General features: G+C 43.8%; 1 protein-coding gene across 1 annotated transcript; it reads right to left on the bottom strand.

Annotated features, from left to right (window-relative positions):
• Positions 1 to 14,815: 14,815 nt before the first annotated feature.
• On the bottom strand, positions 14,816 to 66,455 carry LOC147706767 (uncharacterized). The gene is made up of 3 exons (XM_086925580.1): positions 66,338 to 66,455; positions 17,063 to 17,191; positions 14,816 to 15,270 (listed from the first exon to the last, which is right to left on the bottom strand). Exons 1-3 carry the CDS (start codon positions 66,453 to 66,455, stop codon positions 14,870 to 14,872), a joined length of 648 nt encoding a protein of 215 aa, XP_086781706.1. The 3' UTR covers positions 14,816 to 14,869.
• Positions 66,456 to 72,089: the final 5,634 nt, after the last annotated feature.

Genomic DNA, 72,089 nt, shown 5'->3' with positions numbered 1-72,089 from the left:
ACACAGGCTAATTAGAACCCCCCACGCCGGTAAAAAAGGACCTGAGGTTGCTAGGCAACCAATCCAATCACCCAACACACGCCCCCAAAGTGAATAAGAGCGCATAAAGACCGGCGCGTGCACCGTTTCCAAATCACCCAGACGCGGTATCAGGTAAGCGGTAGGGAAAAGAGGAACCCCCGCTCCCTAATGAGAATCGCACCCAGCCGCGCTATGCCTGCTCAGCAGGACGCACGGTTGGGAAAGAGCAAAACCTGAAAACGTCCCCACTCAGCAGGATCACAGATGCCCCCACACAGCGTGAGGTCCAAAGCGACCGAGCACAGAAAAGCAAACGCCTCCAAGGTCCGCTACAGCAGGACACGGAGCGCGGAGGCAAACGCTTGGGGAATAAAACAAAGTTAAAAACCGAAAACAACAATAACATAATACGAACCTAACATCCCCCATCGTAATACCCAAGGCTATAAGGGGCTGTCAATCAAGACCCCAGCCCCACTCACCTGATCAGGGAGACAGCACTAGGAGAAGTGCAGAAAAAAAGAACAGGTCGTGTTGGTGTTTCTGTATCCCTTTATGGGATTGGCTGGCGCCACTGGGGGCCATCTTGGAGGAGGGAGAGGGAGACTAGAACGTTTTTTATGCTTGGAGTTTCTGTAGGAGCCGAAGGCTCGTGGGTAATTACTGTGGCGAGGAAGACGGACGAGGAGGTAATGCATCTCTGTGCTGAGATTTTGTTAATACACGGTCGATTTGCTGCAATGAGTGCAAGTGTGGTACTTCTGAGTTTTGAGTCAGGTACCCCACTTGACACAATGTAACACCCCCTTTCTGCTTTAGATGCCCCGCCCAGCAGGGATATCAAACTACCTCAGGTGTGATACCTGACTGAAAATTCTTTCCCATGGCAACATAGGGTTTCAGAAGTACCAAACGTGCACTCAGGAAAGCAAATCAACCCTGTTTATTAACAAAATGTTAGCACCGCTCAGCGACGCATTTGGACTAAGCGTGGGCGGAAAATCCGTTCCGCTCGCGGATTTTGCGGATTTTCGGGAAATCCGCAATCCGCGAGATTTGCGGATTTCCCGCAAAATCCGCAAATTCGCACGCAGCGGATTTTTTTGGCGGCGCGCGGCGTTGGTGATACAATTTTTGCGGCGCGCGGCGTTTATCATCGTTTGCCGAGTTGTTTTTTTCGATAGTTTGCGAGTGCTGCGCCATTTTGGATCTTGCTGTGTGATCCCGCGGGAATTGGCGAGCGCGATTACGTCATCGCGGCTTGCCAGCGATAGTTTGTCAACGCGAGTACGACGAGATCACGTCTCGCGGTACTTCGCAATTGCGAGATTTGAGATGCGGCGAGCGAAAATATAAATTTGCAATTCTGCACAAGAAATCCACCAGCAAGCAGCATAAACCTTCTAGAAATGATGATTTTTATGTGAATAACTCCTTAGTTTGACATTTGCCTGCACTTTTTTAGCGAGGAGTCCATTTTGGGGAGGGGGGCAGGGGGGTGGGAGGAAGGAAGTGCCCCATAGTCTTCAACTTCCTGTTCCTGTTCAGCAGGCTCCTCCCAGTGCTTTGTCCATCTCCTGGTCACTTTTCATTCGGATGTGGACCTGGAAGGATTACTTTTTGTGGATGCTGCTGGATCTTTGGATTTGAGGCCTTTTTGACTTTCTTTGGATCACTGGTGGATTAGAAATTTGACAAGTAAGTTTGTTTGGGGCATTACAGTTGCTGCAACTAAAATTTTGGGATTTTCGATTTTTGGGCTGTTTTGGGGCCTTTTCCCCAGGGGTACTCAGTGGTGGGTGGACTGATTCTTTCTGTGGGTTGTCTTGAACTTAAACATCACGGAGGCCATAGATGAATTGGGATTCTGCTGATTTTTCTGTGTTTTTCGATTTTTTTTTGTTGTAAAATTTTGTGTTTTTCGATTTTTGACCTGTTGTTGGGGCCTTGACCAGGGGTAGTGAGTGGTGCATGGGCCTAGTCTTTCTGTGGGCTGTCTTGAATTTAAACATCATGGAGGCCATGGATGGAATGGGATTGTGCTGATTTTGCAGTGTTTTTCGATTTTTGGGCCTGTACATGTGGCCTTTTCACCAGGGGTATTTGAGTCTAGCATGGGCCTAGTCTTTCTGTGGGCTGTCTTGAATTTAAACATCATGGAGGCCATGGATGGAATGGGATTGTGCTGATTTTGCAGTGTTTTTCGATTTTTGGGGGTGTTCATGGGGAGGGACATGCCATGTGGCTGGTGGCCATTTTGAGTGCAGCTACAGGCACTGGCCATGTGCTGGCAGGCAAGTGGCCATTTTGAATGCAGGCTTTGTTGTTAGGCCTCCAACCATTTTGCCTACTTTTCAACCTTTATTTATGCCCAGGGGTAGTGAGTCTTGCATGGGCCTAGTATTTCTGTGGGTTGTCTTGAATTTAAACATCATGGAGGCCATGGATTGAATGGGATTGTGCTGATTTTGCAGTGTTTTTCGATTTTTGGGCCTGTACTTGTGGCCTTTTCACCAGGGGTATTTGAGTCTAGCATGGGCCTAGTCTTTCTGTGGGCTGTCTTGAATTTAAACATTATGGAGGCCATGGATGGAATGGGATTGTACTGATTTTTCTGTGTTTTTCAATTTTTTTTTTTGTAAAATTGTGTGTTTTTCGATTTTTGACCTGTTGTTGGGGCCTTGACCAGGGGTAGTGAGTGGTGCATGGGCCTAGTCTTTCTGTGGGATGTCTTGAATTTAAACATCATGGAGGCCATGGATGGAATGGCATTGTGCTGATTTTGCAGTGTTTTTCGATTTTTGGGCCTGTACTTGTGGCCTTTTCACCAGGGGTATTTGAGTCTAGCATGGGCCTAGTCTTTCTGTGGGCTGTCTTGAATTTAAACATCATGGAGGCCATGGATGGAATGGGATTGTGCTGATTTTGCAGTGTTTTTCGATTTTTGGGGGTGTTCATGGGGAGGGACATGCCATGTGGCTGGTGGCCATTTTGAGTGCAGCTACAGGCACTGGCCATGTGCTGGCAGGCAAGTGGCCATTTTGAATGCAGGCTTTGTTGTTAGGCCTCCAACCATTTTGCCTACTTTTCAACCTTTATTTATGCCCAGGGGTAGTGAGTCTTGCATGGGCCTAGTATTTCTGTGGGTTGTCTTGAATTTAAACATCATGGAGGCCATGGATTGAATGGGATTGTGCTGATTTTGCAGTGTTTTTCGATTTTTGGGCCTGTACTTGTGGCCTTTTCACCAGGGGTATTTGAGTCTAGCATGGGCCTAGTCTTTCTGTGGGCTGTCTTGAATTTAAACATCATGGAGGCCATGGATGGAATGGGATTGTACTGATTTTTCTGTGTTTTTCGATTTTTTTTTTTTGTAAAATTTTGTGTTTTTCGATTTTTGACCTGTTGTTGGGGCCTTGACCAGGGGTAGTGAGTGGTGCATGGGCCTAGTCTTTCTGTGGGCTGTCTTGAATTTAAACATCATGGAGGCCATGGATGGAATGGCATTGTGCTGATTTTGCAGTGTTTTTCGATTTTTGGGCCTGTACTTGTGGCCTTTTCACCAGGGGTATTTGAGTCTAGCATGGGCCTAGTCTTTCTGTGGGCTGTCTTGAATTTAAACATCATGGAGGCCATGGATGGAATGGGATTGTGCTGATTTTGCAGTGTTTTTCGATTTTTGGGGGTGTTCATGGGGAGGGACATGCCATGTGGCTGGTGGCCATTTTGAGTGCAGCTACAGGCACTGGCCATGTGCTGGCAGGCAAGTGGCCATTTTGAATGCAGGCTTTGTTGTTAGGCCTCCAACCATTTTGCCTACTTTTCAACCTTTATTTATGCCCAGGGGTAGTGAGTCTTGCATGGGCCTAGTATTTCTGTGGGTTGTCTTGAATTTAAACATCATGGAGGCCATGGATTGAATGGGATTGTGCTGATTTTGCAGTGTTTTTCGATTTTTGGGCCTGTACTTGTGGCCTTTTCACCAGGGGTATTTGAGTCTAGCATGGGCCTAGTCTTTCTGTGGGCTGTCTTGAATTTAAACATTATGGAGGCCATGGATGGAATGGGATTGTACTGATTTTTCTGTGTTTTTCGATTTTTTTTTTGTAAAATTTTGTGTTTTTCGATTTTTGACCTGTTGTTGGGGCCTTGACCAGGGGTAGTGAGTGGTGCATGGGCCTAGTCTTTCTGTGGGCTGTCTTGAATTTAAACATCATGGAGGCCATGGATGGAATGGCATTGTGCTGATTTTGCAGTGTTTTTCGATTTTTGGGCCTGTACTTGTGGCCTTTTCACCAGGGGTATTTGAGTCTAGCATGGGCCTAGTCTTTCTGTGGGCTGTCTTGAATTTAAACATCATGGAGGCCATGGATGGAATGGGATTGTGCTGATTTTGCAGTGTTTTTCGATTTTTGGGGGTGTTCATGGGGAGGGACATGCCATGTGGCTGGTGGCCATTTTGAGTGCAGCTACAGGCACTGGCCATGTGCTGGCAGGCAAGTGGCCATTTTGAATGCAGGCTTTGTTGTTAGGCCTCCAACCATTTTGCCTACTTTTCAACCTTTATTTATGCCCAGGGGTAGTGAGTCTTGCATGGGCCTAGTCTTTCTGTGGGTTGTCTTGAATTTAAACATCATGGAGGCCATGGATTGAATGGGATTGTGCTGATTTTGCAGTGTTTTTCGATTTTTGGGCCTGTACTTGTGACCTTTTCACCAGGGGTATTTGAGTCTAGCATGGGCCTAGTCTTTCTGTGGGCTGTCTTGAATTTAAACATCATGGAGGCCATGGATGGAATGGGATTGTACTGATTTTTCTTTGTTTTTCGAATTTTTTTTTTTTTTTAATTTTGTGTTTTTCGATTTTTGACCTGTTGTTGGGGCCTTGACCAGGGGTAGTGAGTGGTGCATGGGCCTAGTCTTTCTGTGGGCTGTCTTGAATTTAAACATCATGGAGGCCATGGATGGAATGGCATTGTGCTGATTTTGCAGTGTTTTTCGATTTTTGGGCCTGTACTTGTGGCCTTTTCACCAGGGGTATTTGAGTCTAGCATGGGCCTAGTCTTTCTGTGGGCTGTCTTGAATCTAAACATCATGGAGGCCATGGATGGAATGGGATTGTGCTGATTTTGCAGTGTTTTTCGATTTTTGGGGGTGTTCATGGGGAGGGACATGCCATGTGGCTGGTGGCCATTTTGAGTGCAGCTACAGGCACTGGCCATGTGCTGGCAGGCAAGTGGCCATTTTAAATGCAGGCTTTGTTGTTAGGCCTCCAACCATTTTGCCTACTTTTCAACCTTTATTTATGCCCAGGGGTAGTGAGTCTTGCATGGGCCTAGTCTTTCTGCGGGTTGTCTTGAATTTAAACATTATGGAGGGCATGGATGGATTGGGATTGTGCTGATTTTGCAGTGTTTTTCGATTTTTTTGTGCTCTATAACTGAACTGATGTTCCTCTGTCTTCCATTTTTTTTAGGTGCACAAGACTCAAGAGAACCACCAGTGCCAGGAAGAAGTCCTGCAGCGGTGTGTGTGTGCAGCATAACGTCACGCGACGTCACGTCTGGCCTCAGACAACTCTACAATTCGTGCAACTGCGGCCTGCTGTCTGACCTGCTCTGAAGAAGATGGCCCCAAAGAAAGTTCTCCGTAGCTCCTCTAGCAAGAAAGTTGCTAGTAAGGAGCAGAAGAAGCAAGTTACCAAGGAGGCTGGTGTGCCACCCGCCACTTTTTTTGGGAGCAAAAAAAAAAGTACGCCTGCAGCAGCAGGATCTGCTGGGGACCAAGCTGAGAGCAGCACCCCTGCTCCATTGGGTTCAGTGCCTCCACCACCACGCCAACTTAAGTCAAAGCCCTTGAGTGCTTCAGAGGCAGTCAGTGTACTTCTCCAATCACCATCGACCAGTGATGTTGGCTCATCGCAAGAAAGTAGCAGCAATGTCCCTGAATCAACACAGGTTGTTGTAACTCATCTGACAAGTGTTGAACAACCACAGCCGCAACAACAACACCATGTGCAAGTACACGCCCAAGTACATGTGGAAGGAGAGGCAGCAAAAGGAGATGCGCAAGCAAAGGTGCATGGAGGTTCACAAGTGCCCACAATAGTTGTTCCTCCCGAAGTTGGGGCACATTTGGAAATCGACATTGAAGCTGAGGTATCATTGGAAGCCACTCCTCCTGATGATCATTCATTGTCTTCCACATCCCTAGCAAGGAAAAGATCAAGGGGGGTGTCTACATCTTCTTCAAGCCCACCTCGTTCTGGTGCAAGTGATCTGTCTTGGGAACCACCACAACTGCGGTCTGACAGTGAGGCAGAGGCACACCATGATCTGACACCGGCACCTAAGCGTAAAAGGAAGGTCGTCCAAAAACTCAAACCTATGGAGTGTGATGAGGCTCAACAAGAAGTGACAGATACTGCTGGTGATGAAGCCTCTCACGATGACGACGAGCCAGTCATCACAAAGGTCACTGCAGCCCCACCGGGCATGCAGCAAAGAGACATTTTGACCCTATCCCGAGAAGCTGCTGAGCGTGATGATGATGTCGGCGAGGAGGCAATGGAAATGGAATCATTAGATTTGGAGTTAAGTAGTACACCAAAACCTACCGCTTCCATATTTCTTCGCAAGAAGGTACCCACCTCGTCCTCGACCTCAATTCGTGGTGGTGAAAGTGCAAAACGTACTGAAGTTCGGCAATCCACATCCTCCACTTCATCTGTCATTAGCAGCAGGACCACCACCACCAGTATCGCCGCCTCCTCCGGCCCCCGAAGACATTTCAAGTCTCCAGTTTGGGACTTCTTTAGTGTTTGCCCAAAAAAGGAAAACGTAGCCATTTGTAGCCTTTGTAAGCTTCTAGTTAGTCGTGGTAAGCTTGGTTCTAACTATGGTACCGGAGGCCAGAGAGGTCATCTTGAGAGAGCGCACCCTGTCCAATGGTTTCCGCACCTAGAGGCGGTCAAGAAAGCCGGAATTGCACGTAATGAAAACGTTGATTTGTCATCTGCTGATGACGAGGAGGTACAAGAAGACGATTCAAACACTTCACTTACACCCAGTTCCCATGTCAGCAGCACACCCCATGGGAGCCACACTAAGAGTGTGGGAGAGAGTGAGACATCAATGCGGAAAAGTTCATCAGCGAGCGTAACTGGGTCGAAGAAATCATCATCATCCCGTAAATCATTGGTCCAGGGCAACATTAAAAAGATGTTGTTTACAGAAGCGCAATATGAACGCAACCACCCAATGACCCGTCTGTATAACACTAAGCTGGCTAAAATGCTAGCTCTGGACCTTCTCCCTTTTTCTTTTGTAGAAGGGGTTGGTTTTCTAGAATTAGTGGCAGTGCTCTGCCCTAAATGGAAGGTTCCTAGCCGGTTCTATTTTGCCCGAGTTGCGGTTCCAGCACTACATGAAGATGTTCTGAAGGTGATTGGGGCAGCTTTGCAGAAGAGTGCTGTTCACACTATACATCTGACAACAGACATGTGGACCAGTGGCGCAGGCGCTGATTACATGTGCATCACTGCACACTGGGTCTCTTTTTCAGGGGCTAAAGCAAAGCTAAACTCAGGTGTTGACACTAACATTGTTTTTAAAGGTGCTCGGAAACATGCAACACTAGCCATGTTTGGTTTGGAGAAACGTCACACAGCAGAAAACATTTTGGATGTCTTTAACACAAAGGTCCTTAACTGTCTGTCCCCACTAAAACGCAAGGTTGGTTATGTTTCCACGGACAATGGCTCCAATATAGTTAAGGCCATGAGGGACGGTTACTATTTCAGAGTGCCGTGTTTGGCGCACTGTATAAACCTGGTTGTCCAAAAATTCTTGGGTAATAAACGCAGTGCAGCGTACAGTGTATTGGAGAACTGCCGAAAAATTTGCAAGCATTTCAGGCATTCTTTTAAGGCCCGGAAGCAGCTGAGGAGCATGCTATATCAATGTCAAATGCCAGTGAAAGCACTCATCCAGGAGGTGGTAACACGTTGGAACTCAACCTTCTACATGCTTGAGCGTCTGTATGAGCAGTATACGCAACTCGATCAATATTTCTTGAAAGAGGGTATAGAGGAGCTGAGGATGGGTGGGCCGCAATGGAACATAGTTGAAAGCCTAACACGCATGCTTCGTCCTTTTGAGGTCTTCACGCGTGCAGTCAGCAAGGAGGACTCTAATTTGGGAAAAGCTATCCCATTGTTGTACATGCTGGAGGACCAACTGAAGGAGGTGTGTTCTGTGTTTCGAAAAGATGACAAAAAGAAAGACTCTTTGCTTCTGGCTGAGCAATTATTAGAGCTCCTACAAGGTGATGAACGTCTTCAAAAGATCCACTCAGAACAGCATTACATTTGTGCTACTATTCTGGATCCACGCTACAAAAAGGCGCTGGCAGGCAGAGCATTCTTTCCTTTTGGTGATGAAGATGTTACAAAGTACAAACGTTGGCTAGCCTTGTCAGCCAAGAAGTTTGAAACAGAACGGCTGGAAATTGAAGGAAATGGCAGTACATCAGCAGGCCATCCCCAGTCAAAACAATCCACTTCTGCACCTGTGGCTGTGGCACAAGTGACCTCTCAGCCGTTAAAGACACCGGCAACCGGATCATCTGCACGAAAGACAACAGAAACATTGGAGGCTGAAGAGGATTGGCTAGCTCTGCGTGGGTTTGGTTCTCAAAAGGTCAGAGGCACAGCAAGAGCTACGCAAAGTGGAGGAACCTTGGAGGAGGACCTTGAGTCGATGGTGAAGGACTATCTGAATGACTCCACAGAGGTCTATGTTAATTCTGACCCATTGGCGTATTGGCATGGGAAAAAAGAATTGTGGCCACAGCTCACCAACCTGGCTATAAACTACTTGTCTTGCCCACTCGCAAGTGTGTCTTCTGAACGGGTTTTCAGTGCGGCTGGTGGGATTGTAACTCCCAAACGGAGCCGCCTCTCGCCCAAAAATGTGGAGAGGTTAACAATGATCAAGATGAATCAGCACCTCATACCACCAGATATAAGAGTACGAGAGAGCGTGCCGGATGAAGAGGAGGTGGCCAGCACCATAGATGAGGGAATTTCTACTCTGTCAGGTGGCACTGACCTCACCCTGGCTGAATTCGCAGAGTATGATGACGAAGCCTTATTCTTATTCCTGGACCGTGATACCGACTTCGAGCCCTGAAAATGAGACAACGAATCAATAACTTTCTTTTTCATCCTTATTCACTTTTATTCCTGTGTGTCTGTCTTTCTTTGTTGTGCACAGTTAATATAATTCAAACTTTAATCAGATAATCACAAAAACAAGCCCATCAGCAGAACTGTCTTCACTTGTTTGCTAATTTATTTGAAGGTGCCGCAGTCTGCATTCCTCAGGTTCACAAGTTCAGAAGAACATGCTCCTCTATCCTCCAGACTCCTATTTCCCTCAAAGCAGAGGGCTGGTTTACGCCCAATGAAGAAAGACTCAGCACTTGTGGGGGTGTTGTTCTACCTCTTTGCAGGTGAGTTGACGGGTCTGGGGCCATTGCTGGGAAGCACTAAAAGTGGTTTGGACCAAATCCGAGGCGGAAAATTTTTTGTGTTTTTGATGACTTGCTTGCCTTTGAGGTGCTCTTAGGGGGGGTTCCGTCTGTTTGTGGGTGAGTTTCGTGGTCTGAGAGCATTGCTGGGACACTCTAATCTTGATTGCATTTGCTTTTCAGGAAATCCGTCGTGCCAACCCCGACTTATGGCCTAGCTACGCAGCGCGTTTGGACCGAAGGCCCAGAAATATTGCAAGTATGAGATTTTGCTTTTGACCTGTTTGGGGGTGTTATGCTTCTTGGCGGGTGGGTTGCCGGGTCTTGGGGCATTCCTGGGAAGGTCTAATACCGGGTAGAAGTGGTTGGGACAAAATCCAGGCCGATTTTTTTTTTTGGCTATTTCTGACATTTTGCTCTATGTAGCGTTTTCGGGGGCCTGTTTGGGGGGCTTCCTGGTGTTTGCGGGTGAGTTTCATGGTCTGGGAGCACTGCTGGGACACTCTAATCTTGATTGCATTTGCTTTTCAGGAAATCCGTCGTGCCAACCCCGACTTATGGCCTAGCTACGCAGCGCGTTTGGACCGAAGGCCCAGAAATATTGCAAGTATGAGATTTTGCTTTTGGCCTGTTTGGGGGTGTTACGCTTCTTGGCGGGTGGGTTGCCGGGTCTTGGGGCATTCCTGGGAAGGTCTAATACCGGGTAGAAGTGGTTGGGACAAAATCCAGGCCGATTTTTTTTTTGGCTATTTCTGACATTTTGCTCTATGTAGCGTTTTCGGGGGCCTGTTTGGGGGGCTTCCTGGTGTTTGCGGGTGAGTTTCGTGGTCTGGGAGCACTGCTGGGACACTCTAATCTTGATTGCATTTGCTTTTCAGGAAATCCGTCGTGCCAACCCCGACTTATGGCCTAGCTACGCAGCGCGTTTGGACCGAAGGCCCAGAAATATTGCAAGTATGAGATTTTGCTTTTGGCCTGTTTGGGGGTGTTACGCTTCTTGGCGGGTGGGTTGCCGGGTCTTGGGGCATTCCTGGGAAGGTCTAATACCGGGTAGAAGTGGTTGGGACAAAATCCAGGCCGATTTTTTTTTTTGGCTATTTCTGACATTTTGCTCTATGTAGCGTTTTCGGGGGCCTGTTTGGGGGGCTTCCTGGTGTTTGCGGGTGAGTTTCGTGGTCTGGGAGCACTGCTGGGACACTCTAATCTTGATTGCATTTGCTTTTCAGGAAATCCGTCGTGCCAACCCCGACTTATGGCCTAGCTACGCAGCGCGTTTGGACCGAAGGCCCAGAAATATTGCAAGTATGAGATTTTGCTTTTGGCCTGTTTGGGGGTGTTACGCTTCTTGGCGGGTGGGTTGCCGGGTCTTGGGGCATTCCTGGGAAGGTCTAATACCGGGTAGAAGTGGTTGGGACAAAATCCAGGCCGATTTTTTTTTTTGGCTATTTCTGACATTTTGCTCTATGTAGCGTTTTCGGGGGCCTGTTTGGGGGGCTTCCTGGTGTTTGCGGGTGAGTTTCGTGGTCTGGGAGCACTGCTGGGACACTCTAATCTTGATTGCATTTGCTTTTCAGGAAATCCGTCGTGCCAACCCCGACTTATGGCCTAGCTACGCAGCACGTTTGGACCGAAGGCCCAGAAATATTGCAAGTATGAGATTTTGCTTTTGGCCTGTTTGGGGGTGTTACGCTTCTTGGCGGGTGGGTTGCCGGGTCTTGGGGCATTCCTGGGAAGGTCTAATACCGGGTAGAAGTGGTTGGGACAAAATCCAGGCCGATTTTTTTTTTGGCTATTTCTGACATTTTGCTCTATGTAGCGTTTTCGGGGGCCAATTGGGGGGCTTCCTGGTGTTTGCGGGTGAGTTTCGTGGTCTGGGAGCACTGCTGGGACACTCTAATCTTGATTGCATTTGCTTTTCAGGAAATCCGTTGTGCCAACACCGACTTATGGCCTAGCTACGCAGCGCGTTTGGACCGAAGGCCCAGAAATATTGCAAGTATGAGATTTTGCTTTTGGCCTGTTTGGGGGTGTTATGCTTCTTGGCGGGTGGGTTGCCGGGTCTTGGGGCATTCCTGGGAAGGTCTAATACCGGGTAGAAGTGGTTGGGACAAAATCCAGGCCGATTTTTTTTTTGGCTATTTCTGACATTTTGCTCTATGTAGCGTTTTCGGGGGCCAATTGGGGGGCTTCCTGGTGTTTGTGGGTGAGTTTCGTGGTCTGGGAGCACTGCTGGCTATATATACTTTACTTTGCAAGAGGTTTGAAGCAAATCCATGGTGGCAGAGGGGACTTAGGGCCTAGCTGCAGAGCGCGCGCGGAGTGATTTGGGAAATTTGTGAAAAATTGACTAAGTCCCCATTTTTGTACTTTTGCTCTTTGGCTGTTTGGGGGTCTTCTACTCGTCTTCTCCTGGGTTGACGGCTCTGGGGCCATTGCTGGGAAGCTCTAATACCGGATAAAAGTGTTTTGGACCAAATCCCAGGCGGAATTTTTTGTGTGTTTTTGATGACTTGCTTGCCTTTGAGGTGCTCTTAGGGGGGGTTCCGTCTGTTTGCGGGTGAGTTTCGTGGTCTGGGAGCACTGCTGGGACACTCTAATCTTGATTGCATTTGCTTTTCAGGAAATCCGTCGTGCCAACCCCGACTTATGGCCTAGCTACGCAGCGCGTTTGGACCGAAGGCCCAGAAATATTGCAAGTATGAGATTTTGCTTTTGGCCTGTTTGGGGGTGTTACGCTTCTTGGCGGGTGGGTTGCCGGGTCTTGGGGCATTCCTGGGAAGGTCTAATACCGGGTAGAAGTGGTTGGGACAAAATCCGCGCGGAAAAGCCTTTAGTTTTGGCACTTTTTGTAACTTAGGGTTCGTTAGGGTTAGCCCTAGCAGCAGGATTGCATGTGTTTCGGGGTGTTCTAGATTTTTCAAACTGAGTTCTGGGGTCTTAGAGCACTCGTGAGAATGTGTAATTTTGGTTGCAAGTCATTTGAAGAAAATCCATGGTGGGAAAGGGGGGATTTGGCATAGTTAAAGAAAGCCTTTGCCACTATTCTTAACTTAGGGTTCGTTAGGGTTAGCAGTATTTCTATTGCATGTGTTTGAGTGGGGGGGATTTCGAGTCTTGGAGCGATGCTGGCTATGGCTACTTTTGCTTGGTTGCTTGCAAGTGGTTTGAATGCAATCCACGGTGGGTAATGGGTAATTAGGGTACTTCGGCCTACTTTTACTTTCAAAGTAAGTTTTGTCACCAGTTTTCTGCTAGGCCTCGTTTTTTGAGATTTGATTGGGGGTCTTCTACATTTTTGCGACTGGCTTTAGTAAGGGTCTGGGTGGGAGCACTGCTAGGAAGATCTAATTTTGTTCTAAAACACAGTTTACAGTACACCTAGCTTGAGGGGCAAGATCCGCTACATTAATTTGCCCATACTTATTTATCCTTCAAAAGGTGACTCAGAGTACGCACTTTCAAAAACATTGTACTGTCTACTAGGAAAAACAAATTGTGACTTTTTGCACTCCACAGCCTACATACCTTATATTTATTTATCAGTGGTGTTGTAATATTATATCACTTCCTGTTTTTCGTTGAATAATTACAGGCCGGGTTTCAGTCTCTGCAATGGGGAAAAAAGGATGGAGTCAGGCTTCACAGTAGCGAGCCACAATTCAGCATCAGGCAGGCAGTGGACAGGGTGTCTTCTGGTGACCAACATCGGTGGACGAAGCGTCGGCTGCAATGGAGGAGTGCCGCTAATAGGAGGATTTTTTTTCTGCGGGCAACTTACTTACCACTTCCAACAGGACCACTACAACCACATAGATACAGTATCCCTTGCCTTTTTCTCTGACTGTGACTGCATTTCTTGCCTCTCTCTCGGCTTCTACATTGATCCCTTAACACATCACTTAGTCCACTCCACTATCTGCACCACACATAGTCATTTGTAAGTGCTCCTACGTAATTCGCAAGTCGCAGCACGCCCCAGGCCGTAGAGGACTGGGATGGCCCCAATGATGAAGCATGTCACCAAGGGGCAACCCTGGTGAGTGAGGGGACACCTAGAAAAAAAGCAATTTCTCCTTTTCTATCTACTATACCTTCTGTCAGGTTACGCAGCCCCTAAGCGCCTACCGTACTATGAAACTACATTTCCCATGAGTAGGCGGGAGACTTGCAGACTATTTAGTGAGACTATATGAGAGTACCCTTGTATGTTAGGACAGCACTTCACTGATGCCTGTCTTGTCTTCTGTTACAGGTCTCCTTTCCCTGCTGACCCTACCTTTACCCATCCCACATTTTTTATTTTAGTTTGTTATTTTTCTCCCTCGCCTAATGCCTCGAACACCCTGTGTTTACACTTCTGGGTGTTGGTGACATTTGGAGGTGGAACCATATTTGCATCGACTGGATCACGGGGAGTAAACCTGACACCTTCCAGACCAACCCCATTGAGTGTTGTTGTGAATGGATTTATAGTGACCAGCAAGGCTCTCGGGTATCTGGCTACAGAGACCTTATGTTGAATATCGTTATCAATAATTCCACACAGGCCCTGTACTGTCGCATTCTTTCTTTCCACAGTTGTCGATGATATATTCTTACTCTGCTTGACAAAGAACCATTGCTAATGTGAAAGAACTTCAACCGAATTAGTAGTTATACTTTACCATTTGTTAGGCTACAATGTGGCACTGCTCTACTGTACTTCTGTCACCTGCTATATTCTCAGTTGTACCGTTGAATTGCTCAGGAGGACAAACCAGATTTCATTTTCTTTTTTTTCATAGGCATGCAACTGCCACTGTGTCACACCACTAGTACCACCGCTATGAGGAAATTTTATCCGACCAAGATTGCCAACGTTATTCGGTGTTTCCCGTGGAGCCAGCCCTGGGCCTAGCCCTACTTTCAAACACAAATTACAGGTAAGATAAGCGTTTGGTGGTTTGGGGGTATAATGGAGTATTAGTACGAGAGACGAGAGACTGAAGGTAGTACTACTAAAGTCCTAGGACTCTTGGATTCACTTCACTTAGTCTGTGAGAGGCACTTAGTGTTGAAAACATTTGGGCATTTACACTTAAAGGAAGAAAATGGAACTAAACTTTCAGGAAAACAGTCAACGTTAAACCCCCACCCACCAGGCAAGCAGTAAAAAACAGGTATGCTCAGATAAAGTTTGAAAAAGTATATTTATATCCCTAACAAAATAATCTCCCGCAAGACCCTCCCTAACCCCAACGATTGTCCTTCAAAAGTCCCCAAAAACCCAACTCCCAATTCCCACCCCCCAAAAGTCTCTAAAAAAGGGGCAAGGGACACTATGGGTGGATGCTGTTAACTTTTTGGGCCAGGGCATCATGCTCCTCGCGGAGCAAGGCGAGCTCCTGCTGAAGGCGGGACACCATCAGGGTAGTGCGGCGCAGGCGTGCCTTCACTGCCTTGCAGGTGCAAGGCCTGTGAGAGGCAGCTGTTGGCCTTGCTGCTCGGCGGTGGCGTTTGCCTTTGGCAGCCCGGCTCAGTCTCGGTGGACCACTGTGCTGGGTGGCAGCCCGTGGGGCCACGGAGGCCGATGCAGACGACGTTGTCGTAGTTGTCGACCGCACACTTTCCACGTCCTCCAGGGCCACCAGCCGCCGATATTCCGCAACAGTGGCCTCGATCCTCCGTTGCCGGGCCGCTCTAGCCAGCTCCTTCCTCCTTGTTCGTTTGGAAGGAGAACCTATATGAAGAAAGAAAGACATAGTCTGTAACCAATGCTCTTTAAGATTAACTCAATCATTCAGCAGAAATTTGTGCTGCAGTACAACTAGCAACTTGCAAGCGCATTACATAACTATTGAGGCCAGTATCTATCTAACCTCACACTTCTTCATCCTTGCTCTAACATTAGTGGGAGTTTAAGGAACAAATTCTATGAGCACTGTGGACTTCCATTGGAGTCGACTATGAAAGTACACCAGTCTTATTCTTCTTCTTATCTCTTGTTTTGGAAAATTGGTACGTTATTTTCTGCAAGCCGGCATAATGCCAGCGCGGTAAACTTGCACCCGAGAAAAAGAGACGCACGCCATGAGGAGTGACCTAGACTTGCGTTGCCGTTGCGTTACTGTACCCGTCCAGTACATGCAGGTGGTGAATCTCTTACTTTTCTATTACGGGTGGCACTGAGAATACTCTGTTACAACTCAAGGGCTACTGCTTAATTAATTTAACTTTCACCCTACAGTGGAAATGAGTACTAGAAATGGAAAATTGAAGAAGATAAATAATCTGATTATCTATCACTTCACATGGGATGTTTTTGCTTATATATGGGATGACTTTAGGTGCTTTGCTTTTTATTGAGTGACCAGTGATACATCCACACATGAATGACTGAGTACTACTAAACTTATTAAGAGAGGTAGGGAGTGGCCACCATAATAAGCGGATCTATGCAGTGCTTGCAATACAAACTACTGCTACTATTTATGGTAGTATTTGGACAAAATTAAAAGTTCTTTTCCTTGCCTTTCCTACACTGGAACGGACGTGCGGGTGCAGTGTTACATGCTCTTCAAAGTTACACTTAGTTCATCCACTGACCATCTACTCTCTCTAGATCATGGGTACTCACAAACTTTCTCTCAGGGGCTACATTTACAGTGTAGTTTGGGGCCGAGGGCCGCACTGGTGGGGGCGGAGTCAGAGGGGGCGGGGCTAAAGCAAAATGATAACTTGTGACCATGAGGTTGCACACAGGTCCCTGCAGCAGATGCCCTCATCCACTGAGCCACCAGACCCAGCATTTACATACATCTCTCTCCCTCCTGCTCTCCCTCCTGCCCTCCCTCCATCTCTCTCTCCCTCCTGCCCTCCCTCTCCCTCCCCCTCTGTCATCTCACTGTGTGTGTGTCTATCTGTGTCAGCCTTCAGCCCGGGTTGAGACCGCTTCCTCAACGCGCACACACAGACAACAACACCAAAGTACTTAACAGGTCTTTAAAAGACCATTAACATATTATTGAGGCTTTGTTTGTTTTAGCGCCCCTGCTTCTCCACCCTGACAATCACTGCTTGCCCGGCCCCACAGAGCAGAGGCTTTGTTCTATTTCACCTCTTTGTGGCCTTGCATCTCCACTCTGCTCTGTGGGGGCCGGGGGAGCAGTGATTGTCAGAGTGGAGATGCAGGGGCGCTAACAGGTGAAATACAAAAAAGCCTCTGCTCTGTGGGGGCCGGGGGAGCAGTGATTGTCTGCAAGGTCTGCGCACCGCCAACGAAGGCTTGCCGGGCCACCACCGGCCCGCGGGCCGTACTAGGAGTACCCCTGCTCTAGATACACATATGCTATCTAAGAGTCAGATAGTAGCATGATCCAGGTATATGGACACATACAGTTTCTGTGTCACCCACCCAGGCTGTTGTCCTTCCACCCATCATTGCTTCATCATTCACCCAGCCATGCATCTCATATTCTTGCCTTCCCAGCTAGTCTTCAATCTCAATAAGTAAGGAATATATAAGAGCTTACCTCTGGCCGCCACCACCACCGTCTCAACTCTCACAGCTGCCGCCGCCGCCTCCTCCCCTGAAGAATCGCCCTCCGCCTCCGTGTCGAGCACCACCACCTCCACACTGGCCCCGCCACCAGATGTTCCACCTACAAAGTACATTTAGGAATGTTAGAATGAAGCACTCACTAGTCACTAGTATTTGGTCTAGGAATGAAGACATGTGAAAACAATGTAATTTGTGACTGTCTACGTTAAACTTAAAAAAAAATTCCCTTTTTCCAGGGAAGGTTGTCTTGCTGCACTTTTAGGCACAACTGATGAAGGCTGTTTTTTTAACACGCACCATTTTTCTCCACACAGACAGAAGATGGACTTCTAACAACAAGATCAAGTTGAAACCAGGTGAGAGCTCGGCTCGACCACAAGAAATGTCTTCAATTAATCGTCAGCACTAACCACTTTTCCATTATCAGTTAAACGTTTAGTTTTATTATGACTTCATTTAATAAATGTGTTTACTTTTAATAAAGCTTTTAAACTTAAATACAATCTGTGTTTTTTGGTCCAGACTAGAGTGACTGAGCGAAAGGTTTTGCAATTTTTGCAAGCATGAGTCCAGATAGAACAGTTCAAAAGACATTATGGACAATCCCAGAGGACTGCACTAAGTTGATAGAGCTATTGCTGACTAGAATCATGGGAGTTTCGCCAACCATGCAATCTTAGTTAGCTACACAGACAGACTAATAAGAATAATCTAGTAATACCACAGGGAGTCATAGTAGAGGCAGGATAAGAATTTAGATACAGTCTACAAGAAGAGCAAAGACAATTTTGAAAAAAGTCAAATGAGGAACGCTAGGAAAAATGGGTACTAGTCTAAAATGAAAACTTACTGGGGCCAGCGGAGGAGCCCTCGCCTGCCCGATCCTGGCCCTGTTGATGAACAGCATCCGCCGCCTGCTGCTCCTGTGTCCTCCTCTCGCCCCTGGGGGGAGCTGACGTACAACATGAAAGAAAGAACAGAAAACATGGATGATTGTTGCTTGTCAATGTCAACCAAATCAAACATTTCAAAAGAACAATAACAAAATATTTCTGCGAAATTATATTGATTATGGTTACTTTTCATTTATTTGCGGACCTGTGACTTCGAAAGTCACGTAACTCACTAAACAAAGTACTGAAACGTTCACCTAGGACTGGCAGGCAGCAGTCCGCAGGCAAGACGCAAAGTGACAGACAAACTCCATTGTGATTTCAGTCAGATCAGTGACAACACTAACAGTTGCCTGCTACATTACCAGTCATTTAAATAGTCAAACTATCAATCCACCGCCACTATTTTTCTTATTGTCAGGGTTACAAAGGAAGGGGCAGATTTAAGCCCTTGCGGCTCTTTTGCGCCGTTCTTGCGTGACTTTAGTGACGCAGCAGCTAAACAAAAAAGGGCGCCATGGTGCGGCGTATAATATTATAACAACGTGACGCATTTGGGAGATGCATCCCGTTATAAAGCCCTGCGCCATCAGGGGGCGTTCCGGCGCAAGGGAGGGCATTCCTGCGCTGGAACACATCCTAATAGTGGCTGAGGGAAATCTACAAAATATCAATCAGTCACCTTTAGGACAATGATGCGTCACACAAACCCTGCACCTGCTTGAAGCAGACGTACGGCTTGACCCAGCATTGGGGAGATAGGGTACCCCAGAGCATTGATGGAGCTGCGCCATCGTTGCGACGCAACTCCAGCAGTAAAGCTTCGGTGACGTTTTGGGCCCATGGTGCGCCGCATTGCAAATACGGCGCACCATGTTTGGTGGTGGTAGCGGGCCGCACAATTAATGGCGCATCCCTGCTACTTTGCAGGGATGCGACGGTAATTGCAATTCTGCCCCTTAGGGGCATACTTACTTACGCGTTCTGGCGCATCTCCAGAGATGCGCCAGATCAAATGCGTCACGCAAAACTACCCTTGCGACACGGCAGATGTGCCTCATTTACAATGCGGCGCGCCCTGGCGCAAGGGTAGGCACTTGCGTGAGGCATCTCGTCACGTAAGAGCGGCGCATCGCTGGAGTCACGTCGCCAACGCAATGCAACTCCAGTAATGCTCAGGGCCACCCAATACTTAACATGCTGTGTCAGTCCTTTCGCCTGCTTCGAGCAGACATAAGGAATTGAATTGACGTAGCAGCGTCGCAGAAGTGCCTGCGTTAAATCTTGTACATTTCACGCAGGCAATTTTGCGAGGCGCACAGCCGCTGGACCGCGGCGCCCACCCTGCGTACTAGGAACGCACCCATTGTGGTGCAGGCCCATGGCTTTATAACATGACGCATCTCCCTAGATGCGTCATGCTGTAAATGACTCGCAGGGATGCGGCACGTTTACGCCGCTGTTGCGTCACGCAAGGCAACGTAAACGTGGCGCAAGGGGCTTGTAAATGTAATCTGCCCCCTAGTGTCTAGCATTACGCAGTTCTGTAAAGTACACTCATACATAATAGTTACTCAGGCCAATGAGACCACGAAATAGAAAACAAATAAGCATAGTAGCAACGCCACTGAGAAGGAGAGCAGTGCACCTGAAATGCACAGAAGATTTTGAAATATAATTTAACTACAATGTAATCGTCATCAGCGGCATTATTGGCTTGCTCCATGTAAAAAACAAATATTTGCAATACAACAACACAGAGCAGGAGAAAACATCATAGTAGTGAGTGATTAAATGGCTACTACTACTCACCAAGCCCGGGGATCTCCAAGCCGAGCTGGTCCAGCAGGTCGCGCTCGCGGTCCAGGAGGTCCGTCCAGCGATGGGTGACCTGGCTGTAGGTGCGCTGGACCCCGTAGAGGTGGGATATGGCCCAGCACACCTTCTCCCACCGCTTCCGGCGCTCCCGCATGTTGTACCCGCCGGCCGCGATCCTGCCGCCTCCCGCGATGGTCCTGGGCAGGCGGCGCTGGACGAAGTAGACCAGCGCGCCCACTTCCTCCGGGCTGAAGATCTCCCGTCGCGTCACCTGCTCCCCCCTCAATCTCCCGCATGCTGTCCTGCCACTGGGTCCAGCACTACTCCCCGCCGCCGCTGCGGCCCTCAAGTGCCTGGGCAGCTTCACGGCGCCTGGCTTGACCATGGTCTGGGCAGGTAAGGTAGGAAGAAGTAGAAAATTAAGAAAGAATAGGATAGGGAAGAAGAAAAGAAAAGAGTTTAAAAAAGTAGTTCAAAAGTAAAGAAAAATAGCAGAAAAGACAAAAATATACAGCTAGGAAAAGAGAGGGATAGATAAGAAGCAAAATCGTAAAAAAAAAACTGAAAACAAGCAAAGGATGGCAAAGATACCAAGAGGATTAAACACCATGCCCAGACACAGGAAATGAATGAAAAACAAGATGGCCGGCGCCCGTTCACGAGCGCGAAAGAAAGTTCGCGCGAGATTTTCCTCGCGATCTCGTGCGAACCTGTAGATTTCCCGCGCGATCTCGTGCGAACCTCTACTCGCAATGCGCTTAGTGCGCGAGATTATACATAGCGGGCGGAAACGGAAATACGTCACGGAAACAAAATGGCCGCGCCCGTACTCGACCTTGGGGTAAATTCGCGTGTTGCGCTGCAAGCGGCTCGCGAATACTGCAAAAAAACTCGCGAAACAACAAGCCGCAAAAAAAATAAAATGCTCATTCGCACGAATTGGCGGCTTCCGCGGTCGGTTTCGCACGACGCCGCGCCCCGCGAATAGCGCGAAAAAAACCGAAAAACGATTTCAGCAAAAGCAATGAGCAGGTGCAAAAGGTCAACCTCATGATTTGTAACGATTCTTTGTAGTGCTTCCTGAGGGGGCCCTCCAGAATTCGGTTGCCTGCTTGCAACTATTTTGTGTGACCCTGCTCTGACCTTAACTGTATGCCACAAAGGTCCTGATTTACAGCTAAAGGAGCAGACAAGCAGGTGCCAGGCTGGAACTTTAAATTCTTTCAGTGACACATTAATTAGCCCCTAATTCATTATTGTCAGTTGGGGCAGGGCAGGTGTTGTAACTAATTTTGCAACAATGAAAGCACTTAGCAAGTGCAAAAGATCACTAATCAGGGCGCACTAAGGAAGCAGGTGCCAGCTAAAAAAATATTCTGTGACACATTAATCAGCCCCAAATTAATTCAGGTCACTTGAGGCAGGGAAGGTGTGCTTTGCTTTGCCGAAAATAAGGTACACTGGACAACCAGAGGGTGTGGTGATGAAACAGAGGGTGGCATGGGTGGGCCAGAGGGTGGCATGAGTAGTCAGAGAGTGGCAGTGGTGACAGAGAGTGGCAGTGATGAAGAAGAGTGTCCCAAACAGGCTGGACATGTAGAAACAACAAGTTCGCAAAACTTGCGACCCGACAGGTAAGTTCGCAAATTGCGAAATTGTAAAAACCCTCGCGAACTGGCAGAAACACGGGCGAACACAAAAAAAAAAAAAATCCGCAAATTCGCGGGAATTCGCGGATTTTGCGGATTGCGAATCCGCAAATCCGCAAAATTCGCGAACGCGAGATCCGCAAAATTCGCCCATGCTTAATTTGGACCAAGTGGCCTTGCTCACATTGCATATATATATATATATATATATATATATATATATATATATATATATATATATATATATATATATATATATATATATATATATATATATATATATATATATATATACCCGTAGACCGCCAATTGTGTTTGCACCATCTGTCTATGGTGCCATGAACTTTTCGCCGTGAGGAGGAGCGAAGGCTGTGGAGCATATCGAATGCAGGGGCATATTATGAAGCATGGCGTTATAATTATCGCCGCTTTAGCGGTGAAAAACTGCCGCTAAAGCAGCGATAATGGGCTTGATAATATACCCTTGTGAATTCCCATAGAAGCCCATGTTCTGGTGTGAACCTGGGCTTCTATGGGAATTCTGTACGGCATATTATCAAGCCCATTATTGCCGCTTTAGCGCCAGTCTCCTGCCGCTAAAGCGTCGATAATTAGAATGCCATGCTTGATAATATGCCCTGCAGTGACTGCACTGCACATCACATGCACTCGGAGAGTGAGACGAAATGTAATGAACTTTGCAGCGGTTGAAAATAGTGGATGTACCGCTGCCGGCATCTCTGTCAGAAGAAGTATTGACGTCACTCTTGCTGAGGAAATATGAGACCGAGGACGGCCTTCAAGAATTGGTAAGCGGTAAAGTCCTGGGGTGGAGTACAGAAGGCAGGGGGAGGTATAGTGAGCAGCAACGTAAATGCTGCGGGGGCGGCATTAGGGAGACGGTTCCTTCCCAACCCACGCTGTAAAGGAAAACCGCTGAGAATTGAGCCGCGCCGGTGAAATAACTTGCGGCTATGATCACACAACTGTCCTGGCGCCAAACTCCAGAATTACAACTAACTGCATATTCAGCATTGATATATACCGAGAAAAGCAACAGAAAGAAAATAGAACTAAGACAATCTCTATGGGACATTTTCCCGAATTCTGCAATAATGAGGCAAAATTGTAGAAATAGACAAAAGGTTACACAAAAAAACATAAAATAGGAATTAAAGGAAAAGGAGACAAATAATTAACACACCAAGGCAACACAAGAAGATCAAGTGATAATCTTCATAATCCAATATGGCAGAAAGGAGCAGGCGCAGAACACAAAGAGCAAGTGAATTGTTAAGTGATAACATGATAACATCGACAAGCACAGGCACAAAGGAGACACATGGAGAAGGAAAAAGAAGGACAATAAATTGTATCATTGGAGAATTAGAACATAATCGTCTGATGGAAGTAAACAAATGGTGGGAAAAGACCACCCTTGAAAAGTATATTGAATATAAAAAAGTGCCAAGAGGTCTGAGAATTTTGATAATGCCAAGCTTGAATGTTTTGGACATAGACCTGATAAAACAATGGCAAACGGATACAAATGAGTGCTCCTTAAAATAAATGAAGACCTTAATCATGCACGCTGAAAGGAAATTGGAAAATATAACAACTAAACTCAAGGACTTCGAAGAAGAACTAGAAAAATACACCGCAAATGAGGAAAGTAAAGAACTAAGATGCAATGGAAAAAAAGATAAATTAATATGAGACAGAAGTGAAAAAAAGGAAAGCAAGAAAATTTAACGGACAGAAAAGATTACGCTAGTGGATGGATTTATACATTTGCAAGAAAGTACGACATGTACAGAAACAGAGTGGTAATGGATAAATGAGCTGGCTATCAAACATCAGGAACAGTGGATAGCTCAAATATAAGCTCAGCGGATGAAGAACCAAACACCTCGAATTTGGATTTTTTTCGGGGAAATGCAACTAGTACAGATGATTACGCATCAAAGAGGGAGAGGACGAGGAACCACGTGGGGGAGGGGACAAAGCAAACCGCAATCAGAAGAAGTAGAAAACAGAGCAGAAACCAAAAAAGGAAGAGGAAAGAAAAACAAAACTAGAAAAGAAATGAATCATAAAGGACCTAGGGCCCGATATAGGTAAAATTGATTTACCGATTTTTAATTACCGAATTTTACCGATTCGGTAATTGAAAATCAGTAAATCAATATGGTGGACATGTAGGTATTTCCAGATGTGGAAATACCGATTCTGTAACATTCGGTATTTACCGATTCTGTAAATACAGAATCGGAATTTCCCATTGATTCCTATAGGCTTCAAAGCCCATAGGAATTAATGGGAAATACCGATTCTGTATTTACAGAATCGGTAAATACCGAATTTTGCAAGGGTGCAGGGGGTGTCACTTTGACACCCTCTGGCACCCCACAAATAGGCATGTGCGCCATGTGGCACACAGACATGCCCTAAGGGCATGTCTGTCTGTCACATGGCTAGGTGTGCATGCACACATGTGCATGCACACCTGAAATCGGTATTTTACCACACAATAGGATTGTGTGGTAAAATACCGATTTTGTAGGGCCTTTGGGACTCAGAAGAGTCCCACCTACATCTGAGATTTACCGAATCGGTAAAAATACCGATTCGGTATTTTACAGAATCGGTAACTTTACCGATTCGGTAAAGTTACCGATTCTGTAAAATTGTGCCCCTACATGCCAAATCATGTATACCGGTCGGTAACGGCCGAAAATACCGATTTTCGGCCGGTACCGACCGACCTACATCTGGCCCCTAGTGATCAACATCTCCTCAAAAATACTAAGTCCTGATCAAATCAAACTGTTAAACAAAGGACTCTCCTTCTGCCCTAACAGTGACATCAACCTACCCAATTTTAGAATTGGATTCTACAATTTCTTTTGTAAACTGAAGCTTAAAAAACATTTTGAGATTAAACCACGGAATCCAGCAAAAACAACATCAACTATTATGGACACATTGGCAATATCCAAAAAGATATACCGATTCTGAGAGCCCTGATATTATTGGGAGAAGAACAAGAACTGAGGTCCACAGAGCTGGAACAACCTGTGAAATCTGATAAACAATTCTGTCAGAATCTAGGCGTTGCGATATGGAAAGGAGTAGACATTGTGGAGAAGTGTGGCTCACTGGTTAGAGCAGGCAGACCCTGAAGCAGAGGTCAGACCCGGGACCAGGGTTCAATTCCCGACGCGGCAGGGTCTTGAGCTCAAATGTCCATGGACTCGATAATTCTCGCTTCGGTGCCTGACCTAATCATGGGTTCACACTCTGCAACTCTGGGCATTAAGCTTGCTTAATCTCCACAACGGAACCCCGCGGCGGGATGCCTGGCTTTCACCTTGGGGATGCCCTGTAGGGGCTATCTCACAGGGAAAAACCAGGACGGGTTCCCAAGGCAAGCGCGGAGATACCCCTTCGGGGTCGATTCTGGCGCTATATAAGAATATAATAATAATAAGAAGACAGTGGCCTAAAAGCGCAATTAACTGTCTGTCCACAACTAACACCTGGAAATAAGATTGACCTCTTTCATGAGATCATGATAGAGGATATCAATCAATTAATGCAAAACAACTCTCAGAATAAGAGAAGTAGGAAACATAACAAATCATGGAATATAACCCAAGGAGAACATAGAGCGCTAAAGGAACTAAAGGAAGACCCCAACATTATCATGAAAGCCTCAGATAAAGGTGGTAATATTGCAATCCAGGATCTTGATGATTACATAAAGGAAGCCAATAGACAATTGAGAAATGAAGATCATTATGAAAGACTTAAGAAAAATCCCATGGAAGCCTTAACTCAGGAATACCATCTCAAAATACAGGAATGGAAAGACCGAGATCTGATTAATTTTGAAGGGTACATATACTTGAAGGTTGATCATCCCCCTATCCTGACAACATAATTTATACCAAAAGTGCACTAATCATTAATAAATCCACCAGGAAGACCAATAGGTAGTTCAATTGACTCTCTTCTAGAGAAAACATCTAGATTCATTGATGTCTTTCTAATGGATTATGTCTTCTCTTTACCATCTTATTTACGAGATTCAATGGACTTTCTCAATAAAATCCCAAAAATCCCATGGGAAAATGATCTTGTAATGGCAACAATAGATGTGGCATCCTTATACACATCAATTCTCCATGAGGATGGAATATCAGCTGTAAAACATTTCCTAGAAATAAAGTGTAGGAAAGTGGGTTTCTGTTGCAGTAACCCCCCCCCCCCCACTTTTTGCCAGACTACTGATGCACTTTTCCCTGGTGTGCCCTGGGTTCCTGCCAATCAGGTTCCCAGGGCCTCTGTTGTCCCCCAAAACAAACCCAATTGGCATCTCTGGCCACAGGTCAGCCCCTGGTAAATGGTACCACATGTACCCAGGGCACTGTGACCAGGGAAGACCTCTAAGGGCTGCATCACTTATTGTGCCACCCTTAGAGGCCCTGTACCCTGACACTTGCACACTGCCTTGGCAGGCTGTGTGTCTTGGTGCAAAACAAAGTGAAGAATCGACATGGCACACATCCCTGTATGCCATGCCCACAAAACACTGCACCAGTATACATCAGTCACCGCTCTAGCTGGGTGCCCTATTCCAGTGGTGAGGGTACAGGTGCATAAGCTCTGTACCCCTACAGTACCCAGGTCCCTTACTGGGAACCGTAAGTGCAGTGCTGACATTAAGAGTATATGGTGCTGGGAGTTTGTAGTTACGAACTCCACAGCACCATAATGGCTGCACTGAAGACTGGGAAGTTTGGTATCAAACTTCTCAGCACATTAAACCCACACGGATGCCAGTGTGGGATTTAATGTAAAATGCACAACAGAGGGCATCTTAGAGATGCCCCCTGAAACTCAACCGACTCCTAGAGACCTGACTGAGTGGTTGCCTAGGCTGCCACCACCAGACATGTTTCTGGACCTCTGGGTCGAGAGCTTGCTGCTCTCTGGGCCTGAAACAATGCACATCCTGGGACAAGGTACCAAGTCCCCTCCTCCAGGATGGGCAGGGTTCATGAAGGGTAAGCTTCAAAGGCATGCCCCCTTTTTGAGCCTATCCAGACCATTTGCTGCTTTTAGCAACGTGCCCCCCACTGGTTCTACCCCCACTTTGGGCTGGAGGACTGGCGGGAAAAACAAATGAGGAAGAGAGGTGTCCCCACCTTTGCCAACTCCACCCCCGAGGTGACCTTGAGTCCCAGCCATCTTGAGGATGGGGGACCCAGCCAACCAGGGACAGGCCCCTGCCCCCCTCCCACTGGAGAGTGGCAGAATAGGGGGTGTACCTACCCCTGGGAAGGGACCCATTGGTCCCTGACCTTTACCTACCTGTAACACCCCTAAATTTGGTATTTAGGGGCACCCTGAATCTTTCTTCCTCAGATCCTGATTCCGAAACTACAAGAAGAACAAGAAGAAAGAAGACAAGCCGTGCAGCTGCTAACAAGAGGATGACACCAATGGACTTGGCCCCAGCCCTACCGGCCTGTCGACCCTCGAACCTGCTCCTGCTAAACCCCAGCGTCTCCTGTGGTCAGAAACCTCAAAAACCCCAGAGGACCTGACTGTCTTGCTCAACTAAAGCCTGGGACTCCATCGAGCAGTGGTTCTGCTCAAACATCTATAATAATAATAATAAGGGAAATTTATAAAGCGCCTGGTTACGCACAGATGGCGTGTCCCCGCGCTGTGGTGAGTGGAATCAGCAGAGTCGTACCGCAAGGTCAGCCCAGCTTACTGCGTGTAGAGGTGGGTTTTTAACTTCTTCCTGAAGCCAAGTTCAGATGGCTCCAGGCGAAGGTCCAGTGGCAAGGCATTCCAACTTTTCCCGGCCAGGTATCTAAAAGACCTACCTCCCATGCGTGCCTTTTTTATCCTGGGGACCTTTAGTAGCCCTACACAGGAGGATTGCAGAGCGCGCACTGGTGCGTACCGGGTGATCAAACCCTGAAGCGAAGCTGGTGCCTTACCACCCAAGAAGCGGTGGCATGTGCAAAGGGCCTTAAACTGGACCCTGCTCCTTACTGGGAGCCAATGAAGGGCCTGAAGGGCTGCCTTGGATGCTGATCTCTTGGGGAATTTCAGAATCAGGCGAGCCGCTGCATTCTGCAGCACCTGGAGGTTGTTGATCGCCTTACTGGTGGCTCCCAGATAAAGCAGATTGCCATAGTCCAGGCGCGATGTGACGAGGGCATGCACCAGCGTCCTGCGGGCTGACGTCGGGAGAAGATCTAATACCTTCCGCAGGCTTTTTAGGACGCTGAAGCAAACCCCCACCACACGGCCTATCTGAGGTCCAAAAGACAGGTCCATCCTGGTGCCAGCCAGGAACCGCAAATCAAGCACAATCAGGCACCCGCCGAGACCGGCCCGTGCCTGAGTAAAAAAAGACCATAAGGACGCCCCCCGGCAACTGTGACCAAGAATCCAGCACCCAAGGATTCCCCTCGACGCTCCTGACGACACCTGCAGCCTCAACACTAGGGACCCCTCCAACCGCGATCAGCAGAGGGTAAGATTTGCCAACGTCTAAAGACACCCCTGCAACCGGCACCCCACGGCCCCCTGTGCCCAACTCCTGGGTGTCTACTTAACCTACAGCTTCCCAATTTACCCCTTGAAGTGGTGGTCGCATCTGAAGAATCTCCGTCCCCGAGCTTGCAGCCTTTGTTCGTCTTGCAGCTTTCCCCATGAAATTCATTGGGCATCCGATGGCCCAAATGCACCCTGCACCCAGCTGCCCCAGTGAAACTGGAGGTGCACTAACTGTTCTGATCTACTTCCCCACTTGCCCTGAGTAAGTGACCAGGAGGTTCGATCCCACAGCCCTGTGGCTTGCCTGCAAGCAGCCACCAACCACAGGCCCCTTACCCCCCATAGGCTAACATTGGGCCTACTCTCTCTGCACCCGGCTGCCCCTGTGCCGCTGAGGGTGTAACTACTACACCAACCTTAACCTGGGAGACCCCTGAGTCTAACCCCAGAACCTTCACTCTGCCAGCCGAGTACTTACCTGCAAAATGGTAACTCACATTTTCAGCATAAGGTAACATTGACTGGTTTTCACTTGGAAATTCTTCTAAGTGTCGAGTTAGGAAACTTTGAAATATTCACTAAAAACAACCAATCGACAAAAACGAAATTACTCTCTTGTTACCAGGAGAGATACCAGTGCTGGATGTTTGTACCCAGCACTGACCCTGAAAAGTAACTACAACTGTGATTTTCCGATAACTTGATTTTTCTCCATAGGATAACATTGGCTGGTTTTTGTCAGAAATTCTTCTAAGTGTCGATTTTTGAAACATACAAACATTCCTTAAAAATCGCCTGTGAAACGAAAACGATTTCTTCCAACTGTTTACAGGAGATGCACCAGGGCTGAATCCAGGATTCAGCCCTGAGTATGAAAAACCTATGTAAAGTTACTGTTACTGCATTTTACTTAAAATCCCCATTGAGCTCACTGCATATTGCAACAACTGTATCTATTGCATTTAAAAGTCTATTGCTCATTGAAAGTATTCAACTGTAGCAACTCATTCTGAGAAAGTATTTTTATACCTATTTGTGGTTCTAAAATAAAGCAACAATAATTTTATATACAAAACAATTGGCCTAGAGTTCAGATCTTGAGTGTGTGAGACCATTTGCTGACTGAGTGTATACAACAAATGCTTTACATTGTCCTCTGATACTGCCTTACTGCTTGACTAAGCTACCACTTTAGAGAGTAAGATTATATCTAACGTTAACCTCTGCCAAACCTTTGGGGACTTCTGGACTCTGTACACACTGTACCTTACTTTGGTGCAGTATATCCAGAGCCACTTACTTACACAAGGTCAATCCGCTTCATGGAACATTTAGCAATGCTAATAGAAATGTTGACATACTGCCTAACCCATAACATATTTATTTTCAAAGGAGACCATCTTCGACAAAAACAGGGAACCGCAATGGGTACATCTTTTGCGCCCACTTATGCTAATCTTCTAATTTCACTATGGGAAACTGAAATCATGAAGAAAAAAGAGAACCTGAACATCACATTTTGGACAAGATTCATTGATGATCTTTTCGTTATTTGGGAAGGAAATCAAAGTGCCCGTGAGAACTTCATACACTCATTGAATAACAACAAATATAACTTGTCCTTTACATCTTCGATCAGCAAACAAAGTGTCATCTTCCTAGATGTGGAGGTTTTTATATAGAACCAAAACCTCTGCACAAAAATGCATCGAAAGCCATTGTGCAATAGTATCCTCCATGCAAACAGTGGGACACCCAAAAACCTTAAAGTGGAGTATACCATACGGAGAAATGCTCTGAGCAAAAAGAAATTGCTCAGATATATCCGATACTGAGCAACAATTGGAAGAAATGAGCAATCGATTTCTTGAAAGAGGCTATTCATTGGAAGTAATTAACTTTTAACACCTCGAAAAAAAACTAATCAGAAAGACAATGAAAATAAAAAAATACTGTTGATTATAGATTTCAATAACAAAAATAAGAGCTAAAAGAAATCATACAAAGAAACTGGAAAATCCTCCCTGGGAGAAGTCTTACACAATGTTATCTTGATATAAAACAATCAACAACATCATCTTGGCTAAATACACCAGACTTCTGGAAATATTTAAAATGTTGAGCATGTGAGCATGGTCAAAATTCATTAACAAGTAAACAGCGAAATGGAAAGATTGAGCAAACTAAAGAACAGATTACTTGTGAGTCAAATTATGTAGTGTACATGTTGGAATGGGAAATAAAATGTAGGAAGCACCATAAAAAAGCAGAAATTACAAATTCTCCAACATCTGCGCGCTATAAAAAGTAAGACTTTTCCCATCCCATCGCTAAAAATTCCTTTGACATTCACACAAGTGACAGCCAACAACTGAAGTACTTTGGAATAAAACACGTGGGAGCAAAGGAACGGGGAGGTGACAGAATGTTAACTCTAAGGCGGACAGAATCTTGTTTAATTTTAGAAATTGGAACAGAAAATCCATCTGAACATAGTTTGGATGCAGAATTGCACATACACCTATAGGAGTTAAATCAGTCTAAGAAAGTGAACTTTTATCTGTCACTACATTATTAACTGCTCTTTCACATTTGTTTTAATAAGACAAGAAAATCTAAGCGTGTAGGAAACATGAAAATAGGATGATGTAGGATTCATACATTTCTATAGCAGGGTGTCAGTTTTAAATCATGTCTGCACTATCACACTAGCACTTTCTGTATATATATATATATATATATATATATATATATATATATATATATATATATATATATATATATATATATATATATATATATATATATTCGTGAAACGCAAAAACCCAAAGCTCCCGGGTTTAAAGAAAAGGAGAGCACTCAGAGCCGATATGGCGTAGGTCAGCCAGAACTTTTATTCATCAAACTCCCTCGGTAGTCAGTTAGCAAACGCGTTTCGGCGTTTCCGCCTTCGTCAGTGTAACTGACATAATTTACAAATCAAATTTAAATCAAGAAACATCGTGATCGTCATTGATCACGTGACTCAATCCATGTGCATTGACATAAACGAAGGTACTTAAAACAATACATTCACTATTCCTGCGGCGGCCATCTTTCAATATGTAATCCACTATATTACATATGTACATATATACACAAGATGCGAGAAAACTCAAATAGCTGATTCATTTGTCTTATCCATTTGAAATAAAGAGAAAAAGAAATTAATTACAGTACTCAATCTCGCTTTCAAACCACAAATCTAGATGGAAAACGTGCCGCTGGTACCAACAGATGTGGGTTTCACTTATAATTTACCGTGAAAGTCGCCTATGTTCACATAAATTTGACGTTACCATTGTTGCAACGCAGTTATCTATATACAATTGAGCCCTGGATGGGCATAGCCATTATTTACATTCAAGCCTTGAATAGGCTTTTCATCAATGACTGAATCTAATCCACTGATTAGTGACTGCATTTCATAATCATCCAAAACATTAAATAATAATATGCAAAACATAGGTGGTAACATCATTCTACTCTGTTTTCAAAGGAAACTATATACAAATCTACATTACTGGTTCTTCACAAAAGGGGGAAGGAGATATGAGAGGGATGCTCAGATGTGAGTCCACATCTCTTCTTCATTATTCATCCCTCCCGGGGTTTTGGTCTGCAACTGGATAATGAATCGTGATTCCAGTGTTCTCAGCTTTTTCACCCAATTGCCCCCTCTTTCTGTTCTCACCAACTGATCTAGAATGAAATAAGTCAGAAGATTGCTATTGCTATCATGTTCCTGTTCAAAATGACGGGCTATTGGGTAATTGGGGTCCTTCGATGTAATCGCCCTCATATGCTCTAGGACCCTGAGTTTGGTTTGTTTCACCGTGCTCCCTACATACCTCTTCCCACAGGGACATGTTAGACAATAGACTGTGTAGTCAGAATTACAATTCAACAGTTTAGTTATTCTGCCTTTCCTCTTTTGACCAGGTATGTAGTACTCCTTGACTTTCTGGGAATTCTTACAGGCCTTGCACTTCATGCAAGGATAGAAGCCGGAAACAGGTGGTTTTATCTTCCTTTTCTTTTCAAAGTGGCTATTTACAAGATGGTCTTTGAAAGATTTCCCCTTTCTATAAGTTATCAAAGGGTGATCAGATAGAGACTTCCCTATTATAGGATCTGCTTTTAGAATCTTCCAGTTCTTCCGCATTACGTTGAAGACTTCTGGAGATTTTTCAGAGAAGTCAGTAATTAGCCTGATCTTGTTGTCTCTCGGCTTGGATCGATCAATTAGTAGATCCTTCCTTTCGACCACATTGCTCCTCACCTCTGCTTGTGTGAGAATTCCTTTCCCATAGCCTCTCTGAGAGAATCTCATTTTCGACTGTTCCCTAGAGCTCACAAACTCCTTGGTGGTCGAGCAATTGCGTTTCATTCGCAAGAACTCTCCCAGGGGGATGTTATTAATGACACTTCGGGGATGGTAGCTGCGTGAGTGCAGTATAGTATTACCCGCCGTGGGTTTTCTATAGACAGCGGTTTGTATTTTTTTTGTCGAACACCTCACTTTGACTAATGCTACTAGTGAAGCTGAGATTAAGATTGTTTCTGTTCAAATCTGAGATGTATTCCTCAGCCTCATTCTGTGAACCCCGCCACACTGAAGTATTTCGGGGTTCCCAAGGCCTACACGCTCCAGAGATTACCCACTTACACAAGAACTGTTGGCACGGAAACTGTAAAATGCAAAGAACAAGTTTATTAGGACCCCATGGGGTGGTGGTACACTCAAACAGCACCCTTCGGTAATGCAAGAGGTATCACACCGAACACCGGTGTGACCCCGTTTATATACACTTTTGGGGGCAATAAAAGTTTAGGCGGCACAAGTTAAGACACAGTTTTAGAGACATATATGGTCATGGTTTGGAATACTGCCAGCTCATTGGAGAGTTTCAAACCCGCTGGTCAGTTAGCAGCACATTCCTGAGGGTTTACGGGTCAGTGAGAACTGCGCATGTGTGGCTTGACCAATACTAAAAATAGCCTGTTGCTGGGCAGATGAGAGTGGTCAGTGGAACGGACAAAGGACTAAAGGGCACGTCGGCCACGAGGCCGCTCATGGTCTAAGATGGCCGCTGGAACATTCAAAATGGCGTTTTATCGTATATAGCCAAGTTAAGAAGCGAAACGTGTAGGTTCAGCTAATCGCTAATCTGATCAGGCCAATTACGACAGACGACCCTTTTAGCGTTTAGCTGAATCTACCTCATAATGAACATAGTCTGGATGTTCGTCCTCGATGTCTATTAACATAATTTTTGTCACCTCTTTGTGTAGCATCATTTTATCCTGAGTAAGAGCTCGTCTCGATGGTAAACAAGCTGATAGACACGTTGAGCATAAGACAGGGCCACATTGAATACACAAGCATATAAAGAACATTGCTCCCACAAGTATACAAAGAATCGTCAACAGTTTCCAGCCCCAAGTTGCAATCATGGACCAGAACCATCCAGAAAGTGTCCAAGTTCCATTGTCCGGGTGTATTTCGGCAGCGATTTTATGCAGCTTGGAAATCGCATCATACACAGATGGAGAATTATCAGGGACATAGACACAACAGCTGCTTCCGATGATTCTAAATGCCCCCCCACGGTCAGCTAAAACAACATCCAGCACCATCCTGTTTTGGAGGGTGACAATTCTAGAAATCTGCAGTTCTTCGGTAATACTTCCCAGGGCAACAGCAGTGTCATTCGCAACAGCCTCGACAACACGAGTCAGCCGTCTGATTTTCCGGCTGTTCAATGCAGCCCCCACAAAGGAGAATAGTCCCAGATTGAAATCCACATACTGTTGTAATGCAGTGTCCGTTTGATCAATGTCCTCTAGGGCAACAGTTCGTTTAACTCTGTTTAAAACAAAATCGTGGTACAGAGTATAGTCGTTGTGGTACATCGGAGGGGCAATGAATACAGGAGGTAGCACAAACGATACATAACATGTGCCCAACCACCCCACTGGAAGCTGATGGTACCCCTTCGTTCCACAGATGAAGTAGGTGTTTCGAGATGCAACAAATGAAATGCCATTCGGGCTATCAAACGTGAGAGTAATATTACATTCGCTTTTCCCCACTGCAATCGTACCTTTGTTTCTGATGCATAAATCGGCTTTCGTGGCAATGACATTTATGACATGAGCACTAGATACATTCACATCTCGCTGATTGCTATATATTCGTGGAGCAGATACATTATCAGGCCTGTACTCTTCCCATTCAAAACGTGTACCCTCAGCCCGGGGAAACCCATCCTTGTCATGGGAGCATACTTTGTTCAAACGGAAAAGCACCCCCCCTTTTGTTGGCCATCTTAAGGTAAAGAGGAGGGTGTACCAAGCATTGCATGACCCATTGTGCGAAAACGGGAGTGGAATAAGTGGGGTACCCCCTCTCTTCTGGTGCCCAGGCAACATTCCACACACCCAGCAGTTAGAGGTATTGGTCATATTATGCGTGTGGTGAAGAATCTGAATGAAGCTGTTATTTAAGTACGTTTGGCGATGGCGTTCTTCATGGAATGGCAATGTAAAATGGAAATGTTCAGACGGTGCCGGGGTAGTCGGCAGCAAATGTTCTCGTACAGGCACCACAAGTTCAACTACCCAAGCAATAACAGCTATCACCACAATCGTAAAAACAAAAAGAAAGGCACCCAGTATTTTCTTATCACGCGATGCCGTTGATGCCATAGTTCAAAGAAGTCTGTGCAAAGTCTCAAACGATACAAATTGTTCACAGTTTTTTCACAAATAGTCTTTGATACACGTACGTGTATACCCTAAAAAAAAGAAAAATGCGGTGCTGAACTCCGAGGTAGCCGTTGTTTTCTTCTCCGGGCCAAGACGGGTGTCGCTACTCTGGCAGAACTGATCCCCCCCCCTTGGAATTCCCGGTTTCCGTTTCACAAACCTGGAGCGGTTACCAACCAGTCTAAAAAGGAACAAAAATCTTCTTTATCGCGGTCGTAGATTGTAGCGCTCTCTCCCAGTAGCAGATTGGTCCGGGAAGACTCCCTCCACTTCGGCCGACGTCACAGCTGGGCTCTTTTCTTTCTCCAAGATCTCTTTGTAATCAGTCAGCACAGCAGGAGTCACCAGGTCCGGAGAGACACGGCGACAATGGGTCGAATGCACCCACCGCTTTCTGTTTGTCACTCGTACTGCGGTGCGGGTCGCCAAGAGGACCTGCTCGGGGCCTTTCCACCTGGGCTCCAAACTGCTTGCTCTTTCAAACGAGCGGATCATCACATGATCCCCAGGACGAAGATCGTGGCCTTCTCCAGTGGAGTTATCAGGGAGCGCTTCTCGAACCTGTTGATGAATAGAGAGCAAATCATTTGTTAATCGTGCCAAATAATCATTCATCATAACACAAGGCACATCATGTATTAATCGCGGCTTGGGCACCCCCCAGATATTCATGGGGCGGCCAAACACCACCTCATAGGGCGTAAGGCCTGTTCGTGAGTGAGGTACTGATCTAAGAGAGAGCAGTGCTAGCGGCAACGCATCTGGCCACTTCAACGATGTAGACGCCACGATTTTGGCCAGCTTAAGCTTCAAGGTGGCATTGTACCGCTCGACCAAACCTGCTGACTGAGGGTGGAATACAGCGTGGAACTTTTGCTGAATCCCTAACCCCTTCAGTACATATTCCACAATCTTCCCAACAAAATGGGGCCCATTATCGCTCCACAAAAATTTGCAAACTCCAAAGCGAGGAAAGAATTCCTTAAGCAACACCTTAGCTGTTGTCAAAGCCGTATTGTCTTTCGTGGGGTAGGCCTCAACCCATTTACTAAAAGCACACACCACCACTAGGACATACTTCAGGTTGTTGCAACGCTCGAGTTGAATATAGTCCATTTGAAGCACTTCAAATGGTGCAGAGGGTGGAACGAACCCTCCTTTCGGAGTATGGGTCCCCTTTCCAGGATTGTGTTGCAAGCATACCAGGCAGGTCTCCACTACTCTCTTTGCAGTGTTCGCAATCTCGGGATGCTCCCAAACTCGTTGTAAAAGCCGAGTAATTGCAAGAGCTCCAACATGGGCCAGTCCATGTGTCATCTGGACCATCGCCTGCAAGTAAGCCGCAGGCAATTTCCACTTCTCCATGTCTTTGCTTCTCCAACAACCCTCGTCATCTAGTACCCCATCTACTGCCCAAGCCGCAAGTTCAGATTCTGTAGCTGATTTTTGAATGTCCCGTATCTCTGCTCTGGCATCACTCCACCTTTCAGCCTGTGATTGTACCACATACATAGGGGAGCTAGTTCGGGACATAGCCGTCTGCCTTGCTATGTTGTCTGCAAAAGCATTTCCTTGACCCACTTTATCCGTAATCTTTTTATGGGCACTGCACTTTACTATTGCTACTTTCTTGGGGCAAAGCAACGCGTTTAGGAGATCACGCACTAACTCTCCATGCATAATGTACTCCCCGTGTGATGTCAGAAACCCACGCTCCCTCCAGAGGAGCCCGAAGTCATGGGCCACTCCGAAGGCGTACCGGCTGTCCGTGTATATGTTCACACATAGGCCAGCACTCAATTCGCAGGCTCTTGTCAAGGCTATCAGCTCTGCTGCCTGAGCCGATTTTTGTGGTATTCTAGCTGTTTCAACCACCGTCTTAAGAGTCGTGATCGCATATGCTGCAGAGGTCGTACCATCTGGCAGCCTCAAACACGATCCATCAACCCACAGTTCCCCATCCACATCAGGAAGTGGCACATCCTGTAAGTCAACACGACCCTTTGTCTGTTCCTCAGTCAGGAAAACACAGTCATGATGTTTTTCTTCCTGACTTTCCTCGACCGGATAGGGCAATAAAGTCGCAGGGTTCAAAGTAGCACATCTTTTCAATGTTATGTGCGGCGCTAAAAGCGTCAGCTCATATCCTGTAAGTCGTGCGCTCGTAAGGTATTGGGTCTTTGTTTGGTTTAACAGGGCATCTACTGCATGAGGAACTAACACCAACAATTTGTGTGATAACACTATGCCCTCACTCTGTCGTATGGCTACTGCTGTTGCCGCTACCGCTCGAAAACACCCAGGCAACCCTCGTGCTACAGGATCCAAAATAGCAGAGAAGTATGCACATGGTCTCTGCTTATCCCCGTGTAACTGCACTAACACTGACAATGCGCACCCATCATTCTCGGGCACGTACAATGTGAAAAGTTTCGTGTAATCTGGTGTTCCTAGCACAGGTGCAGAACAAAGAGCCTGTCTCAACTGCTCAAAGGCTTTCTGACATTCGTCTGTCCACTCAAGAGGCATCGGTGTAGTTTTGGACAACAATGCTAGCAAAGGTTTTATGATATGTGAAAAACCCATGATCCATTGTCTACAAAAAGATGTCAACCCTATGAAGGCACGCACATCTCTCTGCGTGCGGGGGACTGGTGTGTCTAAAATTGCCTGAATTCGATCAGATGTTAATGCCCGCCCCTCCTTAGACAACAGATGACCGAGGTAGGTCACCTGGGGTCTACAGTATTGCAGCTTTTTCTTGGAAACCTTGTGATTGTTGTGTGCCAAAAAGGAAAGCAATGCAAGCGTACTCTGTTCACATTGTGCATAGGAGTCGGCGGCGAGCAGAAGGTCATCCACATACTGGATGAGTGCCACGCCAGACTGTAATGTAAAGGAATCTAGTTGGCGTTTCAAGGCCTGGCTGTAGATGCTAGGGCTTTCAGTATAACCTTGGGGAACACGACAAAATCTATACGATTTATTATTGAGCGTAAAACCAAACAGATATCTGCTATCTGGGTGAACAGGGATAGAAAAGAACGCATTCTTTAGATCAATAACGCTAAAAGTGGTGGCTGTCGGTGGAACCAAAGTAAGCAAAGTCGTGATATCAGACACCACTGGGTATTGGGGAACGACAATTTTGTTTACTTCACGCAAATCAATAATAAATCGATAGATCTTGCCATCTGAATCTCTTTTAAGAATCGGTAGAATAGGGCTGTTACAAACATTATAGGGGACCTCCTCCACCACCCCTGCGGAAATCAAATCCTGAACAATATGCGTCAGTGCAATTTCACCTTCCTTCGAGATCTTATACTGTGGCACTCGTGGTAGGGGGGCCCCCTCCTTAACAGTAATGTGTATTGGTGGAATGCGCATCTCTCCCACATCCGTATCTGATGTCGCCCACAACGTGTGCGGCAGAGAGGCCAGAGCGGGAATATCTAAAATGACACAAAATCTGTCAGGGTCAGGGCAATCATCAGGGTCAGGGTAGTTGTCATTCAGAATAACCCGCACTCCCTCTGGAGCGCAGCGTATTGTTGCTCGAAAATATTTAAGCAAATCAATGCCCAAGATATTATCTGGGGTATGGGGCGATAACAAAAATTGGCCAAAGCTAAAGTATTTGTCAATGCATAGTGCAAGGGGCTTGGACAATGGGCTGGGGGAGGGTGTGCCATCAAACCCTACACACGTAATCATTTCGCCAGACAGGGGAGCCCTCGGAACCAAGTTTTTCGACAGAGCGCTACGAGTAGCTCCTGTGTCGACTAGAAACTGATCAGTAGAACCCAAAATACCCGCTGTTACATATGGACCTTGCTGATCTACTGGCACTTCAACTGATTCCTTACCCCATCCTACGCAATCCTATGCATGCACGTAATCCTGATGTTCCACATTCTCTCCTTCCGAAATCTGATATTGATTCCGTCTATCAAACGTATTTCGTTCGTCCTGGCCACGGCCCCTCTCCTCAACCTGTCTACGATCACCTCCACCACCTCTCGTTCCAGTATAACCTCCTCTCGACCTTCCACTACCTCGACCACGCTGACTACGCTGTTCGCGAAGTACCGGACAATCTTCAGCCCAATGCCCAAACTCCTTACAATAAGCACACTGATCCTCCGCAATGTCCGTACGACCATACGATGCATTTCCCCCACCGCGTCTACCTCTATCATTCCCTCTACCCTGTGTTCCCCGAACCTGTGCCAACATCACCTTCGTTTTCAATTCCTTCGTCTTTTTCTCTACACTTTCTTTAGCTTCCACCTCCTGCCGCTCATAATACTGAGCCATAGTTAACAAGGACGCAGGGGTCGCCGTGGCCCAGGAACTCTCACTCGACTTCAATCGCTTTGCAATCTCTGGTAGGAGATTAGCTACATACTTATCTACAAACAGATGCCGTCCCGTATCGTCTGTTAAAGATTGACCACTGTAATCATGAAAAGCCTCCTCGAAGCGTGTAAAGAAATCAGAGACCGTTTCATTGGGTTTCTGCTTGCACGACGTTAACATGGTCCAATCAATCTTTTTGGCGGGAACAAGCGTTTTTAATTTATGCAAAATAGCTGCCGGAAGATCTAAAATTAGCGGACAAGGCTTACATGCCGGTTCCCTATCTAAATCTGCAGCGTTTATTTCTTTCCAGGTTCCCCCCAAGATCGTTTCATCATTAGTCTTACGAATTTGCCTCCACATATCAGGTGGTAAAATTAGCCCAAAAAACAAATCTATATCTACAAGAGTCATCACACAAGACGATATAGCCCCTTCCACCCCCTCATAAAATGCCGCTGGGTTCTTTCGGAGATCAGGTAGAGAATTTTTCAGTGCCATGACATCTGCCCTATTCCATGGCGTATATACCCAATTATACACAAAATACCCTTTCGCATCCTTCGACAACTTATCATCATCCGTACCTTCCCCTTTTGGTGGAACATACAAAGGCGCGGCTTCACGCATAGGCATAACATGCAACGCAGAACTCTTATCTGAACCACGGAGAGAACACTCCTTAACCGCCCCGTCATTTCCCGGCTCGGACTCTTTCTGCCTCCGTTTTCGTTCCTGCCTCAACTGGGTTGTCTCGTCCCGCAGCTTGATCAAGTGCTTGAACAGGTCGTCAACATCTGAAAGATCAAAGTCACCTTTAGCTAAATTTTCACGATACACCGACAACACTTTTGGCTCTAACGTATCAGAAAGATCTCGATACGCGCTTACAACTTCATCAGCCAAGGACGACAAAAAATACATCACTTCAAGATCCGTCCACCCTGCTTTCTCTGAGACCAATTGATCCTGAGTAACACTATGCTTATTCACTTTGCGAGCCCAACTACGTAAATGAGCGGACCTCTCCGCAGTAAACCTGAGAGCCGATACCCCCTTCTTGTCCGACTTATCCCGTCCGTCATCATCAAAGTCCACAGCTGGCGCCGTCGGCGTAACATACGGAGGCGGTGACCGATCTAACAAAGAAAAATCATCAATTTCATTATTAAGGACAGGATAAAGTGGTCGGCGAATAGGAAACTGACCAGCAGTTTGCAAATTACGTTCCCGTTCCTCCCTTTCTTTCTTCTCCTGAGCCTCCTTTTCCTCAAGCTGTAAAGCCTTATCCCGAGCAGCCTTGCGCTGCTCTTTGTCCGCCAAGGCAACCTCACGCTTCATTCGTTCACGCGCCGCTTTCTCCCACATTCGCACACAATCAAACATGTTTTGTCTAGACCTGCGCTGAAACATACATTGCTCCACAAATTGGATTTTACTCAAATCGTATGACCCGTGTAGGGGCCATTGCAATTCGGAATCGGCCTTAGTGTACTTATGCCACAATTTACTGTACATAATAGGGGGGAGGCCGAACTTGATATACATTTCCCTATTTGGTGTTCCCTCTGGGGGAGCCGGCTGTGATTCCGCTAACCTAATTGAGGCGCCTTCTCCAAAACAACACATTCCTCGGAGTGTGCTAAAAACAGGCATGTTCGAAAAGTATCACGAAAGCGTGATACCAGCAAAATGGCACTTACAATTCTCCACACGATTGTGCCGCTCAAGGGAAAAAAAAACAAAGTTAGAGAAACATCTCTACATGCCTGCCTATGTGAAGTGCACTACACATATGAGTTCAAAGATCACAAATTCACAATGTTAGCTAACTCAAGTCAAAGTTCATAGAATTCGGCAAGCGTCCTCACCGATCACAAGGCACAGATTTTTCAGTAAGCGTCCGAAGGCTACCTTACCGAACACAATTCGTAGAACTTCAGTAAGCGTCCGAAGACTACCTTACCGAACACAATTCGTAGGACTTCAGTAAGCGTCCGAAGACTACCTTACCGAACACAATTCGTAGGACTTCAGTAAGCGTCCGAAGACTACCTTACCGAACACAATTCGTAGGACTTCAGTAAGCGTCCGAAGACTACCTTACCGAACACAATTCTTACCAAATACTCAACTGTCCAGGTTCCAACTGCCAAGGTCTTGTAAGCCAAATCAGCCAAACGGCACTCTCTCAGTGATGCGGACACTTCGAAAACTCAGTCGGAGACCGGCGCCACCCGGAAGGTCAGATCGGAAGGAAAGGAAAAAACACCGTGGCAGCCAAGACTCGGGTCACTCGTGGCAGCGCGCGCCCATGGCGGATTTCCAAGCCTTCGTCACGACCTCTCCTTCGGGCATCCGAGTCGCCGATGAGTCCCTTCGTGGTCGCCAATTGAAGTATTTCGGGGTTCCCAAGGCCTACACGCTCCAGAGATTACCCACTTACACAAGAACTGTTGGCACGGAAACTGTAAAATGCAAAGAACAAGTTTATTAGGACCCCATGGGGTGGTGGTACACTCAAACAGCACCCTTCGGTAATGCAAGAGGTATCACACCGAACACCGGTGTGACCCCGTTTATATACACTTTTGGGGGCAATAAAAGTTTAGGCGGCACAAGTTAAGACACAGTTTTAGAGACATATATGGTCATGGTTTGGAATACTGCCAGCTCATTGGAGAGTTTCAAACCCGCTGGTCAGTTAGCAGCACATTCCTGAGGGTTTACGGGTCAGTGAGAACTGCGCATGTGTGGCTTGACCAATACTAAAAATAGCCTGTTGCTGGGCAGATGAGAGTGGTCAGTGGAACGGACAAAGGACTAAAGGGCACGTCGGCCACGAGGCCGCTCATGGTCTAAGATGGCCGCTGGAACATTCAAAATGGCGTTTTATCGTATATAGCCAAGTTAAGAAGCGAAACGTGTAGGTTCAGCTAATCGCTAATCTGATCGGGCCAATTACGACAACACCAGGAACAAGTCGTCGATGTAGCGGGTCCAGAGAACGATATTGTCCATCCACCGTTCGTTAGTCCCCGCCCAGGCCACGTGCTTCTCCCACCAGCCCACGATATATATATATCTTACAGTGCCGCCCAAATAGCACAATGCACTAATCATGTCCAACTATCTTTTGGGATGGCCGGTTCGAACCCCATGCCCGTGTACTTTACTTTACTTTTGATTTTTGAACATGGGGTATTAAGTGCCAATTCGATTTATAAATTGTGAATATTAATTACTTTTGTATTCTTGATCAAAATGAATAACTACTATGAACTGGAGTGTTATATTACATGTAAAACCACAGAAAAGACGTATTAAGTCGAAGTACATTGTTTATTTTCATTATCAGGTGACTTTTTAATTTACTTTATTAACACTTTTGAAATGCACATTTCTTGCCCGTGAGGAAGGAGTGTTTTCACTCCGAAACGCGTAGGTCCTTGTGCTCGCAATAAACTGCACTTTTGAATCGTGGCCACGGCTCCTGTGTGGTTTCTTCCCGGGACTGGAGGAGGGAACCTGCTGGTAAAAATCGTGCTAATATATATATATATATATATATATATATATATATATATATATATATATATATATATATATATATATATATATATATATATATATATATATATATATATATTAGCACACATATATACATATACATATATACATGTATATATATATATATATATATATATATATATATATATATATATATATATATATATATACATGTATATATGTATAAGAATTGATGGTTATAACAAACAATACAGAAGCGTTTATGGAATTTGGAAAAAGAAATTCAGATAATACTTTTTTAGAAATATAGTAGTGGAATGGTGAAGAAATCAATTGTTATATACTTCACCATTTATTAGAAATGCGATTGATATATGTAACAAAATATAACAGAAATCTCTCTTATCGATACTTCACCAATCAAACTTACCATTTTAATATAGTAGTCAATTATGAATTATATTTGAAGAACAAATAATTCTTATAATTCTTTTGTATTTCTACATTTAAGACTTTACATTATATTTATAATGAATTCAATGGTCATCTGTTTTGATAATATTTCATCAATTAATGAAACAATTTCTTATAATTATTGGAAAATATATGCACCTGCACTTTATGTGAACTCTTTAGTGCCATAAGGAGAAATATATCAAAATGAATTGTATGTACTTTACAATTACACTTCAAAATGGTTAGCAAATGTTACCACTGATTGAATATGAATGATAGCAGTCTAGTAACGCATTGTAATGAAAAGCAATGAGGGGTTAATGCACATAAGCACTTTTTAAGACGCTCTAGACGCAAGGACTCTATGGTCCAATATAGTATTGTGGGATAAAGCGGAATACAAACAAGAAGCATATAGACACCTGAATATTACTGAATGCTATGAACTTTCAAATGGGGCAGCAGTAAAAAAGTCAGCAAAGACTATAAAGAACAACTTAATGTTTGGAAGAGAGAAGGCTTAATCACCAAAGAAGAATTCAGCTTTCTCTACAAAGAATTCCCGATCTTACCAACTTTCTACTTGATCCCAAAGGTCCACAAGCTTGTGACCCCGGTTCCAGGACGTCCAATAATTTCAGCGATGAACAGTGTCTTTGAAAACACTTCTAGATACGTCGACCACTATTTACAGGAACATGTGATCGCATTGCCTACCTATCTAAGAGACACTAAAGACTTCTTTAGGAATCTCAGCGACATACAGTGGTCTAGTAAGTACTTGCTTATGATTCTAGACATTACCTCCCTTTACACTAGTATAAGACATGTGGATGGACTTAATGCTGTAGATCATTTTCTAAAAAACAGATGTATTTTGATGTATCGTCATAACATCATGCTACTCAGCATGATACACTGGTGTCTGTTTAATAATCTGTTTATGTTCGACGTCAAGATTTTTAAGCAAGAACAGGGCGTGGCCATGGGGGCATGCTTCTCCCCCAGCTATGTGTGCTTGGACGTTGGCTGGTGGGAGAAGCATGTACTCATGGTGGAACATAAAACACTGGTTGACACACATTTAGTCCATATCTGGAGGTACATAGACAACATTTTTGTCGTTTGGAAAGGCACTAGAAATCAGGCCTTAGAATTTGTCAATGCCATCAACAACAACCAACTAAATCTACAATTTACAGCACACATTGATCAGAGTACAGTCAATTTCCTTGACATTACTGTGTATATTGAAAACGGTAGGTTAGAAACACGGTTGTTTCGGAAGCCAACGGCAGGTAACACACTTTTACACGCCACAAGTTTTCATTCTCAGCACACCATTACCAGTTTACCATATGGTAAGTTTTTGAGGATACACAGAGCATGTAGTACCTCTGAGTCATTGAATGCAGTACAGGAGGCAGCGAGAAACAGGTTTCTCCAAAGAGGCTATAGATATAAATTGCTTGATGCAGCCCTGAAAAAAGCCAACACACACGACAGACTAGCTTTGCTGCAAACTCATTCCATATCAGCTATGCCAGCAACACAATCGCATTCCACTACTAGCCAGATTGAAAGCCATACCCATAGTGATGTGGTCACTTGCAGGTTTTTCTCTAGGTACAGTAGGCAGGCCAATAAGATCAAGGGCATTATCAATGCCCAGTGGCCTATAGTACTAACGGACACCACCTTGTCTCAGGTTTTACCCATCAAGCCTAACTTTACATATAGAAAAGCACGCTCTATCCGCAGCGATCTTGTTAAAACCAGTCCTGAACTTGACCAGAAAACAGGATGGTTATCTTCTAGCAAAGGCTTTCACAAATGCAGCACATGTCGTGCGTGTAAATTCGGCATGAATGTCAAAACCTATATGACTGCTTTCACAGATGCCCCCGTTGATTTGAAGGGGTATTATACGTGCCGCACAGACCATGTAGTTTACATTTTGCAATGTGTGTGCGGGTTATGCTACGTAGGTAGCACAAAGCTCCCGGCGTATCAGCGAATCTTACAACATCTTGGGGCAACTGTGAATTCCGATCCCACGTATCCAGTTGCCCGTCACGTCAATGTGCTCAAATACTTTGTCATCGATAGTGTCCCCCTCAGCAAAAGAGGAGGAAATCGAGAGAAACAGCTTAGACAGCTAGAGATGAGGTATATAATTGAGCTCGACACTAAGGCTCCGATGGGGTTGAACATCTGCGAAGATTTACATCACTATCTGTAACTAACCCTTCATTGCAACACCATGGCATTCCACCGACACACTACAACGCCTTTGTTGTCTGCCACTTTTGCATTTGCTGTAGTATTCTTTCAACAGTTATGGTCCATATTTCTGCCTGTTTTTGTCCATTGGGATATTTCCTTCTGCCTGTTTTTGTCCATTGGGATATTTCCTTTTGGACTTTGCCATGCGGGTATTTCAATCTATATTTGGTCCTTGCCCCCATCTAATTACCATCTGTGTGGAGGGTTTTTTGCTTAGTATTGCCGCACAATTCGCTTAACATCTCAGCTTTTTCATTTTCTTATAGTTGTCACATGTAGTTATTGCTTCTATATATATCTTTCTTTTAGAGCACTAGTCACTTTTTTAGCACACTCTTAGTTTTTACCACATAACACGATTAACAACAGGTATGAAGGACCAGTCTTTTATAACATCAAGGTCCCTAGGGGGCAACACTTCATTTGTATATGGTTTTTTTTTGTTTGCAACAAGAGCCTGAATGAGGCACTGAACGCATAGTTTCCAGGGAGGAGCGGTAAGAGAATCTATGTCTATTTTTTAGATAATGAATTTTTGCCATAATCATTTAACAGGGGTTCTAGCATTTGGGTAAGGATTCATTTGTTTTCTCCTTTCCATTTTGTACATATAATCATTATATGCATGTTCATATGTAATTATACCTATGTAGTATTTGCGCATTTGTGCAGTCAATTTGTGAATTGGATAACATAAAATACGATGTATCCATAGGACATCAAATTGAACAACGTGAACTATTAAATGGCTCATGAGATACACACATTACGTACAATATTTTGGATTTGTATATATGTATATATTTTTCAATACTTCTATATATACTATACAATACGTAAATCAAGATTGAGCAGTTGCATCTCAACACTGTTCTATGGCAACTATATTTGTCGAAATGTATATTTCCTTATATACATATATATTCTGCTAGCTTTTTATCCTTCCAGTAACATTGTTGATTTTTCTTAAATGACGACTTTTAAATGTGTCATCTTGTGTTGTGTTGCCCCGTTATATTTCATCTGAATCTAATTTCACGAACCGAATGCAAACAGTATCAGATGTACATAGCCCTTGTCTAGACACGAGAGTCCTTCACTGGTAGTCTTTGTACTAAAGCAGTATTTTTTCCGTGTCCATCTATGTGGTAGTTCTTTTACAGTCACGTGATTAAGTCACTTTGTGTATTTAAACTTGACAATCAAGCAACGCAGGTATGTGAGCAAGGCAACCTTGTTGGTCGAAACGCGTCATCTGTCCGCATGACTTGCACTTTTTTGGATTAAATAAAGGTCACTGTAGCCGGCAGTGACTGAAATCAGCTAAGAGTCCGTCTCTCTGTTTGGTGGGTTCAAGCACTGGAGTGGTAATTGGAGATATATATATATATATATATACCCGCCTGCAAAGTGCCCCGTCTTTTGATGCAACAAGGAGCGCAATATATATATATATATAAATATATATATATATATCTTCGCCACTTCACTCCCACGAGCAGGTTGCTTGCGCTTTCACACGGAAAGAAACGTGGAGCACAGACCCAGGTTGGTGCCAAAATTACTTATTTATTTAGCTGCTGTTCCGTCGGCAGATGTTTATAGATCATATGTATATTCAATGAAAAACACGAAGTTTGAAGATATTTCAAATTAGGTAAATGTTTATTATGTAGAAAAAATATATATCATATATTTTACAAAAACAACTTAAGCGACACAAACAAAGTTATATATAATTTCTACCCCGACTAAATCTTTCTATAACTCGTGCATCTTTGTGCAGAATTTTGCAAACTCAATAGACTGACTAAATCAACTATTACTCGGCCCTCTCCCTTCATAAATAATGTGATTTTGGATGGCATGAGTGTTGTTATGAATGATATGATTTCATGTACTGCATGTCATGTGCTGTACGTAATATGAAGGTGTACAAGCAGTGCATGGTGAAGACACGAATTACAGTTGATTTAGTCCAGCCTTCTCAAATTAGTAGAACCTTAGCTACCGGTAGCTCTCCAGCAAACTTTAAGTAGCTATCTCTCCTGTGTGGCCCGGGATGGCCTACTAAAGCAAAAGCTTTTGCTTTGATGAATTAATTTATGTATATCAAAATTGAAAAGAGTGTACTTGAGTAGTAAATATGTGTATTTTTAGATCTCATAGGTTAATGTTAGCGGAAACATGGCTTAATTTCTAAAATACATCAAAATCTGATTTTGATTGATAAATCATGTAGTTTTGGGGACAATATTATGTTGGTGCCAGGAGCACTGCACCAATGGCTGTTATGTTTTACCCATGGCAAAGCATTCCAAATTGGCAAATACTTTTTTAAAATACGGTTTGCAACCCTGCCTCATGCAGAAACATGTTTACTACTCCTAAACATGCATAGGGTGATCACTAATGTAATCATATTTGATGTGGTCACTAGATATTAGTAGCTCAGGATGACGTTCATTGAACATAAGTAGCTACTATTGCAGAAAAGGTTGGATGTCCCTGATTTAGTCTGTCTATCATGTTTACAACACTGTTTGAAGGTGTGCAAGTTATAGAAAGTTTTGGTCAGGGTGCACATTATAACTGTAACTTTTTAATTTCTAAGCTTTGTATAGTTTAATGTGTTTTTGTATAGAAATAATAAATAGATTTTTCCTAACTGTAACTTATCTTCAAACTTTGTTTTTCATTGAATTTCTATGTTTTTTTATTTGGAAAAATTGGTTTCTAATGCCATTATGGGGTATATTTTGGTATTCATTTTTTCATATATCATTTCTTTTTAAATTTGAATAGTACAGTGTTATTTTTTCGATAACGTCTTGTTGAGTGGCATAGAGTGAAGTGAAATGGCGTAGTGTGATGTGAAGTGGCATAGAGTAGAGTACAGTAGAGTGGAGTAGAGTGGGGTGGAGTAAAGTGGCTTGGAGTAGTGCAGAGTAGAGTTGCATAGAGTGACACAGAGTGCAGTGGCATAGAGTAGAGTGGGGCAGAGCACAGTAGGGCACCATACAATGTAGTAGTGTATAGTGTTGTAGAAGAGAGTAGAGTGACGCACAGTGCACTGGGATAGAGTGCAGTGGAACAGAGTGGTGGACACTAGAGCACAGTGCTGTTGAATACAGTGGCATAGAGTACAGTGGTGTACTGCACAGTGGTGTACAGTGCAGTGTGCGCAGAGTAGAGTGCAATGGCTTTGAGTGCAGTGGTGTTAAGTGCAGTGGCGTACAATAGAGTGGAGCAGAGTGGAGTTGTGCAGAGTGCAGTAGGATTCAGTGCAGTGGCGTAAATTGAAAGTGGTGTAGGCTAGAGTGGCGCACAGTGCACTAGCGTACAGTAGAGTGGTACAGACTAGAGTAACGAGGCGTATAGTGCAGTGGCACAGAGTGCAGTGGAATAGAGAGGTGTGGAGTGGCATAGAGTTGAGTGGATTAGAGGGGCGTAGAGTAGAGTTGCATAGAGTGGCATAGACTGAAGTGGGGTAGAATTAAGTGGGGTGCAGGAAAGTGGGGTATAGGAAACTGACGTAGATGGAGATTGGCTTAGAGTAGAGTGACGTAGAGCAAAGTGGCTAGATTGAAGTGGGGTAAAGTGAAATGGGTGGGGTAGAGTAGAATAACATAGAGTATAGTGGCACAGAGTGAAGTGGGGTAGAGTGAAGTGGGGTAGAGTGAAGTGGGGTACAGTACAGTGGCGTAGAGTGCAGTGGTGTACAGTGCACTTGGAAGAGTAGAGTGCACTGGTATAGAGTGTAGTGGCGTAAAATGGAATTAAGTAGAGAGGGGCATACAGGTCAATGGCATACAGTAGAGTGTCGTAGAGTACATTGATATAGAATACAGCGGCGTAGATTAAAGTGGTGTATAGTGTTGTGAGTTCCCTTTAGAGCCCACTGTAGTTACCATCTATGTTAGCCTATTTGCACATGTTGTAGACCGCCGTTGCATTGCACACAGTACACACACCACGTTTATTTCTATGCCACAATATCATTTTAGAAATACACTGTGCATATTTTTGTTATGCAGTACTTCTTCCGGGAACTCAGTCTGGACACTCTGTACAAGGTCGAACAACATTGTTCCTTGTTTTTCTCTGTGGTCATTCACCAAGACATCCTAACAGGTAGACATAACAGAGAGAACCAACTGATGTTTTCTAACATGGCAACTCTTATCGTATAAGCCAAGTCTTGCCATTTTGAAAACAGGGAGGAGGATTTCTAGCAGATGAAAGGCGCCGGAATGAGGGCACTGGTCCTGCGCTATCTGAGATGCAGACCAGCTAACGCTAAATGATAGGTATGGGGCCCGAATCACTGACATAACCTCGTATGACCGAATAACGACTAGACAAAATATTGTTGACAAATTATCGACTACAAAAATATCGACTCCCAATACTTAAACAAGAAAACACAAACATATCGAAACCAGAATATCGTCAAAAATAAATATTGACTACAACTATATCGACCAACAATATTATCGCATTTAAAAACATCGATTTTCACATCTTAACATCAAACATAGCCAAAATATAGACCACAAAAATATAGAATGCAAAAATATCGTAATTTCTACATTATCGACTTTACAAAAAACATAAATAATACACTTTGTAATTAAATATCATTATTATATTCATCACAAATAACCATAAGCTCTTTTTTAAAATATAAAGAACATACAATAAATATTGCAAAGTGATAAAAATAAACATTTATATCAAACAAACATTTTAAAACACATAAACAACTTTTGCAAATTATAAAATATTTTGTACCGCACATTATAAGGATTCTTGCACGTTCAATGGAAAAAAGGCATTACCTACAGAAAAAAAGTCCCTTACACATAAAAAAAATAGTAATTGGCATCACCCATATAAGGAAACCAATTAGCATAAAATTTAAAAAAATTTAAATGCACAAATAGGAATAAGCTATCAATTTAAACAACCAATAAACTTTCAGAAACAATTAAACTAATGCTATAAAAACAAGATTAAAACCAGCTAAAATTGCAGTCAAAATCTCCAAACAAAAGGAAGGGGAAACTCTGCAGGATTGCTGAAATAAAACGGATTGACTTCAACAGAAAACCAGCTAAACCTATCTAAAGTAAGTACTACCACCTTTATATATCTCCAAAACCTAACTCTAAATGCTCAAACCTGTATTTAAAAAACAAATACCTAAAACATATCTTTTATTTCTACTCTATTTTCTACAGAGGAAAAGAAAATAAAGAAGACCTACACAACATCTGCACTTCTAAAAAAATATATAAAAAGTAAGTATATAATTTAAAACATGACTTAAAACCTTAATAGAGAGGTAACAAACTACAAAGTAGCTAGCAGAGCACAACCAAAGAAACATAACTGCTTTAAAAAGATTGTAACACATTTTCTCAATCTCCACAGGTACAAAAGAAATACACAGAAAAGACCAGTTTGAAGAATAGCAACACCTGAAAAGAACAGTTTGAAGAAACGCAACACCTGAAATCAACATAGAAATGTATAGGTAAATAATACATGTTCAAAATTGTGTTTTCAGACTAGAACATACATGATGTATATACTTTCCTAATACTTAAATTGTAATTTCTCCTAGCACCAAAAGGCAAGCATGACTGAAGCAGCAAAATGTGTTTATTCTCAAAAAGGGAAAATGCTTCTTTGTTATATGGGATATGTTTACACTCAGGAGAAACAGAGTTTTTGGGAGGTGCACAAAGTACTATTCTAGCAAATGTTATGGTAGGGCTATTACTCAGGAGACCACTGTTACTTATACTAAAGAACATAATCACCCACCCAATGTAACTGAAATAGAGATTAGAGAAATGCTTGATTCTCTCAAAGAAGCTAGTACTAGTACTGATCAACCAACAACTGCTATTTTGAAACAACATTTAAGTGTACTGCCGCAACATGCTTCTAGCCAACTACCATCTATAGAATGCCTTAAAAGAACTATAGCTAGTCAAAAAAGAGCTACGTCAACTACTCCTCCCACACCTACAACTTTCGAAGAAGTGCAAATTCCCCTTGAACTCTCAGTAACTCACAGTAAAGAACCATTTATAAGATATGACAACAAGTCTAAAGATAAAAGAGTTATTCTGTTTGCCACAGCAATCAACATGACTAAACTAAATCAATGCCAAACGTGGATGATGGACGGTACTTTTTCAGTATGTCCTAAACCTTTTTACCAAATGTACACTATTCAAGGTCATTTCCAAAATGCAAATATTCCCTTCCTTTATGCCCTCCTACCAAACAAACAGCAATCTACCTATCTGGAAATACTAACCCAAGTCAAACAATATACTAATGACTATTTCCCACAAAGAATAATCATTGACTTTGAGAAAGCAATGATAAACAGCATCCTTAAAACATACCCACACACAGCAATACAAGGTTGCTATTATCATTTCAATCAATGTATATGGTGACACCTCCAACAATCAACATTAAGGGGTCCATTAGGATGACGGGCGGACTTTGCCCGCCCGTCATCCCATCGTAAATCGGGATCGGGACCGCCCGCCATAGGGGCGGGGGTCCCGGGGGTGCCATTAGGATGTGCCCGCCACAGTGGCGGCACATCCTGTATTTTCAGCATTGTGGCGGGCGGTGCTCTCTGCGATGGCTGGCGGTGACTACACTATAGGCTCCACTGATTATACAATATTGGGAGATTTCAACTTCCCTTTGGAAGAACAGGGAAATCACGACACCTCCCAACTTACTGCTGATTTCCTTACTCTAGGACTTCAACAATTGGTAAAGGGATCTACTCACCAGGCGGGACACACACTAGACGGTGTGTTCACCAATAACTCTTTCATCACGATATTAGACACTTTACCCCTTACCTGGACTGACCATAGGGCCATTATATTTGGTATTGACACTCGCCCAGTTAACCTCCCCGCTTCTAGACAACCTAGTAGGGCAGCAATTCGTGCCTGGAAGAATGCTGACATCCCTCAGATGGCAAATATCCTGACATTATCCTCCCCTACTATAGGGTCTAATCCTGTCCCCTCAGCTTCTGATTTCCAAGATTGGATTAGGAACGCTGCTGATCAGGTCGCCCCGGAAAAGTCCATCCAACCTAATAGAAGGTCGCCATCGGCAGCATGGTACACAGAAGAGCTTAGACTTCACCGACAACATTGTCGGAATTTAGAAAGACGCTGGAGGAAATCCTATTGCCCCATAGCTAAGCAATCCTACAAAGATGCCTTAACCATATATAAAAAGGCCATCACTACTCGGAAAATGACTTTTTTCTCGACCCAAATAGACAATGCTAGGAATTCGGCCAGAGAACTGTTTTCAGTGGTCAACTCCCTATCTACACCTCCGTCGGGTTTCGGAGTAGAACCCTCCCAACTGTTCTGTAACGCACTGTCCACTTTCTTTACTACTAAAGTGGCAGATATCTATGCATCCTTTGGTGGAGATGCAGGGGCCAGATCCACTGCCAGCAGTAAGGAAATTCCCCATATTAACCATGACCCTCTCTCTTCATTTGCTGACACCTCAGAAGACCAAATTAGCAGACTCATTTCCATCACCAAGTCTGTATCCCCTTTGGACCCATGCCCCCCCTCAGTGATGGCTAATTTAAGTGAGGTGATTTCTCACCCACTCATGGAAACACTGCCTTTCAAACCGGCTGTTATCCAGCCCCGTGGAAGAAGGCAGTGATTAAGCCTCTTCTGAAGAAGCCCTCCCTGGATCCCTCCGCCTTGGTCAGCTATAGACCCATTGCCTGTCTCCCCTTCCCGGCCAAAATTTGCGAAGCTCTGATGAACATACAGCTCTCAGAGTTCGTCGATATGCACCAACTCTTAGACGAAACGCAGTTTGGCTTTAGGAAGGGACACGGGACGGAGACCGCTCTAATAAAAGCCTCTGATGAAATTAGAACCATCATGGATCAGGGAGGAGCGGCCATCCTAATTCTTCTGGATCTGTCTGCAGCATTCGACACGGTCGACCATGCTATTTTGGTCGACCGTGTCACAGCTCTGGGGATAGACGGTTCGGCTAGAGACCTCATTTCATCCTTCCTGGCCGACCGCACCCAGACAGTCAAGTTGGGTAATTTCTACTCTCCCGTCTCTGCACTACCATGTGGAGTACCACAAGGCTCCTCGCTAAGTCCCACGTTATTTAACATCTACGTAGCGGACTTAGCGAGGGTAATAAAGGCCTATGGGGTGCGATTAACTTCCTACGCAGACGATACCCAACTGGTGCTGGCGATCCACAAGAACGGCACAGCAGTGGCAGCCAATTTTCAGGAGGCCATGCTTGCTGTCAGTATGTGGATGTCCTCCAATTGCCTAAGGCTCAACTCGGATAAAACCGAGGTTATGACCTCTGGCAACCTCGCCCCAGAATGGTCCTCCATCTGGTGGCCCAACCAACTGGGCTCTCCACCCGTCCCAGTGGTAAAAGCGAGGAACTTGGGAGTCATCTTCGATAGCAAACTGACTTTCAACCTTCATGTCAACAAGGTTGTCTCTTCTGCTTTCTTCACTTTAAAGAAAATAAAGAAATTGCTGCCTTATCTCCCCTCCTCTGCTGGGAAGACCTTAGTTACCATTCTGGTATTCTCCAAAATTGATTATGGAAATGCCCTCTTCCTCAACACCCAGAAACTTGTGCTGTCAAAGCTACAGTCTGTACAGAAAGCGGCTGCCAGAATTCTCTTAAACATTCCTCGCCGCCAGCCTACTACCCTTGCCATCCGCCAGCTTCATTGGCTCAGAGTAGAGAGCCGTATTAAGTTCAAGGCCCTCTGCATTGCCTACAAGGCAGTGCATGGCATAGGACCCAAATTCTTGACTGAGGCACTCCAGCTGTACACCCCCAAAAGACTGCTGAGATCTGCTAACACTTGCCTTCTACCTGTACCTCGCACTAGAACGGCAACTTGGGGAGACCGTCGCTTTTTAGTGGCTGCACCAAAACTCTGGAACCTTCTTCCACTAAATATCAAAAATGCCCCCAACCTGATGAGCTTCCGGAGGCTCGTAAAGACATGGCTGTTTGACCAGTGAACTCTACTATTGTGGTCCTGCTAGTTCACACATGCGCGAGACACCCCAGGGTAATTGTTTGCGCAATAAAAATCTCAAAAATAAATAAAATAAATAAAATGCACTTTAACATTGTCATTTGCAAAGCGGCAGGCACCGCGCGGTGCCTGCCGCTTTGCAAATGACATTGAAGGGGGGTACCACAGGTACCCCCCATGTGCACCCCCACCTGTACTTCACTCTGGGGGCCCGCAGGGGGCCCCCAGAGTGAAGACCGCATGCCGCCGCGGAAAGGCACTGCACACCACACATCATAATATGTCTGGCAGTGTCTATTAGACACCGCCACCATATTATTCCTTTTCGGCCCCGGCCGCAAGGCGACTGGGGCGGAAAAGTGGCGGGCGGTGTTTCCCTCCATTGCGGTCCCCCCGCCATTGTAATGTGGCGGGGGGAAAAGGGTGGCGGGCGGGCATTTCTGTCAGGCGGATCGCCACCGCCACCATGGCGGTGGCGATCCGCCCGACATCGTAATGGAGCCCTAAGTGTCCAATACGCCACAGACAGCACCTTTGCTTATCAAATAAAAAACAAATTCCCCTAGCCTATGTGCCTGTGACAGATGTTGCAGAACACTATAACTTATTAATATAAAGCCCCTACTATAAAAGAAACAAAGAAAGACTAAGCCCTATGCTTGACTACTTTGAAGATACATGGGTAGGAAGGAAGCTAAAACCAACAATGCAGTTGAAGGATGGCATAATGCCTTCCAATCAACTACAGGCAGAGGGACACCTACCCTTCATAAATTACTACAATCCTTACAAAAAGAGCAGAGTTACCAAGAGCTCCGAATGGAGCAATCAGTGACCCTGATTGGACCTAAATTAAGCAAAGAAACTAAAAAAATGTATAACACACTCCAAAGCCAAGTTACTGTCTATCCAACTAGCAAAGGACTGGAATATCTCTCAATGATAGCTAAAACTATTCTATAAAATATAATATAAATATAGATGCAACATTATCCACTTCTAAATATAACATTTCCTACCTTTGCTATATCTAACAAATTGAAATTAATTTATCAAATACATTATTAAAACATATATTAAATGTATTATGATAATGTAATTACCAAATGTTACATATAACATAACAATATAACAAATTTAAACAGTTTTACCACCCAAAATTATTTTCTTTAAATACTTACATTTCCGTAGCTGCTTAAAAAGTAATCCAATGTCAAACAATCCATACAAAAGCTTTAAAAAGATCCATACAATCCAAGGATGCCCCAAAAAATGTAAAAATACAAGCAAATCCATGGCGACTCCTCTCCAATGTAATCCACATGATATACCCTTCAAAACCCGAAAATAGTAATTTAAAAAAATAAACGCTCCTGGAAAACCCGAAAAACAAAGTATGTGTGTAAAAATAAGAGTATATAATACTTGTCACACAACTTTATAAAAAAAAAACGACCTCCTCCAAAACATTAAACCGCGATGATAACCTAAAAAATAGAAATATACATACCCACCCACACAAATACACCCATACAGATATAAAAACACATATTTATGCTCTAAACATATCCATTACAAACATTTAAACATATTAGCATGCCTCACACACCTACAACTGAAATGGGGTAAAAATCAAATATCGTACACTCTAACTAACACTAAGGGCTCGATTCCGATTCGGGAAAAACCGCTCCGAATAGCCGTTCGGAGCGTTTTTCCCATACGAATCGTACCCTGCAACGTCCCCAGTACGTACGACGAAGTACGATTCGTACCAGAAGCCGTACTCCGTACGAGTCGTACAAGACAGCGTACGACTCTAATCTCCGTACGATTCTCCCTCGGAGCCTGCTGTACGCGACATCTGTACGGTTCGCGGCTGGTTTTTACGACCCAGCAAGTACGATACGTGTTGGGTACGCACCGTACGACCCTTTTTCTACGGGAGCTGAAAACAGCCGTAAAAGCAGAGTTCGTGCCGAAACAGGTACGGAACGCCCCCCCCGGTACGGTGCGTATCCCCCATGATCGCAGGGGTACGCACCGTACCCCTGCGATCATGGGGTGTACGAGCCGTACCCCCATTGTACGATCGGTGTACGAGCCGTACCCCCATTGTACGATCGGTGTACGATCGGTGTACGAGCCGTACCCCATGTACGATCAGTGTACGAGCCGTACCCCACGTACGACCGGTGTACGAGCCGTACCCCCATTGTACGATCGGTGTACGAGCCGTACCCCATGTACGATGGGGGTACGGCTCGTACACCGATCGTACATGGGGTACGGCTAGTACACCGATCGTACACCGATCGTACAATGGGGGTACGGCTCGTACACCCCATGATCGCAGGGGTACGTGCCGTACCCCTGCATTCATGGGGGGTACACGCTGTACGGGGTGTATGTAATCGTGCGCTTTTCCGTACAAATCGCCCTTACCTGACGTGGACCGTACAAATCGCGTCCTGATGCCCCGGTCCGGATCGTACTCGTTGGGTCGTACGGTGTGTGTACGAGTCGTACGGTTCACAGTCTCAGCCTTGCAATACGTACGGATCGCGACGATTCGGATGGATTCACGGAATGCGGATCGGACTACTTGAATCGGACGGACGGGTACGATTCGTACGGAAAGGGCTACGAATACGAATCGTACGGTGGATTTTTTTACCGGATCGGAATCGAGCCCTTAAACACAATCTAGCATCAATAATACTATCTAACTAAACCTTAACACACCACATATACACTTAAAATAACTTCATTAACTTATAAAATATAATGAAAACAAACTTACCCTCTCCAACGTGAAGCAGCATCCAACCGCAACCTGTTCCGGCACCAAATGAACCAAAATAACATTATGCGGTAAAAAAATAGTCCCTGTATATGTAAAAAGGCTATTTAATACCTATTTTTCAACACTTTAAAATTAAAAACATAGCCTTACATTATATGTTATTACTGATTATTATTTTTTTAAATACTTAAAAAATATAATATCCTTTGTTTAAAAAAATTATTTGCACTGTTATTTAACTAACTGTTAACAAGAAATTATTATTTATATGTACACTTTGTATTTAATTTAAATGTTAAAATTACTCCTATATATATCTTTGTGTTAAACGTTATGTTTATAAAAATGTTAATGTTATTTTGACAATTACCTATGTATTTAAAAATATACTGAATTATTAACCTACGTAAAAATTATTAATATTAATATTTTCAATATAAATGTTATTAATTTTTAAATTAACCTATTTCTATTTTGTACCCCACAAAAATGTTACTATTGTAAAAACTTTATAAAAATGTATCTATCAATATTCTCTTCCTTAAAAGATGAAAAAATGTATGTACAACAAATATAAGAATTATTTTCAACATGTTTATTATTAAAATATTTCTATTTTGTATGTGATTAAAATAATTGTGATTAAATAAAATGTACACTATGGGCTCCATTACGATGTCGGGCGGATCGCCACCGCCATGGTGGCGGTGGCGATCCGCCCAACAGAAATGACCACCCTCCACCCTTTTCCCCCCGGCCACATTACAATGGAGGGGGGGACCACATTGTAGGGAAACACCGCCCGCCACTTTTCCGCCCCGGTCTCATTGCGGCCGGGGCGGAAAATGATTAATATGGTGGCGGTGTCTATGAGACACCGCCAGCCATATTACAATGGCACGAGTGCAATGCCTTTCCGCGGCGGAAATGCCGCCACGGTAAGGCAGGCGGTGTTCACTCTGGGGGCCCCCTGTGGGCCCCCGGAGTGAAGGCCAAAGGGGGATGGCACACGGGGGGGTACCTGTGGTACCCCCCTGCATTTACATAATCAAAGCGGCAGGCACCGCGCGGTGCCTGCCGCTTTGATTATGTAAATGATGCAAAGCATTTTTAGTATTGTGGCGGGCGGAGCACAGAGCTCCACCCACCACAATACTATAAATACAGTATGTGCCCGTCACTGTGGTGGGCACATCCTAATGGTGCGTGCGGGACCCCCGCCCTTAGGGCGGGCGGTCCTGATTTCCGATAGGATGGCCGGCGGGCAAAGCCCGCCCGACATCCTAATGAGGCCCTAAGTTATTATGTTTGTTATTAAAAAATTACAGTTAAAATAAATGTGAATAAACGTAAACATTATTTAAATCCAATTGAATATTTTTTTATAAATGTATATATTGACTTGCTATATTTTTTGTGATAATAAACAGTATCTACTTCTTAATTTATCTTACTAATAAAATTATTTTCTCTACTCTCATTTATTTTTCCATTTCAATAAACTGTATTTCAATTGTTCCATTTAGCCCTGTGTGTGTCTAATATTTTATTATTTAAAAAAATTATAATTAAATATTAGTTTTAATATTTTGCTAGAATTTTTTAATTTTCATAATTACTATGATTTATGTATCAATGTATTAGTAAACTAACAATAATTAGAATTACAACTACAGTTTTTATATTTTATACAAATAAATCTTGTAGTATTCTAGCAAACAAAAATTAGTTTTCTACAAATCTTTTCCTATTCCCACTTCACCAATTTTAAACTCAGAAAATGTACTAGACAGTAAACCCATAAAAATTACTATTCCCACTCCAACAAATATAAACTTAGGGAAGGTGCTGGACACTATAACCATATAAATTACTATTCCCACTCCACCAAGTATAAACTCAGGGAAGGGGATGGATATTCAACCCATATAAATTACTATTCCCACTCCACCAAGTATAAACTCAGGGAAGGTGCTGCACACTAAACCCGTATAAATTACTATTCCCACTCCACCAAGTATAAACTCAGGGAAGGTGATGGATATTCTACCCATATAAATTACTATTCCCACTCCACCAAGTATAAACTCAGGGAAGGTGCTGGACCCTAAACCCATATAAATTACTATTCCCACTCCACCAAGTATAAACTCAGGGAAGGTGATGGATATTCAACCCATATAAATTACTATTCCCACTCCACCAAGTATAAACTCAGGGAATGTGCTGGACACTAAACCCATATAAATTAATATTCCCACTCCACCAAGTATAAACTCAGGGAAGGTGCTGGACACTATACCCATATAAATTACTATTCCCACTCCACCAAGTATAAACTCAGGGAAGGTGCTGGACACTAAACCCATATACATTACTATTCCCACTCCACCAAGTATAAACTTTGGGAAGCTGCAGGACACTATAACCATATCAATTACTATTCCCACTCCACCAAGTATAAACTAAGGGAAGGTGCTGGACACTATAACCATATAACTTACTATTCCCACTCCACCAAGTACAAAGTCTGGGACGGTAATGGATATTCAACCCATATAAATTACTATTCCCACTCCACCAAGTATAAACTCATGGAAGGTGCTGGACACTAAACCCATATAAATTACTATTCCCACTCCACCAAGTATAAACTTAGGGTAGGTGCTGGACACTATAACCATATAAATTACTATTCCCACTCCACCAAGTATAAACTCATGGAAGGTGCTGGACACTAAACCCATATAAATTACTATTCCCTCTCCACCAAGTATAAACTCATGGAAGGTGCTGGACACTATAACCATATCAATTACTATTCCCACTCCACCAAGTATAAACTAAGGGAAGGTGCTGGACACTATAACCATATAACTTACTATTCCCACTCCACCAAGTACAAAGTCTGGGACGGTAATGGATATTCAACCCATATAAATTACTATTCCCACTCCACCAAGTATAAACTCATGGAAGGTGCTGGACACTAAACCCATATAAATTACTATTCCCTCTCCACCAAGTATAAACTCATGGAAGGTGCTGGACACTATAACCATATAAATTACTATTCCCATTCCACCAAGTATAAAGTCAGGGAAGGTGATGGATATTCGACCCATATAAATTACTATTCCCACCCCACCAAGTATAAACTCAGGGAAGGTGCTGGACCCTATAACCTTATAAATTACTATTCCCATTCCACCAAGTATAAACTCAGGGAAGGTGATGGATATTCAAACCATATAAAATACTATTCCCACTCCACCAAGTATAAACTCAGGGAAGGTGCTGGACACTAACTCCATATAAATTACTATTCCCACTCCAACAAGTATAAACTCAGGGAAGGTGCTGGACAGTATATCCATATAAATTACTATTCCCACTCCACCAAGTATAAAGTCAGGGAAGGTGATGGATATTCGACCCATATAAATTACTATTCCCACCCCACCAAGTATAAACTCAGGGAAGGTGCTGGACCCTATAACCTTATAAATTACTATTCCCATTCCACCAAGTATAAACTCAGGGAAGGTGATGGATATTCAAACCATATAAAATACTATTCCCACTCCACCAAGTATAAACTCAGGGAATGTGCTGGACACTAACTCCATATAAATTACTATTCCCACTCCAACAAGTATAAACTCAGGGAAGATGCTGGACACTAAACCCATATAAATTACTATTCCTAGACCACCAAATATAATGTATTTTATCCCACACTATTAACATACTAAATAACAAACCAATCCTAATTTGGGAAATGTAAAAACCAAATAAAATATTTAAATATTTATTAAAAATATTTGAACATTTTATTTACTTTACAAATAAATATTACATTTATTTATACATTTTCATAAAACTATCCCAACAAATATACAAAAATTATTCATACATTTCACTACTACCAATAAAATTCACAAACTAATCATAACTTTTACCAGTTAAATGAAATTATATTTACATTTTTTAAAAAGATTTCTAAATTTAAAATTCGAAAATTAAAATAAAGATTCACAGCCTATTCCTCTATAATACCAAAAAACAATATTATTACAAACAATCCATACAAAAATTAGAACATTAAATTGTTTTTATATTTGTGATTTAAATATATTTAGAAAATTATTTCTATACACAAATGAATTTTTAAATTTAATTTGGAAATGTAAATTGAAATTAATTTCGAAATTTTGTTTTTAAATTTTAAAATATTATTTAATTTTAAAATTTGAAATGCATTTTTAAAATGTGAATATTTACTTTTTTAATACACTTATCACCCTATTACCCAAAAACCCCACAACCCACTCCTTTTTAATTTTTGTTGAAATTTGAAATGGAAAATAATTTCGATTTTTTTTTAAATTATTAAAATTATTATGTAAATTTTTCAAATGAAATTTATTTTTGAATTTCTAAATTTATAATTTTTAATACACTTCCCACCCTATTCCCCTAAAAACCCACAACCCGCTCCTAAAGCATAAATATTAGCAATATTGTACATACATTTTAACTTTTATACATTTTTTATTATATATTTTAAAACACTTCCCACTCTATTCCCCTAAAAACCCAAAACCCGCTCATAAAAATTATTATACATTTTTAACAATTTTCCTTTTTTTTTTAATTTGTACAATATTTGCTATATTTAAAAAAAAATAACTTTTAAAATAATTTTAAATATATATTTTAAAACACTTCCCACCCTATTCCCCTAAAAACCCACAACCCGCTCCTAAAAATTATTATACATTTTTAATATTTTATTTATTTTTAAATTAAAATATGTATATATTATATCACACTATATTAACTAACATATTATTTATTTTAAACAAAAAAATTAATATTGCAACATTATAAACAGTCTACATTTAAAATATCGATATTCTGACAGTCGATATTCTGACAGTCGATATTCTGACAGTCCATATTTTAACTTTCGGTATTTTTTACTAATACAAACAATTGATATTTTTTCTATTCAATATTAATTACTCGATATTTTTAACTTCGATATTTTTAACTTAACATAGAATTCGATAAAAAAACATTGATATTACTTACCTCGATATTAATGCCATCTCGATATTCTGGAGTCGATATTCTGTCCAGTCGAAATAAAAAACTCGATATTTGGACTGCATACTATGGGGCCCGGTAGAACTCCCAGAGATCACTAATATAGCATTGTGCTCACGTAGTGATGCTAGAATAGGCAAATATATCATTAGCCATGATAGGGATTCTCATTGAATACAGTTTATTAGTAATGCTAATTACACTGCTAAGGTATGTACTTTTTTCTAATTGCAGCACCGTTACTTCAGAATAGAGCACAATAGTTTCAATAACTATTGTAAACTGGTCTTGTGTCTCCTTTCTGTTTATTGTGGACATGAGAGAACAAAAGGTGATGATCCTCTACCACGGTTCCCTTAGGGGACTAGAGAGTTGTTTTCTGGGGTCAACTTACGTGTTACTCTGGGAAGGTTAAGAGGGCAGGTAAGGCACTATGAGCTAGTCAGGATATTGGCCCATAGGTATACTAATGGGGTATGGTGACTCAGTCCCTACATCCTGGTGTCCTTTGATCCCCAACATAGTTCTGTTTCCAAACAGAATTTCTGCAACAACAGTGAAGTGGGGTAGAGTGAATTGGGGTAGAGTAGAGTGGCGCAGAGTAGAGTGGCGTAGAGTGAAGTGGCATAGAGTGAAATAGGATACAGTGAAGTGGGGTAGAGTAGAGTGGAGTACTGTAGAGTGGCATAGAGTGAAATAAAGTAGAGTAGTGTGGTGCAATGCAGATTACATTGGTTAAGAATGCAGTGGCATACAGTAGAGTAGTGCAGAGAAGAGCAGAGTGGAGTAAAATAGCATACATTGGAGTAGAGTGGCATGCAGTAAAGTGGCATTCAGTACGGTGGCATAGAATTGCAGTGACATAGACTACAGTAGCTTACAGTAGAGTGGGGTAGAGTGAAGCAGGGTAGAGTGAAGTGGGGAAGAGTACTGTGGCATAGAGTAGAGTGGCATAAAGTGGAGCGGTGTAGAGTGCAGTGGCATAAAGTGTAGTGGCATAGCGTGGAGTACAGTAGAGGGGAGTACAGTGGCATAGAATAGAGTGGCATAAAGTTGAATGGTGCAAAGTGGAATAGAGTGGCATACAGTGCAGTGGTGTTCAGTGTAGTGGCGTAGAGTACAGTGGTGCAGAGTACAGTACAGTGGAGTAGAGTACAATGGTGGAGTCTAGAGTAGAGTGGTGTACAATGCAATGCAGTGGCATACTGGGGTGTGCAGAGGCGTACAGTGGAGTAGAGCGGCATAGAGTTCAGTGGTGTACATTGGAATGGCATGGAGTGATGTACAGTTGAGTGGCATGTCATAGAGTGAAGTGGCGTGTCATAAATAGAAGTGGCATGTCGTGGAGTGGTATGTTGTAGAGTGGAGTGGTGTGGAGTGTCCTAGAGTAGAGTGGAGTGGAGTCAAGTTGAGTGGTGTAGAGTGGAGTGGCTTAGAGTGAAGTGGCATGTTGTTCAGTGGAGTTGTGTGTGGTAGAGAGGTGCCGATTGGCATACAGTGGAGGGGCATAGAGTAAGTAGACTATTGTAGAGTGGAGTGGCATGGCGTGCTGTACAGTGTATTAGAGTGGAGAGTCATAGGGTGTCGTACACTGGAGAGGCATACAGTGGTGCACTGAAGCAAGGTATAGAGGAGAGTAGTATAGTGCAGTGGAGTATTGTGCAGTAGTTTGTATAGAGTACAGTGGAGTAAAGCGGCAGGGAGTGGCATAGTAGGAGCTGAGTAAAGTGGCAGAGAGTGGAGTAGAGTGTCACAGAGTGGTGTAAATTGGAGTAGAGTGTTGTGTCGTAGAGTGAAGGAGCATAGAGTGGCGTAGAGTAGAGTAGCGTGTCGTTGAGTGGATTTGTGTGTACTAGAGAGGAATGGAGCAGCGTGTCATAGAGCGGAGTGGCTTGTCGTAGAGTGGAGTGGCATAGAGTGTTGTAGAGTGAAGTGAAGTGTCACAGAGTGGAGTGGTGTGTAGTAGAGTGGAGTGGCATGTAGCAGAGTGGAGTGTCATAGAGTGAAGTGGCGTATTGTAGAGTACAGTAGCATACATTGGAGGGGCATTGAGTGAAGTAGAGTGTAATGGCATAGAGTGTTGTGACATGTCGTACAGTAGAGTGGAGTCCTGTGTCATAGAGTGGTTTGTTGTACCACACCCTGTTAGAGTGGAGGGGTGTACATGGGAGTTACATAGAGTAAAGTGGGGTGTCGTAGAGTAGAGTGGCATAGAGTGAAGTGCATGTTGTAGAGTGGAGTGGCCTGTGGTTTATTGGAGAGGCATGTTGTAGAATTGGGTTGTGTGCTGTAGAATCGAGTGGCTTGGAGTGCCATACAGTGGAGTGGAATGTTGTAGCATGAAATGGCATGTTGTGCATACATATGCATTATAATGTGGTATATTTTGACTGTCTTGTGCCCTTTTATGATTTAATTGTGTTGTTCTGTTCCTATGTTTTGTTGTTTCCTGTATATATGTCATCAAATGAAGCTACATATCCTGCCTAGCAGACACAGCCTCAGCCATAAACTGGCTGAGGCTGTGTCTTAATCTAGAACTCCCAGGGCTTTCCTTATGTGACACAGCCCTTGGTTTTCACAGTTTAGGCAGAAATTATTGTCAGTCCAAGATGTGTGAATATCACTAGGAAGGAACGTGGGCCTGAGTGAGGACCTCCTTTCTGTCTCTAAATATGTACAAATGCAAGGTACATGCATTAGAGGTGCAGGGTAAGTTGAGCAAAGCCTACAAGATATTTGCTCATCAGGAAGGCTTGCACACTGGCATCTAAATTTGCCAAAGTTCATTAACCAAAAGTGCAAATGAATGATGCTGTGTGTTGTAATGTACTATTTACCCAATGCACAATCCCTACAGTGGTTCTCTGCCTTGCTGCTCAGCCTATGAGGAGGTCATATAGAAGGTTTGGAGTGTTTTTATTGAAGGGAGAATCAGTTGGTGTGGAAGGGCTGAGCATCGAGGAGGCTGCTCCTGGTGGGGCACTTTCATGGCTCAGAACATCTTCCTGTATCTTTGAACCTGTGATGTAACTTGAAGAATAAATCTACTACCTTTACTTAGAAGACATGCCTGCCCATCATTCTTCGTTTTAAAACTGGCGACGATCTAAAGAACCTACGTGAGCTACCTTGGATGGACTTGTACTTAAGAAACTGAAGAAGCGCATTTAAAAGAAGCAAGCTTGCAGTCCAGAAGCCCCACCAGTGACTAAAGACCGGTCGCCCCATTGTGGACGTACTAGTGCTTGCTGAACTTGGGGTGATGGTTCCCCACATGAGACTAACAGAAGTTCCTGATTTTTCTCTCCACCTGTGAACGGTTAGCCCTAGCACGGGCCTGCCAGTTTCAGCTGTTATTTTCTGCTTGCATACTAATGATGAAATGTCTGCTGCCCGCCTGTCTTTAATGCTACCCTGGAGCACTGTCATGCTGCCTGTTGGATTTTCTGCCTGCTACCTCCTTTACTAAAGTACTTACATACCTACTTGGAAGAGTGCTGGTTTCGATTGTGCTGCACTGCTGTGCCCCAATTTTGCCTTCTGGTTACACCCCTACCAGATCTAACCCAGACGCCTGCCTCAACGTTGAACTCTTTACTATGGAAAAGACACGATGCCTCCATGTATGCCGCTTCATAAGCTCAAACCCAGCCGCCTCCCTTGAACATTTCGTTGTGCCACTTTTTGCCAGTCTTGTTTCCTCTTGAGCACTCGACTCGGCTGGCAGTGTCTTGCACTGTGTGGCATTGGTGTTTTTTTTAAAATAATTCATAGTGCCCTTGCACTATGAATCAGTTGGTATCAGCGCGAGCCTTACCTATTTGAAGTTTATTTACACGCGTTTCTCTGTCCTCTCCCTCGAGTCTCTGTGACGCTCCCTCTGCGTCAAGACTGCTGACCAGCAACGTTTCCTGCACGGTCATACTGGAAGCCATCCGGCACGGCGTTACCGTGCGTGCCCCCATCTTGTGGATGGCAAAAACCACAAGTGTCGCAATGTGGGTGCCAGTGTGAGCCTGCCGATTTCACTCGTGCATCGTGCTGTTGACTTAACTCCGTGCTACATGGACATGCTTTGTATCACTCTGCGTGCCGCCAGTTTGCCTTTCACTTTGACTGCGTTGTGGAACTCATCTGTTTTGTTTCTGGCTGCCGATTGGAGTGTCTTTGCTGATGGAAGTACTTTGGATTGTTTGCCTAGCAGCTAGAAGAAGAAAACACTGCTATTCATTCTTTGTCAATCATGTTCCTGAGGGATGAAGGATTGAGTGAGAAATCGCTCACTAAAGGGCAGTTCATATTGTCTTATAAGATTCTCATACCATTTACTGTTATTTTAACATTTTCTTGGTATAACTTAAGGGGTGCAATTTTACTTAGATGTTTCTATCTTTTGTAACTGGGTGTGCTCTTTTGTCAAGTTAGTGGGGGAGTCCATGAGGTGGGTTTGGTCATACATATTGTTTATTCTAAGGGTTACGATACTCTGTCTGTTTTCCCTTGAGTTATGACCATGTGATGTGTCCTATGTATGTCTGAGTTTTCCTGCGCTATGGGGAATGTTTTGGTTTAAGTATAACATGAACTACTTTGGGTCTAAAGACACCCATAGTATGTGCGAGAGTGTTTTGGGGTTTAAGGTTACCCTAGATTGTCATGGCTTTAGAGATACACATAGTATGTTGTATGAGTTTGTGCACCTGTGCTAGTTTTTCTGTAGTTTTTCTGAATTTCAAGGATGCCCATAGTATGTTGTGAGAGTGTCATGGGTTTAAGAATACCCTGGATTTGCCTTGGGTTTAAATATACCCATAAAGTGTCTTTAGTGTGTTTCGCGTTTAAAGTTACCCTAGATTTACTCTGGGTTTAAATATACCCTGGATTTGCTTTGGGTTAAATTATACCCTGTATTTATTTGGGTTTTTAGATACCCATATTAGTTTATAGAGAGTGTTTTGGGATTATAATTACACTGTCTTGGTATGGGTGGAGTTTATTTCTCTTACTTGAGGTCGACCTGTCCTGCCATTAGTATGTACAGTTGAGGGTTGTAGATCCCTGTTTCTGCAGTCTTGTGCCTCAGTTTGTGGCACAATGGGTACTCTGTGTGATCTGGTGGTATTGTACCAGCAGTTTGTAGTGTGAGTTATGGTGGATAGCATCCACTATTTTTAAGAATGTATCTCTTTTTCTTGCATTCTTTGTTGTCTAATGATTATTATCAGGGAGAAGGATGTGTTATAATGTTTTGTGGTAATGTATCCTCCTTTTCTGTCAAAGGTGTGTTTTACCTACTCCATGCATTTTTGTGTATATGATCATTATCAGGGGGACGGATGTGTTGTTGTTAATGCATCCTCCTTTGCTGACATGTGTATCTTACCACCTTCAGTCCTTTTTAATGTTTTCGATCATTATAAGGGGGGAGATGTGTTGTAATGTACTATTTACCCAATGCACTCTCCCTACAGTGGTTCTCTGCCTTGCTGCTCAGCCTATGATGAGGTCTTATAGAATGTTTGGAGTGTTTGTATTATAGGGAGAATCAGTTAGTGTGGAAGGGCTGAGCAGCGAGGAGGTAGCTCCTGGTGGGGCACTTTCATGGAGAAGAACATCTTCCTGTATCTTTGAACCTGTGATGTACTTGAAGAATAAATCTACTACCTTTACTTACAAGACATGCCTGCACATCATTCTTCCTTTTAATACTGTGCATTATGGCATGTCCAGTTGTCTGCTTCAAAGGTCTTTGCTGCATTCCAATTTTATAGGGAGGTAATAGTGCAGACTTCTTTTTCCCAATAGCCTCAAAACCCAGCACCCTAGGATTAAATATCAGATGATTACAAAGTAAATGCTTAAGAGTAGGGCCCCTGGAAATATATGATTGTGCAGCTGCAGTATTTATTTTGAATAGTTGTTGATCTGCCACATTTTCAACATAATCCATCCTCTGCTGCATAATCTGCAGATATTAACACCAAAAAATCGTTTCTAGCCCAAACGGTTCAAAGATTACTAAAATCGCAGCAACACTATGTTTGGGTGTTAAACTGGTACTAACGAGATGTAACCTATGCCCAGACAGTGTTAACAAGTGTAAAAGTGGCAAAATAATGAAGTACTATATAGGAAGCTGGCTCTCTGTATAGTATACCAAAAAGAGATATGGTGGGCAGAGAGTCCAGTGGGTCCCAGAGGCTTCACGGAGGCTAAAGTAGACAATACTAATGCTCTCTTTTGTGGTAGTGTGGGCGAGCAGTTAGGCTTATCACAGGGCTGTGTTAAGCATTTGTTATGCACACTGTGGCAATAAATGAGACACACACTGAATGAATAAACCAGCCACCGATTTCTAAAAATAGTATTGGTTATATTTATTTCAGAGAACCACAGAATTTCTTCATAGGTAAATACGTTTTCAAAAGAAATACTTTTGACATAACAAAAATGGACACAATGCAATTTTCAGACTTGGCAAGGTTAACATGTGGGAGGAAGAAAACATTCAGCATACATAGGGATAACATCAATTTACAAGACCAGTCTTCAGACGTTATGGTAGGTAAGTATTGGGCAAGGTTCAGTTCAGCACCAACAATGCACCACCAGCGGCACTGGGGCAGCCAGGTGCAGGGTGCAAGTTCAAGGTTGGACACCCTATTCAAATTAATGGGGTTTGGGGGAATCAGTCTGAAGCTGCTTACAGGTATGAGATCAAGGTTTCTTATCGGAATTGGAGTTCAATTTTTTGAATAAACAGCATCCACGTCTGGTAACAATTTACACGATACCAAAGATCCATAAATCCATGGCAGACCCCCCTGGTCGTCCGATTGTTTCGGGGTGTGGCTCCATTCTTGAGCCCCTTGGAAAATATATCGATTTCTTTTTAAAACCGATGGCAGAGGCCACTCCTGCTTATTTGCGTGACACCATGCACACCATAAACATCGTCGAAAATTCAACCTTTGATCCACATCAGCAACGGCTGGCCACCTGCGATGTTGTATTGTTGTATACATGCATTCCTCAACACGAAGCATTAATGGTTATCACACGTTGCCTGCATCAGCGACCAGCATCTGTCCAAGTACCGACTGAATTCATTGTGGCTCTACTCCGTATAGCCATGACCAAGAATTTCTTTATATTCAAAGATAAATTCTACATCCAAACATCAGGAGTAGCAATGGGGGCCCCCTTTGCTCCGGATGTAGCCATTCTGTACATGGCAGCCTTTGAGCAGGACACTGTGCTCAACCAGGTCAATCCATTCAGAGACCACCTTGGCCTCTGGATGAGATACATAGACGATATTTTACTGATTTGGAACGGCGATCTGGAAGAACTAATGTCGTTTTTCAGTTGGCTGAATGAGCAGTCTCAATATCTAAAGTTTACCATCCAATCTCACAACCATCAAATAAACTTTTTGGACCTCACCATCTATGAAAACTCAGGACACCTATTAACCACGCTGTACCGCAAACCTGCTGAAAGGAATTCGCTGCTGCACTACAATAGCCACCACCCGAGAGCTCTACGAGACAATTTGCCCTTCGGGCAATTCCTACGAATCCGTAGGAATTGTTCGAATAAAGATCATTATTTCACGGAATCGGAAGAACTGAAACATAGACTTTTGAGTAGAGGATATCCCAAACAATTGATCAAGCGAGCAAGGAAGAGGGCTTGGTTCTACCCCCGAGATGAACTACTCACCCCAAAGACTGACAAAGATCAACAGGAACACAGAATAGAATGCGTTACTACTTTCAACACGAAAAGTAACAAAATAAAACGCATAATCAATCATCACTGGGAACTAATATCAGATGACATCAAGCAAAGTGACCCGCCTTTACATGCTTTTAAAAAAGCAAGGAGTGTCAAAGACCATGTGGTCCGCTCCTTCCTAAAGACACCAGAGGATCCCACCGTCACCACCCTTTGGAACCTGCCTCCGGTAGTTGGTCACTTCAGATGTGGCAGCTGTAAAGCATGTGACAGCACAATTCAGACCAAGGAATTTGTCTATCGTCATCAAAAAATTCCCCTCAAGACACACACCAACTGTAATTCCTCAAACATCATTTATGCCATCCTAGGTCCGTGTCTAATGATATACATAGGCCAGACACAGCAAAAAGCTAAAGTGAGGATACTTCAACACATGAGTAGAATCAGATGTCAAGTGCAGGGCGCACCAATGGTTGATCATTTCTCTACAGCTGGGCACTCACCAGAAAGTCTCAAATGGGTAATTATCGAAAAAGCCACACTGGGACCCCGGGGTGGGAACATTGCCAACATCCTGAATACCCGTGAGTTAAAATGGATGTTCACATTTGATTCGATTGAGAACGGGCTCAATGAGCAAGATAGCTCCTTCTCTCAATTAGCTACCCTGTCTTGAGTACTAGCTAAATTACACTCTATGTGGCCTTTACCCTCATGTGAGTGGTACTCCATAACTCTAATGATGCTACATGACTTTCCCTCTCTTTTGAAAGGGGCTAAACAAGTATTACATAATGTTCACAAATGTACGAACTCTTTGGTAATTACATGCTTAGTATAATACTCAACTGATGGCAATGGTATGTGGCCTTACCCTCCTGTGAGAGGTACGCTACTCCCTGTGTGAACGACGCTATCCATATGGAAGTCTGTGCATTGAATGTTTTATTGACCTATCTGATGCTAATCACGTGAATGTTTTTCGACAATTGTTGTTAAAGTGTCATGTCTTTTTCGTTATCTGATTTACCCACCACCTAAAACAATGTATTTCTATGCTACGCTGTTTTTATGATTTGATCTCACATGTCAACTCATACGCTGTCCATGGAATCACGAGTCTCGGGCTCTGTCCATTGTTGAATCGCTAGGTTTACCGTAACCTGGCAACCCAATTAGTCTTTCTACCATGTCCTTACGGGTGCAATGCACCACGTGACCGCGTTCCCATGGTGATATTTCCAAACCCGGAACCCAACTTCGCCATTGCGATTTGGAGCGGTGATCAGGACGTGATTCACTCCGTGCTTGGTAAGCATTATCCCAACTCCAAGGGCGCCTACCTTCTAGCCAGTGCCGATTAACCTCCCGTGTTGGCCTAGTTTCTAACTCCACCTTGCCCTCTTTTTCAGATGCTTCGAGAATAGTTTCCCAACCAGATTACAATTGTACACGATTCCTGTTGAACGTGTTTTCTACACGGCATTTGGGTGAGTGTTCTCCCCTCTAGTGCATCAATATTTTCGATGCCTTGAGTCTCTATATGGTTCCCTAAATGTCTACTCCAATTATATTTGATAGATTTCACAGTACCGTTGGTATTTTGGACCACGACTGGCTTTTGAGCAATCATAATCAACGAATGATCTAAATTACGGTGAGTCGTTCATCACTTGCCTTCAATTTTAGTCCTGCGATGCCCTTTTTCTGTAAATGTACCTTCTAATTGTCCGTTAACATTCTAACCCTATAGATCCTCCCTCACTTTCGGTCTGCTCGACCTTGTATGTACTCAACTTCGGGTCCTGTATATACCACGTCCGTGG

The sequence above is a fragment of the Lissotriton vulgaris genome, chromosome 6 (genome assembly GCF_964263255.1).
Source record: "Lissotriton vulgaris chromosome 6, aLisVul1.2, whole genome shotgun sequence".
NCBI classification, from domain to species: Eukaryota; Metazoa; Chordata; class Amphibia; order Caudata; family Salamandridae; genus Lissotriton; species Lissotriton vulgaris.
This window is presented reverse-complemented; position numbering and strand designations above follow the sequence as displayed.

Bases quoted from the DNA above. Each gene is read 5' to 3' on its own strand.
- LOC147706767 (XM_086925580.1), bottom strand. From the start codon at position 66,455: ATGGCTTCCAGTATGACCGTGCAGGAAACGTTGCTGGTCAGCAGTCTT. The intron at 17,192-66,337 runs GTAAGGCTCGCG...TGTACTTTGTAG, and splicing joins TGTAAATAAACTTCAAATAG to GTGGAACATCTGGTGGCGGG. The intron at 15,271-17,062 runs GTAAGCTCTTAT...TTCTTCATATAG, and splicing joins GGTGGTGGTGGCGGCCAGAG to GTTCTCCTTCCAAACGAACA.